This window comes from Tursiops truncatus, chromosome 10 (genome assembly GCF_011762595.2).
Source record: "Tursiops truncatus isolate mTurTru1 chromosome 10, mTurTru1.mat.Y, whole genome shotgun sequence".
NCBI classification, from domain to species: domain Eukaryota; kingdom Metazoa; phylum Chordata; class Mammalia; order Artiodactyla; family Delphinidae; genus Tursiops; species Tursiops truncatus.
Genome location: NC_047043.1, coordinates 99,538,288 through 99,610,043, shown reverse-complemented (window position 1 = coordinate 99,610,043; position 71,756 = coordinate 99,538,288). Strand labels below are relative to the sequence as shown.

At 48.6% G+C, this 71,756-nt stretch overlaps 1 long non-coding RNA gene across 1 annotated transcript; it reads left to right on the top strand.

The window, feature by feature from the left end:
* The first annotated feature begins 28,142 nt into the window (after positions 1–28,142).
* On the top strand, positions 28,143–58,963 carry LOC141275707 (uncharacterized). Its single transcript, XR_012323933.1, has 4 exons — positions 28,143–28,512; positions 28,600–28,677; positions 57,772–57,851; positions 58,708–58,963. It is a non-coding gene; the product is annotated as an uncharacterized lncRNA (long non-coding RNA).
* Positions 58,964–71,756: the final 12,793 nt, after the last annotated feature.

Sequence of the window (71,756 nt, the reverse complement as noted above, 5' to 3'; positions counted from 1 at the left end):
TTCCTAGGCTCTCTATTCTGTTCTGTTGATCTGTGTGTCTGTTTTTATGCCAATATCATACTGTTTTCACTTCTGTAGCTTTGTAATATACTTTGAAATCAGGAGGTGTGATGTAGATTTTCTCTTTTTAATATCATTGTTGTGTGCTACTTATTAATTTTTTCTTTCTGTTTGCTTTGGGTTTATTTTCCTAAGTTCTTGGTATGAAAGCTTAAATAATTGATATTTTTATAACTTATGCATTTAATAAACTTTAACCTTTTATAACCTATGCATTTAATGCTATAAATGTCTTTCTCAGCACTGTTAGCTGTCTCCATTAATTTTGATGTATTGTATTTTTTCATTCAGTTCAATGTGTGTTTATTTCCTTTGAGACTTCCTATTTAACCCATGGATATGGGTTATCTTCTATATCCTTGCTGGTTTTCCATTAACTTCTAGCAATTGTTGACAGAGAAGAGTTGAAGTCTCCCACTATTATTATGGATTTGTCTATCTCTCCTTTCAGTTCTGTCAGTTTTTGCTTTACATATTTTGCAGCTCTTGTTTGGTGCATACACATTTCGGATTGCTGTGTCTTCATAGTGGATTGACTCTTTTATCATACAGTGTTCCACTTTGACTCTGGTAATTTCCTTTTCTCTGGGGTCTACTTTACTGGATATTAATATAGACACTCCTGCTTTGGTTTAAGTAATGTTTGTATGATATAACTTTTTCCATTCTTTTACTTTCACCCTGTCTATATCAGTATATTTGAAGTTAGTTTCTTATAGATATCTTAGGGTTGGTTCCTGTTTTTCAAATTACTCTGCCAATCTTTGTTAATTGGTATAGTAAGGCCAATAAGTAATTTTCTGTTTATTCTGTTTTCAATTTTTTGGTTTGCTTTTTCCTGACTGCCTGTGGGTTACTTGAGCATTTTTTAGAATTCCATTTTGATTTATCAGTAGTGTTTCTGAGTGTAGCTCTTTGTATAGATTTTTTTTTTTAGTGGTTGTTCTAAGTATTAAATTGTACAAACCTAACTTATCAGTCTACTGAAGTCATCATTTTACCAGTTGAAGTACAGCAAGCTTAGCACACTTTATGACCCTTTACCCTCACCTATTTGTAATATAACTGTCTTAAATGTTTCTTCTACATACATGTAGAACCATGGCAGCCAGTGTTTTAATTTTTGCGTTAACCATCAAGCATAATGTAGGAAACTCACAAGGAGAAGGAAAGTCTTACCCATATTTTTGCTTACTTGTTCTTTGTCTTTTCCCTGACGTTCCAAAGTTTCTTCTTTTGTCATTTCCTTTTTTGTTTAGAGAACTTCCTTTAGCTATTCTTTTAGAGTAAGTATGCTAGTGACACATTCTCTTAGCTTTCCTGCACCTGAGAATGTCTTGATTTTGTTATAGGATTCTGAGTTGGCAAGTTATTTTCTTTCAGCCCTTGAAAAATACGGTGTCATTTCTGTCTGGCTTCCATGGTTTCTGTTGAGAAATCTGCTGTCATTCAAATTCCTTTTCCTCTATAGGTAAAAAGTAGTTTTTCTCTGACTACTTTCAAGATATTTTTCTTTGATTTTAGTTTTCATAATTTTTTTTTTAGTTTTCATAAATTTAATTGTGATATGTCTTATTGTGGATTCTTTGGAATTATCCTGTTTGATATTCACTAAGTTTCTTAAATCTATGGGTTTATTTCTCTTGCCAAACTTGGGAAATTTTCAGTTGTTCATTCTTTTTTCTCTTCCAGCTTTATTGAGTTATAATTGATACACAAAAAAGTTCAAAAAATTAGTGTGTATAAGTTGGTGAGTTTGGATATATGTATACAATCGTGTTACTATCAGCACAATCAAGGTAATAAACATATTTATCACTTCCAGAAGTTTCCCGTGTCCCTTTTTGTCAATTTGTTTCTTTACTTGTCTGTTTCGTGGTAGCAACTCAACATAAGATCTACCCTCTTAAATCTTTAAATGCATAATACCACATTATTTCTCCTAGTGCTTTTTCAGCCCCATCCTCTTCTCTTCTCCTCTGGGACTCTGATAACACAAACTTAGATCTTTTTTTATAGTTCCCCCGATCCCTGAGGCTCTGTTCTACCATTCCCCGCCCCCACCAGTCTATTTTCCCTCTGTTGTTCAAATTGGGTAATTTCTATTGTCCTGTTTTCCAGTTCACTCATTCTTTCCTCTGTCCTCTCCATTCTGCTGTTGCGTCCGTCTTCTCAGCATTTTTTTAGGTTATTGTTTTGAATTTATATCTTAAAGTTCTAAAATTTCCATTTGGTTCTTCTTTATATCCTCAGTTTCTTTGCTGAGGCTTTCTGTTTCATTTATTTCAAGTTTACTCATAATTGCTTTTTGAAGCATTTTTTAATAATGGCTGTCTTAAAATCTTTGTCAGCTAATTCTACCATCTCTGCCATCTTGGTGTTGGCATCTACTGGTTTTCCTTTATTCATTCAACTTGGAAACATCCTGATTCTTGATATAAAGAGTGGTTTTCTATTGAAACCTGGACATTTTTGTATTATCTAAACCTTCTGTAGATCTGTCTTTCTTTGACACCATTTCCACAGGGGAAGGTCGGGGGCAGCTCTTTATTCCTGATGGGAAGATATGGAAGTCCAGTTTTCTGCTTAGCCTTCATTGACACCCAGGTTAGGAGGGGTCCTCATTGCTAATGACTCAGTGTGAGGGCCCTGGCTCCCCATGTGGTCTCTATTGATGGAAGCAGCTTCATTACTACAGGGAAATGGTGAGAGTCCTGACTCTCCACTAGACCTTTCCTGGTACAGTTTCTCTGATGTTTAGCTGGGGTAGAACTGTTATTGTCTAAAGGTTTTCTGTCTTGCTAAGCTGCTTTTTTCCTGGTCATTTGGCTAGAGAGAGCAAGCTTTTGTTGGGGCTTTTTCGTTTGTGCCCATTAGTATTTCCAAGTCACCAGCTTCTTCTATTCCAAGTGTCTTCTCAGGACATTTTGATCCCTCCGAGCTTGGGAGGTCTGTGCCCACATTACTTGGGGGTACTGTATCAACACTGTGAGGCAGCCTGGACGAGCAGACTGCATGGGCTTCATGGGTGCTGTCTGCCTCAGGGGGTCTCCTGAACATGGAGAGAGATGACCATGGTTTGTAGAGGAATACAACATGAATGATAGAAAAAGAAAAGAGTAATTTGTACTTTCTTCAGGTATGTTTTTGATGTTTAAAGAGTGATTTTTTTCATGTGTCCAACCTTTATTATTTTTTCTTGGTATTATTATGAAGAACTCTCAGTCAATATAGGAAAAATGAGAAACTAATGTTAAGGAAAAAGAAAAAGTTAACCTAAATCCCACCACCAGAGAGGACTGTTAAATTTTTGGTGTATGTCCTTGCAGTCTTTTTTTTTTTAATATACATACACACAAGTATAAATCTATATGCATCTATTTTTAAAATGAAATAGAATCATTGTGTTGTTTTTTTAGTTTCATATTTTGAAATAATTTCAAACTAACAAAAAGTTGTAAGAATAATTCAAAGAACTTCCATACCCCCTTCACCCAGATCCACTTGTTGGTTACATGTTGACCCATTTCCTTTATCCTTTCTTCCCTCCCTCCCTCCCTCTTCCTTTCTTTCTTCCTTTCTTTCTTCTTTCTTCCTTCCTTCCTTCCTTCCTTTCTCTCTCTCTTTCTCTCTTTCTGTCTCTGTATACACATATGTATATATTATATAGCACATATTATATATTTAGTATACATTACTTACATTAGATATTATATATTGCTATATTACGAATTGCCATATACAATTTCATGTTTTCTTAACCATTTGAGAGTAAATCACAGACATGATGCCCTTTACCCCTAAATACTTCACTGTCTGTTTTCTAAGAATAAGGACATTCATTTGCATAACTACAGTACGATTAACAGTGATACAATATTATTATCTAATCTACAAACATTGTTTAAATATCACCAGTTGTCTCCATAATATTTGTTTAGCAATTTTTTTTCTGGTCCAGTATCCAATCTGGAATCATGCATTGTATTTAGTTTTCATTTCTCTTTAGTTTCCTTAAATCTGGAACAGTTCCTCAGACTGTGACTTTCTTGACTTGAGGCGTACAGGCCAGGTATTTCACAAAGTGTCCCCCAATTTCGGTTTGTCTGGTGTTTCCTCCTGATTGACTCAGATAATGCCTTTTAGCAGAAATACCTCCGTAGTGATGTTGTGTCTTTCTCTATACATCTTATCAAGAGGCACTTGATGTTAATTTGTCCCATTATTGGTGATGTTAAGTTTTATCTCTTGGTTAAAATGGTGTCTTCCGGGTTTCTCCACTGTGAAGCTACTATTTTCCCCTTTGTAAACGGTAGATAATTTGTACAGTGACAGTACCCACTCATAATGTAAATATCCTCTACCTCATCAAATGTTCACCCACAAGTTTAGCATCCATTGATGATGCTTGTGCAAATCAGTTGTTACTGTGATGGATGCAAAAGGTTATTTTCTCATTTGATTAATCTACTCTGCATTTATTAGTTGGCATTCTGTTAAAAGGATGTGATTTCTTTTTATGTGCTGTTTTCACTTAGAAAATTTTGATGCCTATTTCAATATCACAGTGCAGTTCTGGCACCTAGAGTTATTGCAGATTCCATAGGTTAAGGGCACAGCCGTCAACAAGGCTGCCCTCACTTCAGATGCCAGCCACGATTTGGGGGTCCCCAGGTCACTATTCTGACCAACTAGCTGCAAATTTGGGAGGTTCTTATGACTCCCTCATGTTTGATACTTTGCTAGAATGACTCCCATAACTCAGGAAAGTGCTATACTTGTGATTACAGTTGACTATAAAGGATCTAGATCAGGACCAGCCAAACGGAGAGACACGCAGAGCGAGATCTGGGAGCATTTTCTCCCTACAAGCCTTTAGGGGCGTCTGCTTGGTGCCAGGTCCTACGCTGAGTTGGGAGAGACCTGCTGCCTGGCCATGAGAGGGAGGGAAGACCACCCAGGCAGATGGAATGGCCTTGCAAAGATGCAGAGTCACAAGCAACGTGGTGATGTGCCCAGCAGGATCGGAACATTGTGTGTAAGGCTGGGGGACGGTGTTGTGTAGATCTGAGGCTGTGCTGTTGGGCTGTGCACTGAAGTTTGCACCTTGTCCTTTGGACCATGGGGGAGCAGAGCCTGTGGTAGGAAATGAGCAGAGATTTGTGCACCTGGTGGAGGGTGGATTGCAGGGAGAGGCTAGAGACTGCGGGAGGTCTTTAAAGAAAAGGTGGGAGATGATGAAGATACACGCTGAGGTGGGAGATGTGGGCATGGGGAGCAGGGGTAGATCAGTGTGAGGAGTGATGTTCCAGGAGAGGCATCAAGCACCACGATGCGAAGTCTGAGTACCCTTTCCTGGCTCCGGGTTCTGCCGGTGAGAAGCCATCTCATTGGTATCAGTCTTAGAGACCAGTGTGCCTCCTCCTCCCATCTTACCTGGTTGCCAGTTTCCCCAAACAGGATAAGCCTAAAGAAATCCATACAAAGCCACATTGTAATTAAACTTCTGAAAACAAAAAAAAACAAGCAAAATCTTGAAATTCAGTCAGATGCAATGTAGCTGATTTACAGAGTTAATAACTCCACCAGTGCACACAGAGCAGCACACCCTTCATTAATGCGCTATTTTTGCCAAGTTTTTGGTATCAAAGTTATGCTGGTTTCATAAAAGGAATTTGGAAGCTTTCCTTTTTTACACGCTGAAATGCTTTAAATAGCATTGGAGTTATCGTTTCTCTAAGGATTTGGTTGAATTCACTTATGGGCCTGGTTATTTCTTTTTTTTTTTCCTTTTTTATGACATCTTTATTAAGTTGTTCCTATGAAACTATCACCACAATCAACACAGCAGACATTCCCATAACCCCCAAAAGTTTCCTTGTGCCCCTTGCAATCCATCCCTCCTCCACCCCTGTCACCAGGCAACCCTGACCTGCTTTCCGCTCTTCTAGATTAGTTTGCACGTTCTAGAATTTATGTAAATGGAACCTTATGTACTCTTTCTTTATCTGGCTTCCTTCACTCAGCATAATTATTTTGAAATTTACCCATGTTGTGTGTATCAATAGTTCATCCATTTATATTGCTAAGCAGAACTCCATGGGATGAATACACCACTGTTTGTCTGTACATTCACCAGTTGAGAGACATTTGAGTTGTTTCCAGTTTGGAGCTATTATAAGTAAAGCTGCTGTAAACATTCGTGCCCAAGTCTTTGTGTGGACATATGGTTTTTTTCTCTTGGATAAATACCTAGGAGTGGAAAGATTGGGCCATATGGTAGGTGTATATTTAACTTCTTAAGAAACTGTCAAACTGTTTTCCGGAGTGGCCGTTCCATTTTACATTCCCACCAGCAGTGCTCGAGGCTTGCAGTTTCTGCACACCCTCGCCAGCACTAGGTGCGGCCAGTCCTCCTATGAGTTTCTGAGTTGTTGTGATTTGACAACTTCCTCAGTTTCTTCTCCCTCTCTTAGGCTGGGTTGCCTAGATGACAGAGTTGGAGGCAAAGCTTAGGTATTGCTGTTTCACTGCAGGGCGGGCTGGGGAGTACAGACAGAGGGAAACGAGCAGGGAAGCAGGAAGGAGAGAAAGCAAACACAGGTGTGCCTTGCTGAGCTGCTCACAGCTGTGCGAGAAAGAGCAGGAGGTCACTGAGCCGCGGGATGTCTCCAGAGGAGGCGTGTGGAACTGGAACACCTCGGAGGAGGAGCAGATGAGAGAGGAAGGGAGAGGAATTTATCGCTGACGCTTTTCTTCCTTTTTTTTTCTTTAATTAATTTATTTATTTATTTTGGGCTGCACTGGGTGTTGGTTGCTGCGCGCGGGCTTTCTCTAGTTGCGGCGAGCGGGGGCTACTCTTCCTTGTGGTGCGCAGGCTTCTCTTTGCAGTGGCTTCTCTAGTTGCGGATCATGGGCTCTAGGCGCACCGGCTTAGTAGTTGTATCTCGTGGGCTCTAGAGCACAGGCTCAGTAGTTGTGACGCACAGGCTTAGTTGCTCCACGGCATGTGGGATCCTCCTGGACCAGGGATGGAAACCATGTCCCCTACATTGTTGGCAGGCAAATTCTTAACCATTGCGCCACCAAGGAAGTCCCATCACTGACACTTTTCCATCTCCCATCTTTCACGGGTCCAGATTTACCCCATGGCGCCATAACTCCCATGAAAGTGTTGTGTGGCCCCTTTGGACAGCTTCTGGGGAAGCCAGATCCAACAACCCAGGGCACAGTGCTTCATCTGAGTCTGCAAACTAGAGCCTCTGCATGTCCAGTCAGGTTGGACCAGGGCGTGTGGTTCCTGCCGTGGAGGGCAAGGGAGGCCATGCCCAGGCGCAGACAGGACTGTGGGAGGCTGAGCCCCCCAGCAGTTAGGACATACGTTGGTAGCGGGACCAGGGGTCCCCTGAGCAAACAAGGAGGCTATGGTGAGGGCACAGGAGTTGAGCACAGCTGGAGAGGACTGTAAGTTAAGTTGGTGTGATCTTCTGAGAGAGTTTACATCCATTAGCTCCTCTGATCTGTGACACAGCCCAGGGGTGTAGGCAGGGGTTTATAGCCCCGTGGTTCAGATGAAGGAAGTTAGGTCTTACCTGAGTGACTTGCCCAGGATCATACAACATGTGGGTGACACACTTAGGACTTTGGTCTCTGGGCCCGGTGCTCTTTCCATGTGCTGTGTGCATGCCAGATATTCTCAGTTGTACATATTGGGGACTGTGTCTGGTTTGGGGGCACCTCCTAGAGTGGGGGTCCCCAACCCCTGGGCCACGGACCGCTATCGGTCCGTGGCCTGTTAGGATCCAGGCCACACAGCAGGAGGTGAGCGGCGGGCGAGCAAGCAAAGCTTCATCTGTATTTACAGCTGCTCTGCATCGCTCGCATTACCACCTGAGCTCTGCCTCCTGTCAGATCAGCGGCGGCATTAGATTCTCATAGGAGCTCCAACACTACTGTGAACTGCGCATGTGAGGGATCTAGGTTGTGCGCTCCTTGTGAGAATCTAATACCTGATGATGTAAGGTAGAGCTGAAGCGGTGATGCTAGTGCCGGGGAGTGTCTGCAAATCCAGATTATCATTAGCAGAGAGGTTTGACTGCGCAGAGACCATAATAAATCAATTGCTTGCAGACTCATATCAAAACCTTATCAGTGAGTGGAAAGTGACAGTTAAGCTGCATCTTACAGAGTAGACTGGACATAAGCAACATACTTCGGGTGTCACTGTCTCCCATCACCCCCAGATGGGACCACCTAGTTGCAGGAAAACAGGCTCAAGGCTCCCACTGATTCTGCATTATAGTGAGTTGTATAATTATTTCATTATATATTACAATGTAATAATCATAGAGATAAAGTGCACAATAAATGTAACGAACTAGAATCATCCCAAAACCATCCCCCCTGCCCCAGTCCATGGAAAAATTGTCTACCACGAAACTGGTCCCTCGTGCCAAAAAGGTTGGGGACCTTTGTTCTAGAGGACAGAGAAGCACATCCTGAATCTAGTGTTTCTTCTTTTTTCAGCCATTTTGGGGGAGTGATGCAGCAGGAAGTCCTGATAACAGGGCTGCCATGGGAGGGACATCGGGGATCTGGAGTTCTAGTCCCACCTGTGTGGCCTTGGACTCATAATTTTTCCCCCTTGGGCCTCTTTTCACTCACTCACTCAGCAAACCTTTGGAAAGAGCGTATGTGCTGTGTGCCAGACACTGTGCTAACTGTGGGGAATTTCAAAATGAGTGCGGTGGTCCCTGCCCTCGTGGAATTTCTAATCCTGACCTGCTACGTGGCATACCCCGTAGGGCTGTTGAGAGAATTAAATGAGTGAATGCATGTAAAACACTTAGAACAGTGCCTGCACACCACAGATGTTCCATAAATATGATGATGATGACGATGACGACTATTGGCCTCATGGGACAGGTGCTTCCTAAAGTCTTTGTATGTAAGTAAGTGGGGAGTGGACAGTGCATCCTGTGGGTTAAGAACACACGTAGACTGTGGAATCATAAACCCTGGGGTTTGACTCTCAACTCTATTAATTATTAGCTTCTTGAGCAAGATACTTACTTTTGTGCCTCAGCCTCCTCATCTGTAAAATAGGACCTCAATTTGCATTTTTGAAAATAAAATGAAATGATTCCCTTGAGATGAATTGTTTGCAAAAATGGCCCCAATTTTTCACCCACCCGTATATCCACACCTCCTGTCGAGTGGTAGAGTCTCTTCCTCCTTCCTCTTGCATATGGGATGGCCTTGTAACTTGACTTGGCCAACTGAATATACCTTCAACTTTGAATGACTGTACTTTCTCACTCTGGGACCCCAACACCACCAAATGAAGAAGCTCAAGCTAACCTGAAGGATGGTGAGAGATATAGGATCAGTCATCCCCATCAACCGAGCTGACAGTCAGTCAATCCCCAGAAGCAAAGCCAGCCTACTGGCCTGCAGTCAACCACAGACACGTTAGAGAGACCACTCAGTACCAGAAGAACTGCCCAACTGAGCCCAGCCTATATTAGCAACCCACAGAATTGAAAGCTAAATAGATGGTTGTGGTTATAAGTCACTAATTTAAGGCTGTCTGGTTACACAGCAACAACTAGCCAATACAACATGTAAGATGCTTAGCACAGTAATCATGGCTTAATTAATGGAAGCCATGATGATGATGATGATGGTGGTGGTGGTGGTGGTGGCAGGGTCCAAGCTCAGGCCACTGTTGGGAATATAAGAAAAGGTGGTGGGCTTCCCTGGTGGCGCAGTGGTTGAGAATCTGCCTGCCAATGCAGGGGACACGGGTTCGAACCCTGGTCTGGGAAGATCCCACATGCCGCGGAGCAACTAGGCCCGTGAGCCACAACTACTGAGCCTGCGCATCTGAGCCTGTGCTCCACAACAAGAGAGGCCGCGATAATGAGAGACCTGCGCACTGCGATGAAGAGTGGCCCCCATTTGCCGCAACTAGAGAAAGCCCTCGCACAGAAACGAAGACCCAACACAGTCATAAATAAATAAATAAATAAGAAAAGGTAGTTTCCCTGACCTCTGCCCTAAAGGAGCTCATGGCATGACATTACTCATGGGATAAGAAAGGCAACAAACAATTACTTCCAATGAATGCTCACTCACTCATTTATTCTTCAGAGTCTTGACCAATTATGACCTCAAGCCCCTGCTAAGGAGATTTGACTTCACATCCACTGTGAAGCACCATTGACAGGTTCTAAGCTGGGAGTGGTGGGATAAGAGCTATTTTAGGAAGATCCTGCAGTGAGCAGGAAGGATCAGAGTGAGGCAGCCTGAAGGGGAGAGAGTGACAACATCAGTCCCCTCCTTACACCTCTCATAGCACCCATGTCTCTTAGAATATCTGACTCCACAGGGCCTGGTGCGACTGCCCTCCCACCCTGTTGAACCTCTCTCCCCCATTCTCACTCTACTCCACCACACTGGTTTGGTGCCTTAGATATGTCCTGATTTGTCTTCCCTCAGTGCCTTGGCACATGCTGTTCTACTGCTTCCCCTCCCTTCCTGTGTCACTTGTGCTCATCCTTCAGATCTCTGTAACTCAGATGTCACTGAACCCTTAATCTAAACTGGGTCACCCTGATAACCCACCTAAAAACCCTCTGCTTTTCTTTTGCAGCAGTTATGTGGTCTGTACTTACATAGGTAATATATGAGTGACGACTTGGGGTATCCGTCTCCTCCAGCAGACTGTGAGTTCTTTTGGGTCCACCTTGCTCACTGCTTTGCCCCAGAGCCTGGCCCAATGTCTGGTGTGTACTAGGCATGAACAGAATAGTAGTAAAATGAATGGGTGCCCTTGAGTGAAAACCCTTTGGGGCAGAATACCTATGCTCATCCAGAATCTCTCCGTCCTGATGTGACATGGGAGGAGAGAGAGGTCACAATCCTTAGAGCTCTTCCCTTGGGAGACAAATTGATCTCACCCTGGAAGTGTCACCCAGGACCCCGGCACCAGTTTTATAGCCTGAGGACACATTTAATCCAACTAATAAATAATCCATCCCACCAGCCCTGGTGGCTGAGCGGAAGGTTCTTAAGGAGAGACCAACACTGATGTGGAACATTGAGTTCCCCAACTTCAAGGACACAGAATTCTCCTGCAGGGTTTTCATCATCTATTTGAACAAGGAATGCTTTCCCCAAGCCTTGCTTCGTAAACAAGTCTGTGATCAGAGGCAAACAAACAGCCCCTGTGTGGACATCTGACATCTGGAAGACTTCATCTAGGCAGCAGCAGGGAGACTTCACAGAGAAACACACAGAGCTGAAAGCAACAAAAACCCTTGTGGCCTTATTTTATTGTCCCCAAATAGGACAGTCACTGACATCCCTCTCCTTCTTCCAGAATCCTTCTTTTCACTTGGAGCTGGCTTACATATAGCTGTTTGTGGGCTTATGTGTCCATCTTACTAGATCATAAGTTCCATGAGGGCAAGGACAGCTTGCTCACCCATTGTTTTCCCACCCATAGCTCAGTGCTTGGCACAGAATTGGCTCCATAAATGTTTGCTGATTGGATAAGCAAAGGTGAAATGTTGAGCTATAAGTGGGAATGGAGAGGGCAAAGAGTCTGCGAATGGGCTCATGTATACAGAAAGGTAAAGTTAAAAGCATAGTAGAGAAAAGGAGTAGAGGCTGGTGGGATTGGGAGCCTCTGGATCAAGCCATACCTGAAGCCTTTGGCATCACTGGAGTTTTCAGTCATTTGCATCAGGATATTCCCTTTGTTAATTAACCCATGTCCTCACAAAGAGTTTTTCATAAAAGTTCATAGCATCTTTATTCATAATAACTAAAAACTGGAAATAACCTAAGTGTCTGTCAACAGGTAAATGAATAAACCAGTGGAGATATACCCATACAACAAATTCATCTAACAGAATACTACTCAGCAACTCAGCAATAAAAGGAAACTACTGATACATACAGCAATATGGAAGAATCTCATAGACATTATGCTGGGCGTGATAAGCCAGGTTCAAAGGACTACATATCATGTGATATCATTTAAAGGAATTTCTAGGATGGCTTAACAAAACTATGACGAAAGGATTCAGATTAGTGATTGCTTTTGGGAAAGTGGGAGTTGACTGCAAAAGGACATGAAGGAACTTTCTGAGGAGCTGGAAGTGTTTTATATCTTGAGCTGGATAGTAGTTACATGCATGTACACATATGTAAAAGCCATCAAGCTGTACATTGAAACGGTATGCATTTTACTGTGTGTAAATTATACCTTAAAATTTTTTGTGATGTATTGTATTTGATTCTCTCTGAAGTCTTTCTAATTCTCTTGAGTTTAGGATTCTGAGGTAGAGTACAGCTCACTATTACTCATTTCTCTGGGATCCTTTGGAGGCAGTGCCCTCTAGCCAGAAGAGCACCAGGATGAGGGTCCAGAGATCTGGGCACTGGACAATGGCCAGGCCGAGGGGAGCAGATCCCGAGTAAAAGCAGAAGAAGTCAACTGACAAGGAGAAGCAGATGCACAATGAGAAGGAAGAGAGGGAGGAAAATAGAATGAGAGAGACAAAGGAAGACAAAGAGAAAGACTGGGAGAAGGGCAAGAAGTCAGAGAGCCAGAGAGAGACAGAGAGATACACAGAGACACAGAGAGACTGAGCAACAGAGGGAGACTGAGAGACAGAGACAGAGACCCAGAGAGAGACAGAGACCCAGAGAGAGAGATGAGGAGCGAGCGCAGGTTCCTGTGTGTTTTGCCTTCGCTGGGCTCTCAGTGCTCACGTCCACATCCCTGTAAGGGTCACTTGGATGCCACACTTGTCCTTGAACCTCCCCAACCTCCAGCTGTGCCTGCTTGCCTCATGCTGACTTCCTTGTACAGCCCTAAAAGTGTCCCCAAAGCTGTGTGGTCGTTCCTTCCTTGCGTGTAGGCCTCACCCCAAGGACTGGAAGTGTCCAGAGGCCAGGAACCTGTTATCATCAGGCTCATCCTCCAGCCTCCACACCTGTCCCCAGTGGGCCTGGGTCCATCGGGTGAGTCGATTCGTTAGAGGCATTTGGAAAATGGAGCTCACAGGACTCAGAGGGCTCAGACTGCTTAAAGCCAAGGTGTGGGAGAGACCCCCACTCCAGCAGGGGCTGGTGTGCTGAAGAGACTCGTGCGTGGGTTTGCTATGTGTCTGTTGCACAATTTCCCAGGGGTCATTGAACTTGGGCCGAGTAACCAAAACCAAGATCCTCCTGCCTCCGCCTTCCTTCCAGACATCCAGAAGCCCTGGGGTCTCAGCTGAGTGGATTAACTAGTAAATCATTACATAAGAAGTCGTATGTGAGTCTTAAGGGGTGGCAGCAAGTCTGGGTTTTGCTGGAACTTCTCTCATCCGCTGCCAAGACAGCTTCCTTTGAGGACTGCCCTAACCACATGTTGGCCGTGCCTCAGTATGGTGTCTAGGATGGTGGGGCCCAGGGTCTCTTCAGTGGACTGATGCTTGCCTGACAGCGCAGCCCTGAGCTCAGGAACTTTTCCATCTCTTTGTTCCCAGACGCCCAGTCTGAAGCCCTAGACCTTTAGGAATGTGTTTTGCCTGAGTCCCAGGGAGGGGGCGGTGGGTGAGGCTAATGAGGTCTGAGTTCTCTTCCGTTCCCTCTGGCTGGGATGTGGTTCTGAGTGTGGGCGGAGGAATTTGTGAGCGTGGGTCTCATTTGCATCTTTGGTGACCCTCAGGCAAGAAGGGAGGCCAGAACTCAGTGTCTGTTCTAACGGGAGCCGAGCTGGGGGTTCTAGTCCACAGGCAAGTGGGTCTTTGCAGAAGCGGGGAGGAAGCAGGGCTGGTTTTTACTTCTCCTCCTACCTATCTTTGTTTCACAGACCACTGCCTGAACAGCTCTCTTGGGGTTAGTTAAAATCTTATTTTTGAGCAAGTTCTGGTCCACCACTGACTGTGTGACCTGGGGCCACCCATTTGCCATCTTGGTGCCTCTTCCAGCTTGGTGACTGAGGGTCCTTTGAGCCCCAAACCTGCCAGTCCTCTGATAGGAGTCATAGTTTTCCCCACTTTCCAAGAACAAAGGACAAGAATGGATTGCTTGGTTTCTCAGGAGAGGGGGCAGGCAGGCGGGGGATTAGCATGATGACTACCCCCTCCCCGCAAGCTGTAGAGGAAGAAATCCCAAGTTTGAAAGGGATTTGCAGACTGAAATGGCAATGCAACTGTATCTGTATCTGCAGTATCTGCCCCAAACCTCTCCCAGGTTCCACGTGCTGTATCCCATCATCTGTTCGCCCCAACACTCTCTCCTCCTCAGGTATGTCCTCCCTCTGTAGGGCTGGCTGCAATGGCCAGTCCTTACATTCAGAGGGCTCTGGGTGCACCGGGACCTGTGTTAACTGGGGTGTGTGATCGCATCAAAGTTGGGGAGACTGAAGCACAGAGAGTTTAGACAATGGGGCTCGGAGGCTCTGCCCAAGGTTCTTCTTCCTCCCCAAGGCTCAGCTCTCAGCTGTGCCTCGTAGCTGGTGTGTGTGCGTGTGTGCACATGCATGTGTGTTGGTGTGTACCGTGTTGGGTTTCCTGTGTGTAGAGACGTGTGTGTGTATGTTGGAGTATGCGTTGGTGTGGTGGAGTATGTGTTTAGTGTGTGTGTGTTGGTGTGCCTATTGGTGTGTGTGTGTCAGTGTGTGTCTGTGTGAGGAGTATATGAGCTACTGCATGTAAAGCCCTGGGCCTGGAACACAGTAAGGTCTCGATAAATGTGGCTCATTATGAAGGCTTGGGCCCTCTTACGTTTTTTTACCTTATTTTCTTTATTGAGATGCAACGTTCAGTAAATGCACAGATCTTAGTTGTAGAGCTTGACCGGTTTCCGCATGTGTGTCATGCATGTAGCCACTGGCCATACCGAGGTGTGGGGCACCTCCAGCTCCCAGAACCTCCCTCCAGCACCGATTCCCCTACTCACTGACTGTCATCACAGATGGGTTGCGCCTGGATGTGGACGGCACATGAGCGGAGCTGTACACCGTACACTCCCCGTGTCTGGCTTCTTCAGTTCAACATATTGTGAGATTCATCCATGTTGTGTTTAGAACAGCTTTTTCCTGTTAAGTCGATGTGAGGTATTGCAGTGTGCGAACCTGCCACCATGTATGTATCCATTCTCTTGTGGGTGGCCTTTTGGAAGGTTGCCAGTTTGGGCTGCCAGGAATACAGTTTCTGTGAGCGAGGCTTTTGTGGACAGAGCACTGACTCCGGGAGGACGCCCACCCGGAGGAGAATTTGCCGGGCACCTTTGGCTTTAGTACACGCTACCGAACAGCGTTCTGGAGTGGTGGTAAGTTCTGACCCAGACAGCAGTTATTGAGAGTTCCAGTTGCCCCGTGTCCACATCTTCCAGAGCAGGTGCTGTGGTGGAGTTTGGGGTGCCAGGTGTCTGTTAGGGCTCAGCACCTGTGAAGAGAAAGTGGGGGAGAAGAACTGGGCAGAGGGAGAAGCTGATCTGCAACGCGGGCCAACAAAGCCCCAGTCGACCAGCAGGGAGCCCTGGGGTGAGCACTGCCCATCACAGTGACCACTGTGGTGGAACTGGCAGACCTCTCAACCCTGCCTCTCTTGGTCACTGGATGTGGACCGCCCTGCGACGGCCATGGCCTCAGAGGGGGCAGCTCTCGGTAGCTCAGGCAGATGTTGGCAGGGCTGACAGCTCCCTGCGGATGGCACTTCCCAGGGCTGTCCAGCAAGCATCCCTGGAAGGGAGATCTCTCTGAGTCCACCACACACACTAGCCAGTGAGGGGGAGGGGTGCAATGATATCCTACTGAGATTTAATCAGCGTTTCCATGATGATGCATGATGCTTTTCTGCTTATTGGTCATTTGAATGTCCTCTTCTGTGTGGTGGCTGTGCAAGTTTTTGCCCATTTTTGCAATTGGGATGTTTATCTTTTTCTTACTAATGTATAAAAGTTCTTTATATATTCTGGATATGAGTTCTTATTCATAGATGTACTGCAAACATCTTCTCTCAACCTGTTTTCTTTGAGGAATTTTTGCATACCTCAAGGTCATGAAGATATCCTATTTTTTTTTTTTTCTGGGAGAATGATCATTTTACTGTAGATCTAAGGCCCATCTAAAATTAATATTTGTGTATGGTATGAGGTAGGTTCATTTTTTTCCCCATATGGTTATCCATCTGAGCTAATATTACTCTTTAGACCCTCTTTCCCCCACTGCGTTGTAGTGCGTCTTTACTGTAAATCAGTTGATTGAATATGTCAACACATATTCAAGCTCTTTCTGAGCTCCCTATTCTGGTCCATTTGACTATTGTTATGCCGTCCCACACTGTCTTACCTACTGTGGATTTACAAAAACTCTTGACATCTGGTAGTATAAGTCCTCCAGCTTTGTGTTTTTGTTTTCTGAGGTTGGTCTTACCTATATTCTAGGGGCTTTGAATGTCCATATAAATTTTAAAAGGAGTGTGCCAGTTTTCTCAAAAATGCCTGCTGGGATACTGATTGAGTATTCAGTATACTGAATACAGATCTTCCTCACTTTACAGTGGGATTACATTCTGATAACCCACTGTTGAAAATATGGCTAAGGGGCTTCCCTGGTGGTGCAGTCATTAAGAATCCACCTGCCAATGCAGAGGACACAGGTTTGAGCCCTGGACCAGGACGATCCCACATGCCGCGGAGCAACTAAGCCCCTGTGCTACAACTACTGAGCCTGTGCTCTAGAGCCCACGAGCCACAACTACTGAGCCCATGCGCCGCATCTACTGAAGCCCGCACGGTCTAGGGCCTGTGCTCCGCAACAAGAGAAGCCACCACGATGAGAAGCCCGCACACCGCAACGAAGAGTAGCCCCCGCTCACCGCGACTAGAGAAAGCCCACGCACAGCAATGAAGACCCAACATAGCCAAAAATAATAAATAAATAAAAACAAAATAAATTTAAAAAAAGAAAATATGGTTAAGTCGAAAATACATTTAATACAGCTAACCTACTGAATATCATAGTGTAGCCTAGCCTACCATACATGTGCTCAGAACACTTACATTAGCCTACAGTTGGGCAAAATCATCTGACACAAAGCGTATTTTATAATAAAGTGTCGAATATCTCATGTAATTTATTGAATACTGTACTGAAAGCAAAAAACAGAATGGTGTCTGGGTACAGAATGGTGGTAAGTGTACCGGTTGTTCGCCCTCCTGATCGCGGAGCTGACGGGCAGCTACAGCTGCCACTGCCCAGAATCACGAGAAAGGATTGTAACCACGTAACACTAGCCTGGAAAGAGATCAAAATTCAAATTTTGAAGTACAGTTTCTACTAAATGCATATTGCTTTCACACCATTGTAAAGTCAAGAAATCCTAAGTCGGGACCATCTGTATACAAATCTATTTGGGGAGAATTGACATCTTAATAATATTAAGTTGACCAATCAATGAACATGGTATAGCCCTCAATTTATTTAGGTGTCCTTTAATTTCTCTGCAATGTTTAGTAGTTTTTAGCATAGGGGTCTTTGATTAGATTTATTCATAAGATTTGATGATTTTTGGTATTATTATAAATGACTTTTAAAGTTTCTCATTTTCTAATTGTTGCTAGTATATAGAAATTCAATTAATTTTTGTATGTTATTATATCCAGCAACCTTGCTAGATTTGCTCATTCATTCTAATATTTTGTAGATTATTTTGTATTTTTTCCATGTACAGTTTTATCATCTGTAATATCATCAATGACAATTTGTTTGTTTCCTTTCCAATTCTTATTTGTTTTATTATTTTTCGTGCCTTATTGAAATGACTGGGTCCTGCCATACAGTCTTGAATAGAAATGTTAGTGGTTGACATCCTTTTCTTGATCCTATCCTTAAGAGAAGAGCATTCAATATTTCACTATTAATGATGATGTTAGCTCTGTGTGTGCATGTGTGTGTGTGTGTGTACGTGTCTGTCTGTCTGTCGGTATGTGTCTGTGTGTTTACCAGATACCCTTTATCAGATTAAGGAAGTTCTCTTTGATACTCTTTTTTCTGAGAGTTTTTATCATGAATAGGCATCGAATTTTAACAAATATTTTTCTGTATCTGTTGATTTTAGCTCACAGCTACAGCTGCAGCTCTCAAAATCTGGGAAGTGCTTTGTGGCTGATCTCGGGCCAGAGGTTTCAGAGGGAGTGGTGCCCTCCTGGGGGCCGGATGAGACAGCTGCAGGAGGGCAGGGGAGTGCGGAACCTCTGCAGAGACAGGGCAGTGACACGTGCTCACCTACCTTAGTCCTTGTGAGCTGCTGCCCTGCTCACTCCCAGTAAGGACTTGGGCTCTTTTTTCTGAAGGGAAATTAGTCCCTTTTGTATAACCCTGTGCCAGGCACTCTGTCAAGCATTGTGGGGGACACACGACACTGGTACTTACCTTCCAGGGCCCACAGGGTCCCCATGTGTCATGCCTTCATGCAGCTCTTAGGAGGAACCCGATTTGGGCTGGAACCAGGGGCCTGTGTCTCTCTCCTCCACCCCCACAGCATCCCCCTGCCAGGGACCAAAGGCCCTCTGGAGCGGTCGGGCCATGCACAAACAGGGAGAGAGCAGTGGAAAATGCATCAAATGATCCGACCCTCACCATTTCATCTCCTGCCCAGTTGTCTTGTGGATTCTTGGCCTTCCCAATGCGGTCTGGGAAGACTTACAAAGTTTCCTTCCAAAACCACAAGAAGCCAAGAACGGGAGCTGCCCCAGGCCATTTCTGTCCCTGGGTATCCTTTCAAAGGATTTCTGGATAGATGAGAGAGATTGTGGCCTGTGGGCAGTCAGGGGAGAAGGCCTATCGTTGTTTCAGATTTCTGGCTTGGCTCATATGTTCAGACTGTCCAATTCCCACACTAGATGCCTCAATTCACTGGGAATAAAAGCCTTGCCTCCAAAAAATGGCCACCACATTTGTTGCTTCTGCTGCCTCTGCTCAGGCTCCCTCCCTGTTTTCCACAGCAAGTCTTAGTCCCAGCCAGACAAGTGTGGAAGTTAAAAATCTTTAGCTTACAAGTGCTAGAAACAAATGGCAAACTAGCCCAATCCTGAAAAGAGGGTAAATTTATTGGTTCACAGATCTAAAAATTCTAGGGGGAAATGACTTCAGGTGTGGCTGGATCCAGGTGCTCAAACATTGTCCTCAGGAATGTGACCCCCTCTGTCTTTGGCTCTGGTTTCTCCTGTATGGGCTTTATTCTCAGGCAAGCTCTTCCTTTGCAATGGCAGAGAAGATCTGGCATACATCCTCCCAGCTTGGTAGCTCCAATACAAAGACAACTCCCCTTTTCAATAGATGAGGCAAAAATCCCAGGAAAGGCTCTCATTGGCTCAGACCAATTCATACGCCCATATTGAGAATCAGCCTCACTGGAAACACATGGTCTGAGAATGTGGGAAGGGTGGATCCTGAGAGGAGAAGAGGGTTTGCAACCAGAATTAAATGTGCCAGGCAGACAAAATCCTAGGTGCCACTTCCAGCTGCCCCTGCCCACCACTATGCCTTTGTTCGCATGTTTTCCTTTCTGGAATGTTGTCCTCTTTCCCGTGCTTAATGTTTCCATTCCTCCGATCCTCACCTTCCTGGAAACCTTCCCCAGCCTTCCAGTCCACACAGACCTCCCCCTTCTTTGAACTCACCGTGTGCCAGTAGTCTGTGCATTTGAGTTCATTTTTAAATGAATATAATTTGACTTCCTTCTGATTATATCACAATAATACTTGTTCCCCAAACAAATCAGAAAGTACAAAGATGAAATCCCGTTACCCCTGTGGAGGTGACACTGTGCCCAAGCCTGAAGTTTGAGTAGAAAGTAGACAGGAGAGGAGCAGAGCCAGGAGTGTTTCAGGGTAGGGGAGCAGCACATGCAATGACTCGGGGGGGCTTGAGGAAGCAACAGCAGCTCAGCGAGCAGGAATGGAGTGAGAGAGGGTCAGGGCTATGAGAGGAGCTTGGCAGAGGCCTGAGGGCCATGGCAAGGAGGTCGGCTTGTATTCTGCATGAGATGGGAAGCTGCTGGAGGATTAATCAGGGGGCAGCGTGGTCTAGCTGGCATTTGGGCCAGCTCTCTTGGCTGTGGAGTGGAGAAGGCAGAGGTGATGCTGGTTCTGCCCGAGGTGGTGGCCATGGAGAGGGAGAGGAGCAGGGGAATTGGAGTGGGGGTAAGGGTGGGGGAGAGAGGCTGAGGCGATTGCCAAGTTTCTGGCTTGAGCAGCTGTGTGGATGGGGTACGTTTACTGCCATGGGGAAGATGTATCAGACATTCTCTCCTGGATGGACCCAAAGTGGATTGCTACTCACATTTACATAAGTTGCATAGAGTTGCTTGGATTAGTGCTCTTCTCCCCACTCAACTGAGTATCTTTCCATATCCATAACATGTCTTGATAGCATCCTTGGCAATGCTGGCATACTATTCCGTATAATGTACTACGATTTTTTTTAACCAATGATCCACGGATGGACACTTAAGTTGTTTCTGTACTGCCCATTTAGTACTTGATCAGCTGCCAGATTGCTTTATTTCTCAGTGTTTTGCCCCTTTATCTCGTCTACAATTTTCTCAAGTCCAAGAGCTGTCCCCTCTCTGCTCCTCTCCTCGGTGTCTTGCATTTTGGTCACTAGATGGTGCTGTTGCATAGCATCCCCTTGTGGTTCCAGCCCACTCCAGTCTCAGGGCTGAGAGCTCAGGAGAAGGGCACCCAACCTCCCAACTCTGACCCCCACCGAGAACGGGACTGCACAGCCTTCCTCAGAGACCCACAGGTTGGTGGACCTCACATTCTCAGTGCCCAAAGAACTGCCCTAGGGGTGGGACTTCCCTGGTGACGCAGTGGTTAAGAATCCGCCTACCAATGCAGGGGACACGTGTTCGAGCCCTGGACAGGGAAGATCCCATATGCCGCGGAGCAGCTAAGCCCATGCGCCGCAACTACTGAGCCTGCGCTCTACAGCCCAAGAGACACAACTACTGAGCCTGCGTGCCACAACTACTGAAGCCCGCGCATCTAGAGCCTGTGCTGGGCAACAAAGAGAAGCCACCACATTGAGAAGCCCACGCACCACAACCAAGGGTAGCCCTCACTCACCGCAACTAGAGAAAGCCCACGCACAGCAACGAAGACCCAACCCAGCCAAAAATAAATAAATTTATTAAAAAAAAAAAAAAAAGAACTTCCCTAGGGGTGACCTGATGCCCACTTGCAAACAGATGTTTCCATGCTTCCTTCCCTGCAGGAATGAGGGGCCGGCCCTTTGGACAGTGTCTTCTGAAATGTGGTGTCCACATTGCTGGTGGTGCCTGAGACGGTTTGAGGGGGTGCCAGGACCTACATTACCAAAGCTTCTTTAGGTTTTTTTTTTTTAAGATTTTTTTGATGTGGACCATTTTTTAAGTCTTTATTGAATTTGGCAGAATGTTATTTCTGTTTTATGTTTTGGTTTTTTGGCCCCAAGGCATGTGGGGTCTTAGCTCCCTGACTAGGGATGGAACCCGCACCTCCTGCATTGGAAGGCGAAGTCTTAACCACGGGACTACCAGGGAAGTCCCTGGTATGTTTTTAGAAGAATATCAGTTTGTATGTCAGATCCATGATTTCACAGATACTATTATTATTTAGAATAAGGTTAAATTAAAAGAAAAGTTTTTATATTTAATTTAAAATTTAAGTTTAAAGAAAAATCACAGTACAGGTAGCACACAAATAAATTACTGACTTCATTGAAATTATGGGATTCCAGCTATGGGTCTAGATGAGAAAGTATGATGGACTCATAAAATCTTACAAGGACTGAATGTAAAAGCTTAGACCCTGGAAAACATCAAATCTTAAACTCTTGGAGCCTAGAAGTAGAATCTTTGAACCACGGTATCTTTGATTGGTTTTCAAAAATACCATGGAAAGACAATGTTTAATAAAGTATTCTTAAAATTCTTGGAATCCATGAGAATCCTGGGAGATTAGACTTAGGGGATCCTGGACTCCCAGGACCTCGTGTGAAGGAGTCTGCTTGAGTTCTCTTCTTCGGCAGAGGAGGAAATAGCAGTCTAAAACGAGAGGTGGGTGACTTGCAGGGAGCCCTGCTGATTGGTGGCCCTGAAGGCTCTACTCCCACCTTCTGCCTCACCCTTCCCTGGTGACCTGGATCCCTGTGTACCCCACGATGCTCAGGGCTTCCAACAGCGGAGCCCCACCCAGGCATCCTCACACCAGCTCTTGCTTTTCTCTCATTTACTCATCCTGCCTCCTTCCCGGGAGCTCCTTCTCTATGCTAGCTAAGCTGATGGGCTAATGAATCCATACCCCGTCATAGTAACAGGCAAATGAGTGATATGTGTCAACACATGTCCTCCCTCGCAAGTAACATGTGCTTCCTACAGAATGTTGCAATCGCCAGGGTGGTGCTGACAGTGGAATCTGAGGCAGTATGGCCAGTCAGTGAGGACAGTATCTGGAGGGCCTGGCGTCTTTGGGTGTCCTTCAAGTCACTACCTACTTAGAGCTCCAACTTTTGCTCTTTGTTCCCACCTGGAAATGAGGTGACTGGATTGGGGACTGCAGAGATTGGGAACCCAGGGAAAACTCCTTGCTATTATGTCCTTCCTGATCACCATGTTCAGAGGTCCGCTGGAGGTGAAGCTCAGTAGCTTCTAGAGTCCTGAACATTTACAAATCCTTCCCATCTTTCAAGACTCAACTCAGTGTCAACTCCTCTGGGAAGCCTTTCAGGATTATCCCCCCACAGAGCTGAACATCTCCCAAGGGCTTCATATAGGTACCCCTCATTTGTCTCCCAGCTGTATACTCCTGTTCACTGACAATCCCCATGGAGTGATTATTCCCCAATCTCTTTTGCTGTCTTAGAATTAGTGACCCAGACTTTGCCAACTCAACGCCCACAGGGGCCAGTTCAAAATGTGGGGGATGGCAGAAAACCAGAGGATTTACCAGAGCGGTCATTCCTCACCCCACCTAGTGAGGCCATCTGGGAATGAGGGCCCAATGTTACCAGATCTTACTGTTTTTCTAGAAATCTGGATTTTTTTCTTTTTAACATCTTTATTGGAGTATAATTGCTTTACAATGGTGTGTTATTTTCTACTGTATAACAAAGTGAATCAGCCATGTGTTTACATATATCCCCATATCCCCTCCCTCTTGCGCCTCCCTCCCACCCTCCCTACCCCACCCCTCTAGGTGGTCACAAAGCACCGAGCTGATCTCCCTGTGCTTTGTGGCTGCTTCCCACTAGCTATCTATTTTACATTTGGTAGTGTATATATGTCCATGCCACTCTCTCACTTCGTCCCAGCTGTAGAAATCTGGATTTTTAAACTAAAACCTACTGATCAAAATATGTTGATAATTTTTTTTACATGAAAATCTTTCTTTTCAGGCTAAATAAAGCACATTAACAGATTTAGCCCCTGAACAAATACTTTGGGGCCTCTGCCTCAGGCCCTTGTTGATTTGGGTTGGTGTCATCATAGATGACAAGGTAGTTTTTAGCAATCACAATGGCTGCCTTGGCCACTTATTTATCCGCTGCCTGTTACAGCATCTGGAACCCCACATTGTTGAAGACTTGTTGCAGAGGTTAAGTTTGTCAGTCCTAAGACATGACTCCCAAATTCTTTGACACCCCTTTCTTCAAGACACATAGTGTAACGTAGACCCTCCTCCCCCTTGAATTTGGGCTTTATTGCTTGACCAATGGAATGTGGCAGAAGTGACACTGTGCCAGTTTCTGGGACACTGGCTCTCGGAACGCAGCCACTCTTCCCTAAGGAAGCCCAAAGCAGCCTGTGAAGAGGCACTGAGGAGAACAACCAAGATCCCACCCGCATCCCTCGCTGAGCTCTCCCAACAGCTGTAGGCACTTCATCTTGAAAATGGATCTTCCAGGCCCCCAGTTAAGTGGACCCAGCTGACACCAAAGGGAGCGGAGACCAGCTTTCCCCACAAAAGACCTCTGACAGATGAGGAACCTGAAGGTCAGAGAGGCCCTGTAGCTTGCCGCAGGAAATGTAGTGGAGACATAGTGGAGCTGGGGCTTTGGGGAGTGGGGAGAAGAGGGCTGCCTTTGCATTGGCCTCTGCCCACCCAGCCATCCAGTCTCCCCTGACCACAATTCCTCCGACTCAGCCCCCAGGCTGTGGCTCCCCACTGATGCCTGAGTCCTTCTGCAGGCAGGTTTGGCTGGGCAGGGCTCAGGCCAGATGGACTTGGGCTGGCTGGGAGGCCTGGGAGCCAGGCCTGGGGAAGCTGGGGACAGCCAGTGGAAGCCCTGAGGTCCTACGTGCGCCAGACCCCTTGGCACCAGGACTGCTTGCAGTCCCCGAGATAGGGGCAGTGGGTGAAAGAGCTTGCACGCTGGGTCAGGATGCTGCAAACACCTGCGCATCAGCTCTGACCAGGGCCGTGAGCCTCACACAAATCACCTCACCAGCTTCCCTCCCTGAAACATAACAACAGTAACAGCACACATCTGCTGGGTACTTACCAGGGGCCAGCACTCCTATGAGAATCTTATGCATATTAATTAATGCATCCTCAACAATCCTACCAGGTCTGTCCTGGAGTTACCCCCATTTTTCAGATAAGTAGACTGAGGCACAGGGAGGTTAGGTAACTTCCCCAGGCCACACAGCCAGGGAACTGCAGAGCCAGAATTTAATCCCAGGAATTCTGGCCTGGAGTCCACACCCTAAAGCACATGACACAGCCCTGTCCTCACAGCTGCGTGGCCCCCGAGGCTGGGCTCTGATCACCCGCATTATGTAGATGAAGAGGCCGAGGCTGGACAGTTTCTGCTGGAGACTCAAGGCTCACAGGCGTGTCTGGACCTCAATCCAGCTGCTAAGAGGGGGCGGGGAGGGGGCGGAGGAGCTAGAGGGCAGGGAGACTAGAATAGAAGGAGGGGTCCAGCCCACCATCCTATGGCCATCCCCACCCGCTCAGCACAGCGTTGAGGGAGCCTGCAGGGGACGGTACACCTGCGACGAGAAATCTGCTTTGTGATGCCCCTGCTCCCAGCAGGGCCCTGCTTCCACCTCCCAGCTCTTGCCTTATGTCAGAAGGGTCCAGAATAGAAAGAATGCAGATCCTCCTGCCAGGGGCTGTGCCTGAGAAATCTGTGGCCCCTCACTAAGTCACACGCCGATGAGCTGGCCTGTGTGCTCTGTGACCCTCGCCACCCCCCAGACACGGCCGCTGCCTACATGCCCTTGCCAGGTGAGGAGACCCAGGCTCGGCAGGGTCGAGTCTCAGGTCCAGTTAGAGGCCAGTCCGCATTCCTTTTGTTTGCTTGTTTGTTTGTTTTTAACTGTGGGAAAATACATATAACATAAAATTTACCATTTTAACCATTTCTGAGTGTGCAGTTTAGTGGCATTAAGAACATTCACACTGTTGTGCAACCATCACCACTATCCATCTTCAGAACCTTTCATCTTCCCAAACCAAAACTCTGTCCCCGTTAACCACTAACTCCCCATTCCCCTCCCGCAGCCCCCTGGGAACCACCATCTACTCGCTGTCTCTGTGGATGTGACTGTTCTATGGGCTTCATGTAAGCGGGATCATGCAATATTTATCCTTTTGTGACTGGCTTATTTCACTGCGCACCATGTCCTTGGGGTTCATTCATGTTGTAAGCATGTGTCAGAATTCCTCCCCTTTGAAGGCTGAATAATATTCCATTGTACGGATAGACCACATTTTGTGTATCCATTCATCTGTCAACGGACCCTTGGGTTGCTTCCGCTTTTTGGCTATGAGTAATGTTGCTAAGAACAGGGGTGTACAAATATCTCCTCAAGACTCTGCTTTCAGTTCTTTTGGATGTATATCCAGAAGTAGAATTGCTGGATCATATGATAATTCTATTTTTAGTTTTTTAAGGAACTGCCATCCTGTTTTCCACGGCAGCTACACCATTATCTGTTCCTACCAGCACTGCACAAATGTTCCAATTGCTCCACATCCTTCCAGCAATGGTTTCTTTCTGGTTTTTTGTTCTTCGGTTGTTCTGTTTTTCTAGTAGCCATACTAATGGGTATGACGTGGTGTGCCATTGTAGGTTGATTTGCATTTCCCTAATGAATAGTAATGTTGAGCATCTTTTCAAATAGTTTTTGGCCATTTGAATATCTTCTCTGGAGAGTTGTCTATTCAACTCCTTTGACCATTTTTAAAATCTGGTTGTTTGTTGTTGTTGAGTTGTAGGAGTTCTTTATATATACTGGATATTAACCCCTTATCATATAGATGATTTGCAAATACTTTCTCCCATTATCTAGGTTGCCTTCCTTTAGTTTTTAAAGTAAACCTCTTTTTTTATAACCTTTGGTGTAACATACACACAGAAACATGCATGGAACGCAAAAGCATGAATCATCACAAAACGAGCACACGTGTGTGACAGAAATTCTCTCCCCTTCACCCCTGCCCCCCAGTCCCTTCCTCTCCCCTCTTTCCCAGAGGTCACGACGGTCCTGACTTCTAACCACATAGATTAGTTTTGCCACCTTTTAGACCCTGTGCGTGGAATGGTGCAGCGTGTGTTCTTTTCTTTTCCCGGCTTCCTTTGCTCTTCAGTCTTCGAGAGTCATCACCGCGCGTAACTGCAGCTTGGTCTCCTTCGCGGCTGTGCGGTGTTCCGTGGATGGCCTGCCACACGTTCCCCTTCACCTGGTGATGGACATTTGGACCCTCCCAGGTTTTGACACGGACGACTTCCTGGAGCTGCGTCAGCCAGGCGTCTGCTGCCTGTGCCTGTGGTGGCTGAAGTGGCCTGGGAGGGGGACGAGGTCACGCTCCTCTTGTGAGAGGAGGTGGGGGAGGATGTGAGGAGGCACTAGAGCCCCCTGCTGCGGCCAGAGCTGGGGTTCCACCCGGGACCACCTGGCCTGCCGGCTCAGCCAGGCCTGCTCATAGACTCTTTCACGATCCCCTTCACATGGCATGCTGTTTGTCCTCTGCCTGCCCTTCCCCAGCAGGCTCAAGAATAAGTGCAGAGCCAGGACGTTGCCTGGCCGACTCCACCGCACCTCTGTCTCCTCTCCACCAGCCCAGGAGGCCTCCAAGCTGAAACCTCCCCCTCCTGGCCCCAGGGCCCAGCACAGGGTCTGGCCCAGCATCTGCCCTGTGGATTCTGGTCAGGAGAACCAAGTGGAAATCAGTCTGGTTTGGGCAGGGAGGTCCTGGGTGCTACAGAGCTGCAAACTCCATGGGGGACCCTGAACAGAAACTCCCCCCCTGGGCCTCTGCGTCCCCCCCGACCCCACCATGCGATGATGTTGCTGCGAGGGGACGGGAGTTTGTCCCTGAGAAGTGCTCCTCTGAGGGCTGGGTGAGCGTCCACTGTCACGGTGGCTGTGTTTGGTACCTCCATTCGTGGTTGTCATGGACACGAAGGCGGCATCACCTCCCAGCTCTGCCAACTGGAGCTGGGTGCCCTCCCTGCCCCGTCAATTATTCTTTTGTGTTTCTAGCCTCCCTTGAGCTTAGTAAAATACTACCTTCCTGATAAAGTCTTGGTCTGCAGGACACTGCCCCCTCCCTTCTGGACTGTCCTTTGAGGCTCTCAGAGGCAAACAGATCGCTCCTGTCCCACTCTGAGGTTTCAAAAATTTAAGTAAAAAAGTTTTAAAAGATGATAGACACCTACAGTACAAAATTTGAGCATTTCAAGGGGAAAATTGAAAAATCAGGTCTCTCTCTCGTATACCTGTGCCCCTGCCGTCTGGTCCCCTCCCATGTGGCTCCTGTATTCCCAATCCCTTGTACCTGTTTCCAGAAATACAGTATTCTGTCACCAACAGGAACCCTGCATTTACATCACACAGATAGGACTCTCTCCACACACATTCTTTACCTTGTTATTATTTTTCTATAGCAAAAAAAAATCAAATTGAGCGAAGTAGCCCCCAATCAACACTACTTTAAAATTTTTTTTATTTTGAAATACTTTAAGACTCACGAGAAGTTGCAAAAATAGTCCAGAGAGTTCCCGTGTACCTTTCCCCCACTTCCCCCAGCTCCTCCCACTGATAACATCTTACATAATCATAGCGCATTGTCAAAACCAGGAAATTGACATTGGTGCAGTATTGTTAACTCAAAATCAGACCTTATTTGGATTTCACCAGTTTTTACATGCAGTAATTATTTTGTTTTCTGGTACATAGTTCTGTAAAATTTTATCACATGGATAAATGTTATAACCATGAGGATCTAGAACTGTTCCAATCACCACAAAGAAATTCCCTCATGTTAATGCTCTATAATCACACCCTTTACCAACCCTATTCCCTAGCAACTGCCGATCTGTTATCACTATATTTATGTCACTTTGACAGTGTTATAAAAATGGAATCATACAGTGTGTAACCTTCTGAGGTTGGCATTTTTTGCTCAGCATAATGCCTTTGAGATCAGTTTAATTTGTTGTTTATCACTAATTCTTTCCTTTTTATTGCTTTGTAGTATTCCATTTAATGGATGCCCCACAGTTTGTTTATTCATTCACCTGTTGAAGGACATTTGGGTTGCTTCCAGTTTCTGGTGAGTACAAATCAAGCGGATCCGAATGTTCATATACTGGTTTTTGCATGAGCCCAAGCCTTCGTTTTTCTAGGAGAAATACCCAGAAGTGCAATTGCTGAGTTGTATGGTAAGTGTACGCTTAACTGGCTAAGAAACTGCCAGTGTACTTTGCAGGTTGCTGTACCTTCTTACATTCCCACCAGCATGTTTGAGAGTTCTAGTTGCTCTGCGTCCTTGTCAGCCCTCGATACTGTTAGTATTTTTTCATTTTAGCCATTTCAGTAGGTTTGTAGTGCTATCTCATCAGAGCCCTATTTTGCATTTCCCCAGTGGATAGTGATGTGGAACATCTTTTCTTGTGCTTGTTTGCTGTCCATCTATCATCTTTGGTGAACTCTGTTCAAAATTTTTGCCTATTTTCCAGTTGAGTTGTTTGGTTTCTTACTCCTGGGTTTAGAATGTTCTCTGTCTACTCCAGATACGAGTTCTTCTTGGGATACGGGCTTTGAAAGCACTTTATCCTGGTTTGAGGCTTGTCTTTCCATCCTCTTAACGAAGTCTCTTGCAGAGCACACATCTTTCATTTTGCTGAGGTCCAGTTTATCCCTTTTATCTTTTTATGGACAGTGCCTTTGCTGTCATGTCTAGACACCTTGCCTTTACCTTACTGTGTCCGTATCAACATGTAAAGAGCTTCCTCAGTATGTCTCTGTGGCTGCAAGTATGCCAATGTACAAATCAAGCATAATTCATTTAACCATTCTCTGTGGGGACCTAGCCATCCAAACTTGTACTATGCATCAGCGCCGCGGTAAATAATTGTGAGCAGACATAATTCTTACGCTGTGGCTTCACATGCCTGCGGGATAAATTTCCGGAAGTGGGGTTGCTAGTCAAAGGGTTCGAGCATTTGTAATATCCTGGTATCTTTCCCCGGCCATCCCACTACGATGCCTGCCTGATTACTATTCCCCCCACCTCTTACCAATGCAGGATTTTATCAGATTGTTTGGTCCTCACCAGTTTGAGGAGTGAAGAGTGGTTCTCCGTGTGGTTTTAGTTTAGCTGTCTCTTTAAGAGCTTCCTGTGTTTTCTTTCCTGTGACTGTTTGGTTCCTCTCCTGTGGGCACTTTCCTCCCAGGCTCCCGGACTGATTGATGAGAGGAGTCCACCCTTCACTTTCTGAATGGGGTGGGCAGTGGGACATAGGGACTCCCTCCCAGCCCAGCCCTCACTCACGCCTTGCTCCTGACCTGCTGCCCTGCGTCTCCCACTCTGTGTGGGCTCAGTGTACCCCTCTGTGAAGTGGGGATAAGCACAGCACCTCCTCAGAGGACTGTGGAGGGGATTTCTTCTATGCATGAAGGCACTGAGAACAGTGCCAGGCTCGGTGAGTGCTATGGAAGTGTTAGCTCTGTACTTAACTATAGTTAATAATACTGTGTTGTACATTTGAAAGATGCTAGGAGAGTAGACCTTAAACACTTTCATCACAAGAAAAAAAATTGTAACTATATGTGGTGATGGAGGTTGACTTATTGTAGCGATCATTTCCCAATATACACACATCTCGAATCATTAGGTTGTACACCTGAAACTAATACATTGTGCGTGTCAATTATCTCTCAATGTTTTTAAAAAAGAAGTGGTAGCTCTTTTATTATCATCTGTAAGGACCATGACTTCAAACAGGTGTCTTCCTCCCCTCGAAATGGTCATCCAGCCCCTGCTGGACTCTCCCAGTAGGTTGTCTACAGACAACCACCAGACGGTTCCATGTTGTCATGGGAACCTCTGTGAAGGCTGCATCCTGCTGCTGGCTGTAAACCATGGCCTTCCAATTGCTCCATTCCAAGGGAGATCCCTCTGGCCATCTCCCTCCTGCGTGCCCAGTTCTGTGCCAGGGACAAGCCTGTCTGAAGCTTGACCAAGGACAGGGTGGGGACAGGGAACTGTATAGTCAAAACCAGGGAGAGAAGCTGCTTGGATGTGGCAGCTCGGGGCTCTGGAAAGTGCCTGGGTGTGAGGGTGTTGGCCTGGGTGGCATCTTAGCACGAGGTTTGTAGTCTTCCTGCTGCCCCTGGTCTTTTTCTCCGTGACCTTCTGGACCCCTCACCCTCCCAGAGACGAGGGAAGGGAGGCCCAGAGAGGACCAGTTGGAGAAGCAAGCCAGTGTCCCCACCAAGAATATCTTGATTTGAATCTTGGCTCCTGGCTGTGTGACCTTGAGAGAGTCACTAAACCTATCTGAGCCCCAGTTTCTCCATTTGTAAATAGGACTGACAATAGCATTTGCTTCCTAGAGCAGATGTGAAAACTAAGTGAGATGGTGCCTGTGAAATACTTAGCCTGGCTGGGAGAGTGCCCACTTAGCAGTGGTGGTGGTGGCGATGGTGGCAGCGGTTGCTGTGGTTATCGAGGAGGGGTCTCTTTGTACCTACTGTGCCCTCTACCTGGAGCACTTTTCTGCTCCCTCCACCTGTCCAATCCCTCCCACAGTCAGCATCCAGACCACAGAGGGCACACAGCCCCTTCCTTGTATGATGCTGTTGGGCCAGGAAATTCCCAAACTGCCTTCACGAGAGCCTGGAAATAGAACGGCTCTTTCTGGCATCTCTTCTCTGCTCTGTTCTCCCAGGGGTGTCAGCGAGAACACCCAGGCCTCATTAACTCACGGGGCATCTACATCATTTCACTTGCCGGAAGTTCCTCACCGCCTCTTCACCAAGTGGTTGATTTCATGGGAAGCTATTACAGTGGCCACATCTTTATCAAGGTGAGCCTTCATTCCCAAGAGTTGCGGGAAGGACTCAAGCATCTGAGAAGCATCTTGGGGCCCTTCTACCAGGCAGTGAAAGAGTTGGGTTTATGGTCCAGCTTCTCTATTGCATGAGTTGAGTCTCTTGCAGTTTGTTGCTTGCGACAGAAGACCTGGCCAAAGGGTAGAGGGACTTATTAATTCCTATAACTGGCAAGCCCTGGGGTTTCAGGTATGGCTGGAACCAGGTGCTCAAACGATGTCCCCTACTGACAGATGAAGAAATTGAGGCGTATAATTCACCTGGGTGCACAGCAGGACTGTCCCTTTGGTTCACTCTGGTTTCCTCTGCGATGCTTCATTCTCAGGAAGCCTTACCTTGGTTGATGGGAAGGTAGCCGCCAGCAGCTCCAGGCTGCACTTTACGAGCAGAGAGAGAATGCATATTTCCCCAAGCGTTTCAGCAGAAGTGTCACCAAGAGTTGTCACTGACCATGCTTGGGACACGTGGCCATCCCTGCACAGTGAATGGGCCAGGGGATCTGGGCTGTGACTGGTCACACCTGGGGCATCCACTCACCTCTGATGTAAAGGTTGAGTGAGGGCTGCCCTGCTTGAGTCGCCCAGAGAGCTACATTAGGGGTCAGCTTCAGAGGTCATAGTGGGAGGCGTCCCTGGGAGTTGGAATCCTTGGGCTGGTTGTGCTGGACAGCAGAGGCCCAGGGGTGGAGCAGGGAGGAAGGGGACTCTGCTGACCCCACGGCTGGCTTGGGTAGGGGCAGGTGGGAGGAGGTGGCTGTCCCCACCAGCCCCGCACCACCCTCTCACACAAGCTCACCAACCAGGGTGCAGCCCTGGCCCAGAGCTGGCATTTTCAGCCACCATTTATTAGACACCTACCACGCATCAGGGACCTTGGCCTTGTTTGGAATCCTCGCAACAGCTCTGAGAGGGAGCAGGTATATGGCCATTTGGCAGATGGAGAAGTTCAAGTTCGTAGAGCTGGTTTGCCCAAGGTGGTGAGGGGGTAGAGCCAGACCCAGACACGCTGTGATTCAGTGTGGGCCGGGAACAGAACTGGAGTAGTTAAGCGTAGGGCGGGTTTGCAGAGGAGGGCACAGCTGGTCAAGCTGGGGCTGGGCTGTATGGGACGGGGTGAAGGGGGTCATGCAAAGTATTCAAGAAGGACAGGATGCTTCAGCACAGTCTGGAAGGATTTCCACTAGAAAAATGGCAGTGAGGAGGGTGAAGGATGTGCTAAGCAAGGGCCCAGGGTGGACACAGGCCCAGAGATGTGAGACTGCACATGCACATGCACATGCACCTGCACTGTGTGGGGAGCTAGGAGCTGCTGGGTATTTCTGGGGTAGAATGCAGAGTGGAGGGAGAAGCTGAGGCTGGGCCCGGGGAGGGACTGAGTCAGAGTCCTTGGCCCTTAGATCCCCACGGGGGTGGCCTGTAGTGACAGAAGCTGCTGGCCAGGGAGGCTACTAGCTGGAGCAGGGGATTCTCAGCTCATTGCTAGGACGGGAAGGTCAAGGGACAGAGACCCAAACCCAAGAGCTCACCTGTGTGGCATTTCCAGATCACCCTCCAGTGTGGGTGGGATTGGGAGGGTCCCGTCTTCCCCAGCAAGAACCTTGGAGAATGCCCCAGTCACCAGTGAGCGTCCACTCTACGTGCTCACTCACAGGTGCCCTCACTCCCCTGGCCCTCTGAATACGCAGTAGAGACCCATAAGGGGGAGGGTAATTATCCGAATTCTTTAGAGGGGAAGCTGAGCATCAGAGAGGGAAAGCAACTTGCCCCAGGGCACACAGCCGGGAAATGGTGGAGTGGGATTCAGGCCAAGGACTCCCTGACTCTTTCTCCTCCCGACCACCCAACACCCCTGAGCGAGCTTTAAGCCAAACTGGCCCATTGCCACTGGGCCTCTGGAGATATCTTGAGAGACTTTCATTGAAAATGTTCGCCCTATTATTTGTTTGTTTTTTAAAAAATTATAGACCCGGGCTTCCCTGGTGGCGCAGTGGTTGAGAGTCCGCCTGCCGATGCAGGGGACACGGGTTCGTGCCCCGGTCCGGGAAGATCCCACATGCCGCGGAGCGGCTGGGCCCGTGAGCCATGGCCGCTGAGCCTGCGCGTCCGGAGCCTGTGCTCCGCAACAGGAGAGGCCACAACAGTGAGAGGCCCGCGTACCGGAAAAAAAAATATATATATATATATATATAGACCCAATAAATACTCATGGTAAAATACTAAAACAGTACAGAAGGATCTAAAGTGGAAAATAAAAGTTTCCTACCTCCCTGGCCCCCATAGTAGACACCGAGGTGCCCAACCCAGATGTCCCCTGGGGGAGGGTCCTATAGAAGTGATTTTGGAGAGGTCTGAGTTTGCTCAGTCTGCCAAGCATCACCTGGGGCACAGGTTTACGTGCAGATTCCTGCCTGGGTCCTGACCCAGAGGTGCTGGCTCGTGGAGGGTGTGGGAGCATGGAGAGGGGGCTGAGAACCTGCATTGTAACCAGTGCCTCAGGGAATTCCCATGGGAACCACTGGCCTGGGAGCATCTGGGAGTTCTTCCCAACTCTGAGGTTCTGGGAAACAATCTGTGCCCGGAGGCTAGGATCAGCCACGATTACCCAAGAGCTGCTTGGTCCTCCCCTTAAGGCAGTTCTGGGGGTGGGGTGGGGATTGTAGTGTGGGCTGAGGGGTCTGAGCCTGGGGAGGACGTGAGGGGCAAGGGGAGGGGCCAGGTGAGTGGGTGGAGTGAGGGTGGGTTCCTTTAATTCCGTGTTAGTGACTGCGGAGGGATGGGGGCTGCTGGTGTGCTCCCTGCAGAGATCATCAGACTAGTCCTGCCTTCTGGGGACTGGAAGTAAAGGAAACCCACGTTCTGGGTTTGAAACCTGAGTGATGCAAAGGGAGCTACAGGCTCGGGGAGGGAGGGCAGTCTCGAAAGTGAATCCATTCGCAGAGGGAAACTGGCCCGGCCAGCACCCCGTGGGTGAAGGCCTGGAGGGGTGCCCTTCATGTGGGGCAGTGGTGGGCTGGCACTAGGGGTGTGTGTGGAAAGAGGCATGAAGCGTGTGGGGTGGTGGCTGACAGGACGGATGTGGGTGTGGATGTGGAAGGCACGAGGAGCAGAGCCAGGGGCTGCCTGTGGGGGAAGGTGAAGGGCGTTGGGAGGTAAAAGTGTGAGCACTTTCCGTGTTGGTTACAGCTCGGCTGGACGGAGGCCTGAGACTCTTGTCTTTTGAGCCCAGTCCTTCGTATTAACAGAGAATATCTGCTGAGTACTTGCTGTGTTAGGATCGCTGATGCCTTTACCCAGTGTGGCTAATGGTGGACTTTCTGGCAGCCTGACAAGCCATTGCAGGATATGTTTTGGTCCAGGAGGCTGATCCCTGCCATCTGACCACACCTGGACCCCGGGGACCTGGGGCCAGGAGACTGCCCAAGGTCACACAGTAGCAGTTGGCAAACTCTGAATTGGAAGCAGGGCCTCTCAACTCTGAACCAGCCACTTGGCAATGGGTAGCAGATGCATAGCACGGAGCACGGCTTTCTAATCAATCCTGCTGCCTTGGACTTGGCCTTGGATCCTTTATAACAGGGGTCCCCAACCCCCAGGCTGTAGCGGTCCGCGGCCTGTTAGGAACTGGACTGCACAGCAGGAGGTGAGCGGCTGGCAAGCAAGTGAAGCTTCGTGTGCTGCTCCCCACCGCTCTCCGTCGCTCGCATTACCGCCTGAACCACCCCACCCCAGGCCCCCCACCACCCGTCCATGGAAAAATTGTCTTCCACGAAACCGGTGCCTGGTGCCAAAAAGGTTGGGGACCGATGCTTTATAACATGTGCACGGGCAGCCTCCACCAGGCACTGAACGCTGGCTCTGGAAGCCAGATCACAGGCTGAATTTTTAGTGACAGGTGCCAAGATGCAGGGGCAATGGAGCAATCCCTCACACAGGTAGTGGTGGCTGAGATGGTCCAGCTGTGGCACAGGTCCAGTTGTCGCCCCTTCCACTTTCTCTGCCCGGGCTTTTTCCTGTTTCTAAGCCTTTTCCTCCAGTCTTCCTAAAGATTCCATGAGTGCCTGACATCCTTCCCATAAATTCCTTTTCATCCTACAATGGCCAGTCTTGGCCTCATTGCCTGCACCCGTGAGCCCTGCTGGTGCACATGGGAAGTGGGTTACTTAACCTCTCTGTGGCTGGGTTTCCTCATGTGAGATACAGGAACAATCATAATAGTACCTCTTCCACAGTGCTGAGCCGAAACAGTCCATGCAGAGAGCTCAGCACAGCGCCCACACAGCGAGTGCTCAATACACATTAGCTGTCAGCATCACATGCACTCCAGCTTCCAGAGAGCTCCAGGGAACGACAAAACTAAGGTTCTTAAAGCCAGGTGTGCCTCTGTGCCCTTTAAAGTTACCCCAGGGAATTCCCTGCTGGTCCAGTGGTTAGGACTCGGTGCTTTCACTGCCAAGGGCCCAGGTTCAATCCCTGGTCAGGGAACTGAGATCCTGCAAGCCATGTGGTGTGGCCAAAAATAATAATAATGATAATAATAATAATAGTTACCCCATAACCCCAAAGGGCTACACCCACCTGTCAAGGGATGCTGGAAGTGGTAGCAAAGACGATGCTGATGGTGATAAAGATGATGATGACAACAGCTAACACTTCGTGGTATGTTTTTACTGCCAGGCCCTGTTCTAAGTGCTTTACAAAAGTATCTCATTTAACCCTCATAGTCACACCAGGAGAAAGGAACTATTATTTCCTCATTTTACAGATAGAACATCAAGTAAGGTGCAGAGAGCTGAAGTGACTTGCCTGAGGTCATGTGAACTGTCAGCACCGTGGTGGGGTTTGACCCCAGCAATCCAGATCCAGAGTCTATGGCAGGAGGATGAAGCTGTGGAGACCACAGCAGATGCTCCATAGTGGTTGCTTGTGTGCAAGGCAGCCCAGATAGAGGGGAAAGTCCCTGCCTCCATGCCCACGGGAAGCAGCAGGCCTGGCAGCCCTGGCTGAGTCGCCAGCTTTAGATACTGGGGATTCGGGCCCATGGTCAGAGCCATCCTTGGTGGGAAAATGTGGTTCCGGGGGGACTGCTTCTGCCCCCCGTGGCTGCTGCCCTGTGAGGGCCCAGCAGTCCCGCTCCAGGCAGGAACACAGCCTCCCAGAGAAGGCGCCCACCTGCCCCAAGCCCCTGGGCCTGGCATGCTGCCGTCTGCCCTGCAGACACTGGTTTGTGCCCAGGAAGCAGCAGGTAGCCGGATGTGACCGCTGTGGCTCAGAGGGCTGAGGTCACTTGCCTGGGGCCGCACAGCGACTTGGTGGTGGAGCCAGGACTTGAACGCACGCCTGCCAGCTCCAGGGCCCCTGGCTGTAACCGAAAGGAGCATGTGGCATCTGTTAGGCTCACATCTGGCTGACAGTGGCTTGTCTCTGTGTCCTCTTACAACAAACAGTAAAAAAGCCCATCACTGACATTTATGGGCTGTTAGTTACTGCGAGCAGGCCCCGCACGGTGACATCATTTAACTCCCCCAACCACCCTCAAAGGGCCGGAACATTTTTACGCCTGTTTGCAGAGGAGAAGACTGAGGCACGCGACAGCATGGTAGCAGAGCGGATGCGTGCTTTCCTTGCCTGCCTAGCATTCTTTACCCCTTTTTCTGGGAGGGGCACCCCAGTTTCCATAGCCTCAGCGTTGGCTGTCTGGTCAAGACTGTCAGTCAGGTGCCCTGTTCTCCTCTAGGACCTGGGCACGTGACCCAGGCTTGGCGGGTCGGACTCTCTCTCGGGGGATTCTGACTCTTGAGTCCTGTGACACGTCTTCTCCTTGAAGACTCTGTCTGCAGGTCCTTGCCCCTAGGCCCCCTCACCTGAGCCCCGCTGATTTTGAGACTTTGATTCCAAGAGTGACCTCCTATCCTTCCAAGAAGGCCCCGTATCTTTGGCTGGAATCAGCTGAGCCTCTTCTGTTGCTTGCAGGCCAGAGTCCTAGCTAATACGAGGGCACGCCCGAAGGTCATGTGGGCAGCGCAGGACTCATACCAGATGGCCTGACACAGAGTCCAGTCTTGGCCGCTACTGGGCTGGGGCCTCTCAGGTACCTGGGTCCCAGGGACATCACCCACAGTGTCTGTGACATTTGCATTCCCTACCACAATAAAGCCACACTGCCTTTGTAATGGGAAATGTCTTAAACTACACAGAAGCGGATTTTCATCGTCCTCAGTTTTCAGGTCTTCACAAACTGCACAGACCAGATCCTGGTACCCAAGGCAGGTATGTGCCCCAGTTTCAGATACTCACCTGAAGGCCATTTGTCTCCTTGTCACCACCCAGACCTTTGCTCAGAGCCCCCCACTGCTCCGGAGTCGTTGGCAGAACCGGGGCCAGCAGGACCCTCTCCAGGGGTCGGGGTGGATGGGGTCCAGCGTGACAGAGCTTCTGAGAACCCAGGAGATCTGCTTGCTCTGTCTCCATAGCTTTGGCCATTCTCATCCCAACTCCACATTTTTGTCATACCCCCGTCGCTCCTGTACAATCATTTTCTTAATATTTTGTGTTCAGTTGTCATTTATTCATTCTTTACTTAAGGTCATTAAAAAATTTAGAAGACTTCATTCATATCTCTGCTGGAAAGGGCACTGGTACACTGTGCACAAGTAGAACGCGGCAGTGCCCAGAAAACCACGTGCATCACAATCCAACCCGACACTGAGGCTGCCCAGGGCGCCAGGCCAGCCAAGTCATTGCCAGGGAGGTCTGCAGGGTTTAGCGAAGTGTGCCAGATGCCCAGCACCGCACCAAGCCTTCCTCCCTGCATGTAATCAGAAAGGAGGGTTCAACGGGAGTCAGAAAAGAATCACTCTCTGCGTGTGCACTGATGTCATCTAAGGCCATGTTGTGTGCTTCACATTTCGGGACACATGGTCCTCATGCCTGGTGAAAACAGAGAGGGAAAGCATCTTATCCAAGTCTACACAGCACATCAGAGAACAAGAAGCTGGAGTGGGGCCATCCTATTTACATTCTGGCTCTTTCTGTGGCACCTCGGTTTCTCCCTTTAAAGCATTTCAGATGCTCCCTGCAGCTCCTGATGGTCTGGGACCACATTTTAATCTCCAGCATCCACTCCCCTTCCATCTGTTGGGTTTAGGCCCTCCCCTGCGTCCCCCACACCCACAGCACGCACAGCACCAGTTGGTGTGGGCTCTGCAAATGCAAACTCATTTAAATGTCAGCTGGAGCAACACGAAGCTAGCAAGGCAAACAGGTGACAAAAATAGATGTGACAATCACAGTATCCTAGACTGTCAGCGGGTGCTTCCAGGCCTTCTTAACCCTTCCTGGGGCAAGTAGCCCTTGAAGAATCACGATAACTCGGGCCTCCCACCTAGAGAGCACTCGCAAACACACTCTCACACACACACAATGTTGCCAGTGACTTTGGAGGGGTCGCGGGCCCATCCCACCTCGATACCTGACGTTTCTTATTTGTCTCATGGCCTGGGGTTCCAAGAAAGAATTTGTTTGCAAAAAGCGACCTGATGCCAAGTATTTGGAAATGACCAGTCTCGGTGACTTTTCAGGCAGCTCCCCGTTGATGAGCCATGCAGAAGGGCTCAAGTCCTTGAACCAGAGCAGCCGTTCAGGGTCCACCCTTTGTAACCAGAAACTTCGCCCCCTGACTTATCTCCCGTGGATGAAGAGCCTTGGGGGTTTATCTTAAAGGCGGGGGCACTTCTGTAGAGTCTGTAAAACTCTGACCACTTTGAAGAGGATCCAAGGTGAGATGTCAGCAAGGGAGGGGACACCGGTCTCCATTCCCGGCCTCCGGGGCCATGACCCCTCTCCTGCCTGCACAGTCCCAGGACACCATCTGCACAGAACACAAAAGCAGCCACGCCCTTGGGCTTATGCAACTTCAAGGTCCTGGCCAAGGTCCTGAGTGGCCTTCATGTGTGTGCCTGGCCTTTGTTCTCTCAGTCCCACATCTGCACACAAGGAGAGCGCCAGCAGTTGGGACTGCAACCAGCCCCACACCACGCTCTCCTCCTTGTTCTAGGACTTCCCATGCATCAGGTCTTGGCATGGCCCCATTTGAAACCTTCTCTGTTGTCACGTGGCTTTGTTTCTTAGCAAGGATTTGGGTAAAAAGTTGTCCCCCTCCCCCCGACAGGAAGTGGTAGGGACAGAAGCTGAAAAATAGGGCTGGAGAGAGACGCCCCTGGGACAGGAAGGATGGAGGAGTGATGAGAGGGGAGTGAGGGATTGTTGAAAGTGGCCTGCAGGGAGAGGAGAAGTACCCACGATGGCAGCTGGCCAGGTAGCCACAGTCTGAGGACTGAAGGAGTGGGGGACAGGTATGGGGGGCCTCGTGGCTGGGAAGGGGCAATTTCAACTTGAGACTGGGGGCCGCCATGAAACCCAATCCAGAGGCTCATGGCACGGTGCTAATGTCCTCGGGGAGCTGGCATGGTGCAGGCTGGGCTGAGAAGCCAGCTCCCGTGGCAAGCTGGGCCAAGAGGCACATCCTGCCTGCTGGGTCCCTGCCATGGCCCCTTTATCCCCTTGGGTTTCCTGCACTGTGTTTGCTGTAGAACGTGTTCCCTGGCCAGGACCATTGGGTTCTGATGTACCACCAGGCTCAGGGTCTGAGGAGGACAGATGCCCACCCTTGGGGGCCTCAGTTTCCTCATCATCTCCAGTAATGCTGGGGGTCAGAGATGGGTGCTGGGTGTGGAGGGTCCATCCAGGGTCAGGGAGTAGCCCACGTGCCGCCTCCTCGCAGCCTGCCGACCCAGAAGATGCCCTCCTTGAGCCCACAACTTAGAGGCTGCAAACTCAAATGCCTGTGTCCTTTGGGAACAAGGGTACATTGCTGGCTGGTGGTGCATGTTCAGCCCCGGGCCCATTCCTCCCATTGCTGAGAGGCAGGCAAGCATAGACTCTGGAGCGTCTGGGTCCAAATCTTGATTCTGCCACTTACCAGCCGTGAACCTCTGCATCTCAGTTTCCTTATCTGTAAAGGGATGGATAAAGCACAAGATACATCATTGGCAAATAGCACCTTCTGTTCTCTTCCTTTGCACCCATGGCAGACATGGCTAATTGATTAAAACATCAGTTTTCTCCTTTCCACCGAGGAAAACGTTGCAAAATGATCAAGAAAATTCTTTCTCACTGAGCCTCAGAATCTTGCTCTGTGTCCAGAGCTCCAGGTAGCTACTCCCAATAGAGAAGATTTGGCATTTGAGATGAAACCATTTGCCATCCCTCTTATAATGCCTACAGAGCACAATTCCTGGCACATAACTTGTTTAAATGTTCTGTATACGTGTCAGTTACCGTTCAGAATCTACTCATTGCAGAAATCCTTGTCCAATATCCCTAACTTCTGCTTACTCCCTTCCAGTGACAGGGAGCTCACTACTTACCTGGGCTTGCCATTCTATTGCTGGACAGTTTGGATGATTAGGAAGTTCTCAGATCTCCCTCCTTACACCTCCCTTTTCCCTTAAATAGTCTATAATTTTATGGCTAAGTGCTTCCTCCTTTCCTGGATTAGCTGTCATTACGGATTGAGGTGATTTATTTTTAGGTGATATATTTGAACCACCTGATGAGTAGAACCTCTCAGCTTGCATGCATTTGATCCCAGACTAGCTAAGCAGCTTCAGTATTTGATGGACATGTTTGGGGGAGTGTGTGTGTGTGTGTTAGAATGTGTGGGTGACGGGGAGAGATTGAGAGAGGAAAGACAGAGTGAGAGAGAGAATGTACTTTAAAGCCTCATGATACACCAGGCCAATGTCACTTCTTATATAAGCCTAATAACTTCTCCGAGGATTGGGGCTGCATTCAGGGCCCCATCATTAGCCGATTAAGCCTGATTATTCCAAGGGGAGGGACAGCAGAGAGGGATGTGAAGTTACATAACTCTCCATTTATTTGGATTTAATCCACGCTTCTAAATTTAGGAGCTGAAAGGCTTCAAAGATGAGCCATGTCGTTTGGAGGTGGTGCTAGCTACAAGGGGGCCCAGTGAGTGTTGGAGCCCCAGGGTGCCCACAGGCGAGCTGGGGCTTCTTTGCAGGGGGCAGCTCAGGGGCCTCATCTCCTGGTGCCGGGAGAATGTGTGGGAAGCCAGGGCTGCCGGGACATTTCACACCCGCAGCAGGTACAGAGGCAGTGGCCAGGGTGGGGGAAGTGTGACACTCGGGGTGGACAGAGTGGTGATGACAGGTGAACCAGAACCCAATGTCCTGATGGGCGGGGCAGTTCGAGAAAAACCTGGACAGTCGTGGTCACCCCTGGGTTACAGCCATGTTCATATGTGTAGTTAAGTGTGGCCACTTGCAAACGGATCTCCTTTCTCTGGGGCTCAGAGCTTTCTGCAGGGGCCTGGAGAACTGCCGCCCCCCCTCCCCCGTCACTCAGGTTGTGCATTGCACAAGGGCACCGCCGCTAAGTGCGCACCTCTCACATCAAAGAGAGCACAGAGTCACATGTGTATGAGGACAGTTTTTAACAGGTGGCCTCAAAGGATGCTCTAACGGAATTGTTATTACAACGCTTTTCTGGAAGCTGGAAGTCAAGTGTCTTGAGCAAAGGGAGCCTTTTTCTGATTTGCACAAAGGCAGTGGATGGGCACGCGGCCTCTACTTTCCACTGGTGCTGGCTGGATCTAAACTCGGAGTTCAGGTCACAGCGATCCTGCTCAGAGGGAAGACGCTGGAAACCAAGGATAAAAGGCAGCTACAGAGCTGTGACTAGTCATTCAAGGTCTCAGAAATATTTCCCAGGCCATTGAAAAGAGGTGATAACATTCATGTAGCACAGGAGATAATAAAGTGCAGACAGATCACTTTATTAACGTTAAAGAATTCACACCCATTTTAGGAAGGGCTGTGAAACTGTGTTCTAGTAAAACATGGGCCAGACTAGGGGTCAGCCACCCTCCAGCTCTCCCACACAGGATGAATCATGTCACCTCTCTGGGCTGCGGTTGGATCAGCTGAAAAATGGAAATCAGGTGGCTCCATCGCCATTTAAGAGGCAAATGGAAAAAATGGCCATGAAGGACCCTGTGCCAGAGTCTGGATCACAGTGGGTGCTCTATAAATGCTTGATTTCTCTCCCAGCACCACTTTAAGTACCAGGCCATCTGAACAGTAGAATGCGGTATTTTCTTTGAAATCCTATATATTTAAAACAAAAATCAGTCAATATCCTGGCTAAAAAAATCCCGCATACCTGACTCCCTGCCCTCCAGGCTAAGCTTGCGCCCATGCCCGCCCCCACCCCCGCCAGTCTCCCCCAGCTGCCTCCACTCCACGTCTTCCCTCAACATGCCAGGCCACGGCCACCTCAGGGCCTCCGCACTCGCTGTTCCTCTGCCCGGCGTGCTCTTCCTTCATCTTCCCAGGATCGGCTCCTTCTCACTGGTCAGGTCTCAGCACACATTTTGCCCCTCAGTGTAAAGTAGCCCCTGGCGCCTCCTACAACCTCACTCTGTCTTCATTTTCTGCATGTCTTTATTGCTTTATTTCTTTATTTCTTTGCTCACTTGTTTATTTTCTGTCTCCATCACCAAAATCTAAGCTGCTTGAGAGCAGAGGGTTTTGTCTGCCTTGCTCACTGCTGTATCCCAAAGCACAGGTGTCTAGTGAATAGCTGTTGGCGCAGGAACAATGTCTGGGGGGAGAGTGAAGAGAGCTGCTCCTCCAGCCCGCACACTTCCCTCTCTCCCCCAGGGACTGATGCTTTTTTTGTCCGTTTCTCTCCTCTTCCACTAGATGACCTCCTATGTTCTTTCTTGATTCCCTTGCTTGTCCTACAGAGAACTTTAAACTTCTCATTCTTTCTGTTCTCAAGGTTAGTGTGACTTGAGCCTCCATCTTTCTCATCTTTCGGAACCTCTGCCTGTTGGGCTGGGCCCTCTTCTCTTTGACGGCAGAGGGGGCCACAGGGAGCAGATGTGGGAGTCACGTGTGGGAGGAGCCCCCAGATGCAGTGGGATCCTCATCCCTGAGGCTGTGAATGGAGGCTAAATAACCACATCCTTGGGATGCTCCCAGCCCCACCCCCTGGGAGAGCCCCAGCCCTAGCTGCTGCTGTACATAAAGTTACTTCTCTTCTTAAAACCAGGTTTTGACAAATCTGCTATGCAAGGGCTTCAGTGAATTGGTCTGGCTTATGCCAACTGTTAACTGGACTAAAGAACTTGAATGGCATTTACTTTACAGTTTACAGGTCTCTTTCATCAGTCGTTCATCCAGCGAATGTTTAATAAGCACCTACTATATACCAGAAATGGATCTAAGTGCTTTGCATATAATAATTTGTTCATAACACAGGTACTTTTGTTATCATAATCCCCACTTTACCAATGAGGATCCTGTGTTCCGGAGCTGGGTTTACTATAAAGCCCAGTGTCTTAATCTGTTCTGGCTGCTATAACAAAATACCATAGTCCAAGTGGCTTGTAAGCAGCAGAAATGTATTGCTCACAGTTCTGGAGGCTGAAAGTCCAAGATCAAGGTGCCAGCACGGTCGAGTGAGGGCCCTCTTCCAGGTCTCAGACCTCTCGTTGTGTCCTCACATGGTGGAAGGGGCTAGGAAGCTCTGTGGGATCTGCTTTATAAAAGCACTAATCCCATTCATGAGGGCTCCACCCACATGATGTAATTACCTCCCAAAGGCCCCACCTCCTCGTACTATCAGGTTTAGGGGTTAGGATTCAACATATGGCTTTGGGCATGGGGGACACATTCAGACCATAGCACTCAGAAAATGTTTTCAGGGTTTCTCCTGTACACGGGCTCCTTGCTTGTTCCCAGGTGGGGCCCCAACGCTATGTTCACCGGTCATGTGTGCAAAATTTGCAAAAGTAATATATTTCACCTGCAAGCAGCCAAGCCCTCTCTTTCTACAATGAATCTCATCCATCCCTCTTTCTCTCATGTTTAGTGGTATTGGAGAGGCTGTGGGTATTTGGGGGATCCAGCTTAGGGGAAGTTAAGTTGGAGATACATTTAATTTGAGTTTACTGAGATAAACGTATGTGGTTAAAAGTATGGTTAAGTTATTGCCAGCCATCCTGGTGTAGAAGACAGCTTTCAGGAACACCCTACAGCTGCCCATGCCCACTGGCCTGGATTGTAACTCAGAGATACTGGTCCAGAGTTCGTATCACCATATGAAGATGCTCTGTGTCACCCAGCACAGAAAGCATGCAGAAGGTGAAGGAAAACCAGGTCTGAAATTCAAGGAGCCAGAAACCATTCTGTAGAAAATTCTTCCTATCATCAGGCATGTGAAATTGTAAATGGAGGATTTGCTTCTCGGTGCTGTTGTGGACGCCTGGTCCAAACCAAAGTTCTCTCCTGCAAGAATAGACTGGATAAAGCAGCATATACAATTAAAACACAGTACATTTTTTCCCCTCTTTTGGGATGACCACACGAAATGCAATTTATCAGAATTTCTGTGTTTTTAGGGCACAAACTTATAGCTGTGCTACGACCAAGCGGTCTGTAACAGGTCATATATGAACCTGATGGGCATTTTTCTAAATCTGACATTGGTGCTGAAATCTATGTGTTTATATAAAACACTTACAAGTACACATTGTGAAACTAAAAGAAATGTTCCTGAACAGTCTGTAGTAATAAAAACAACTCAATAGGGCTCATCATTAGAGAAAAGGCTGGGTTATCTTTTAATTCCTTATAGATAATATGACGAAAGTGTCATCATATAAAGGTGATCAATGAAATGCTGGGGGGAAAGGATTATAAAGGCATCTCAGGTAGTTAATTAATACAAATATTGTGTTATTTTTCTGGGTTTTGTGATGTTTGTGGCGTTTGCCAGCTTTCCAAAATTTCCAGTTTTCTATGATTACTTTTCTCATTCTAAATCTCACCTATTGTACCTAATTTTCTATTCTTTTTCTTAAAGGGGCCCCCAAACGCTATAGGCTTTGGGTTCCACCTCTAAACTGTCTCCATCATGTCGCTACCAGGACAGGGTGGCTTCCTTACGCAAATACAAGCTCAAACAATCCGCACTCTTTTTCTGCCCTTTTAACACAAAAGGTAGCTTACAACAAATACACCGGCAGCTGTGGCAGTGCCAGCCGCGTAGCAGGACACGCGTGAGAGCGGGGACAATACTGCAATAGTCCGGGGGAGAGAGGATGGTGCCTGGACACGCAGAGTCCACGGGGGTGTGGAGGAGCGGCTGGATTTGGACTCGGTTCTGAAGAGAGTCAACGGGAGTAACTGACGATGTTGGGGATGACAGAAAAAAGAGAAGACATCGAGGACGATTTCGCGTTTCCCCGGGACGCTATGACCTGGGGAGTCGGGGTTCTGGGAAGGTGGCTGTAGGTGGAAGGAGAACCGCCGCTCTGGCGAGCGGGGGGGGGGGGCGGGGATTCGCTGCCGCGCGCTGCTGTCCCCTAGCGCCCACCGGGCCGACGCTAGCGCGGGGCCGGCCTAGACCGCCCAGAGGCGTACCAGGCCGGGCTCCAGCGGCGGCCGCGGCCGGCCAAACCCTCCCCGCGCAGACGGCCGGGCGCGGGCGGCCACGTGCGGCCCCGCGTGCTCCCAGCCCCTGCCTCCCCGCTCCCGGCCGCTGCCAGCTCCTGGGCAGGAGCAGATGCTTGCAGATGCGCCCCGGGGGAGAGCCGCAACTGGGCTGGAGGAGGGGAAGCTTGACCTGGTCAAGGGACCTCTCTTCCCTGAACCTCCCTTTCCTAGTGTAGGCGCGTGAGTGCGTCCTTCCTGGAGGAGACTGTGGTGGCTTATTGAGCTTTTCCGGGGCTAAGAAGATGACAACAACAACAGCGATGGTGAAACAGTAATAGTAAAAATGCCAGACATTTACTGAGTGCTCACTCTGTGCCAGGCACCCTTTCAAACACTCTACTTATAGAATCCCCCCAGCAACCCTGTGATGTCAGCCCTTTTACTGTCCCCATTTTACAGATGAGGGAATGAAGGCAGAGCAAGGGGCTCATGTGATGATTACTATTACTGCTCATAATCATGAAGCAATGGCTAGCAGTGATCCTGATGGGGCTATGGCTTACTGAGGGCTTGCTCTGCATAAGCAGTCCACATGCAGGATCATGCTAAAGCCCTGCATCCCTTCTGTGGAGGGTATTTATATCATCCCCATTTCACAGATGAAGACTGAGCCTCAGTGGTGTGAAGTCACTTGCCCGTGAAGACACAAGCTGGTCAAGTGGCAGAGACGGGACGCGAACCCATGACTGTCTGAACGAACTCCCAGACATGATTGCTACTGGCCATTCCTGAAGGGGTCTCTCACCTGTGATGAGGCATCTCCTCACCCATCCCTGTCCCTAAATATGGTAGGACAGTTATGGTCTGTGACCACAGGGTGATCATTCTGGCTCCAAGGCTACGCCAAGGAAGTGGCTGCTTTGCCCAAGGGCTCACAGCTGGCAGCGGACAAGAGGACTGTAAGTGGGGCTCAGGACCAGCCCCCCACCACTTGCATGGTCTCCTGAACCTGCTTCCTGCCTCTGGGCTCAGATGAAGGAGCCCAAAAAAGCCACTTCTTGTAAATGTCCTTCTCTTGTAGATTCAGGCTGGTCAGCCTGCTGAAGACACCTGTCTTCCTTCCCTACCAGGTGCCTGGCAGTCTTGCCGTGTCCCCTGGATCTGCTGGCCCGACCCTTCATGAACTGTGGAGGCCTGACTAGGAGGCTCCCAGGGAGGCCTGCTACACTTCTGAGGGTTTGGCACCTTGCCCATTCGTCCGGAAGTCTCCCAGTCCCGGCCCCAGCCCACCTGAAAACCCCCGCTTCACTCCCGTGCCACACAGACCCTCAGCCCCAGTCCTAGCCTAGAGAGCCCCCAGGGCTTGTCAGAAAACTGGATCATCAGGATCTGTTGGGACAGATGGGGGTGTCACGCAAAGTCACACAGCAACTGAGAGGCTGAGGCCGCTGTCTGCCACCTGGAAGGGGGTGGATGGGAGGCTCCTGCCTCCCCACGCTGAAGCTGGCTGTGAGGCCCTGCAATGCTGTGCAGCCTCCGTGTGCCTGATATCAGCTGTGTGGCTCTCTTTGACCCACAGTGCTGGGCTGCTGGGACACGAGTTGAGGATCAGCCTGGGGGTCAGCTGGGGCCCTTAGGCACTGGCCCGGGACTGGCTGGCTGGGGTCCTCTGCACTCAGATCTCTTCCCCCACCCACTACTGTGGCCTTTACCTGAGACTCAGAGGTTCCAAGGATAGTGTTGGAGTTGGGATTCAAGCCCAGTGCTCTCTGACTGGGCTACCATCTCTGCTACCACTTTTCTCAGTTTGAAAAGTGGGAGGCATCTTGGTGTGTGAGAAATTCCTCTCTCATCCCGACCCTGGGGATAGAGGCTCCGAGCCAGCATGGGAAGGGCCTGAGGAGACAGCTCGCCTGGGCCCCCAGAGGTGGAGTGTGAGGCCTCAGCAGCCTGCAGTGTGGCCCCTGCTTGTCTCAGGCATGGTTCCTAGAAGACCCAGGAGCCTGAGCCTGGGAGGGGACAGAGTGATCGTCCCATCTATTTAGCCAGTGTCCACAGGACATATGTCAGCAGAAAGTCCACGCTCTCTTAGAGGAATGCACTGTCACATTCTGTACGCTCAAGCATGCATACCCTTCTCACCCTAGAGAGAGCTAGATCTCTCTCCCCACCCTTAGCCCATTTCAGCCTCACATCAAGGCTGCCTCCTCCAGTTGCCTATACTGTGCACTGCACAACTCCAAGGGGCCCCAGTCACATGGACAGTGCTGTGAACGGCACCCACGGAGTTGGCTAACACAATGGCCCTGCTCACAGTGACCTGGGAGTGAGCCAGGGAGATTTGTCCCATTCTGTTGCTGGTGGAAACTGATGCTCAGAGATAGCCAATGACCTACCCTTGGGTCAAAGAGTGAGTCAATGGTTGGAACAAAATCTATGTCATCCTTTGTCTCCCTTCCCCCAGGCATTTTAAATAGAATTATTTCTTTCTAAAACTTAAATTTACTTTTTTGTTGTTTTTTTGGAGTCCTCTTTTTTTTATACATATATATGTATATATATATATATTTTTTTTTAGTAGACATATAGTTGACTTACAATGCTGTGCCAATCTCTGCTGTACAGCAAAGTGACTCAGTTTTACCCGTATATACATTCTTTTTACAATATTCTTTTCCATTATGGTTTATCCCAAGAGATTGGATATAGTTCCCTATGCTATACAGTAGGACCTTGCTGTTTATCCATTATAAATGTAATAGTTCACTAGATTTGCTTTAAAAACAAATCATTTTAAAACTTCTGTCTATTTTGGAAGAGGAGCCATATTCATGTGACAAGAATCATAAGGGTTTGAAAGGATGTGAAGAGCAAGCGGCTCCCTGCATCCCTGGCCCGTGGGCAGCCACTGCTGCTGCCTTGTGTACCTTCCAGAGAGAGTTTACACACCCTTCACACGAATGGGCACACACTCACTGTTTTCACTGCATACGTCCTGCAGTTTAGCAGAACATTTCAGGCCGTCTGATTCTTTGTTTTACGGTAAACAGAATTCCATTATGTGGAGCCTGGATGGCTATTTAAGCAGGACCCACTGGTGTTCACTTAGGGGGCTTTGGACCTCTCAGTACAGCAAACAGTGTTAGATGACACCCCCAGCACCCTCTTCTCTGCACATGTATCATTTCATGAGTCTGAAAAAACACCTGAAGGATAAATTCTTTATTTCTTTTAGGTCAAAATGTTTCATTTTTGAAACAAAAATAAAACATCATGAAAGGACACATGCTAAATACAAGAGAAGATCCGAATCGCCCATCCCTATCGATTCTACTCCCTGAAGGTGACCAATGTTTCACATGATTTCACAGCTTGCTTATGTGGCTTAATAGATGTGGTTGGTTGCAGAAATGGCCACAATCCTTCACACAACCCTGTCTCCGTGCACTCTCTCGTGCCTTTGCAGCTCCTCCCATCAAGAGGCAGAGTCTAGTTCTCCCTGCCTTGAACCTGGGCCTGCCCAGATGCCTTGTATTGGCCAGAAGAATGTAGTGGAAGAGATGGTGTGCCAGTTCCGAGCTAGGCCTCAAGAAGCTTTGCATGCTTCTGCTAACTCTTCTGGAGCCTTGCTGACGGTGGGAATAAGCCTGGGCTAACCTGCCGGAGGATGAGAGACATGTGAGCAGGGGTGTCAGCTCAGTCGCCCCCGTCAAGGCCCCAGAGAGTGGAGAGCCCAGCCATGACCAGCAAAGCCGCCTACCCAACCCACACCTGGCCTCAGGTGTGTGTAGGAGCCCAGAGAACTGCCCAGAGCAGCCCAACCTGATTGCTGACCCTCAGGTTCTCAGAACCATTAGCTAAATTTGTAGTGGTTTTTAGCCACAGAGTTTTGGAGGATCTGTTTTGCAGCTTGGTTGCTGTAATAGGTCACCGATACAATGTATCTTGGAGATACTTCCCCTACAGGTATCTGAATCAACCTCATCTTTCTCATAGCTACAGAGTATTCCATTTTTGTGGAGGTGCCATGGTTTATTTTTCCAGTGTGTTCTTGGTGGACCTTTGGGTTGTTTCTTTGCTCCTGTGCTTCTGTCTCTTCATCTGTAAAATGAGACTGATGACCTTGCCTTAAAATTAATTTTTGAAAGTTGGCATTATTTGGTGTAGAATGGCTGACGCTTAGAAAGTGCCCAGCACGTGTTTTCTTTTCCTCCTTCCTGTGGGACAACTTCCACTCAGACGGGAATAGCAAACAGGTTGGTCTCAATGCCCGTTGTCTGGTGGGTGCTCCCAAGAGCTTGTTCTGAGCAGGACTGTGAGCCTGTGTCTGAGTCAGGGGCAAACACTGCCATGATGGATTACTGATGCCTGCCGTGTGCACCAGGGAGGATTGGTGAGAGGGACGTGTGCTCTTCTTCATACGTGTCTCCATCTGAGCCTAAGAGACCCTCACTCCCATTCACTCAGAGACTCTGAGAATCCATATGACCTTCAGGACCTAAGAGGAGGGCACTGGGAGGATTTGGACCCAACTCGCTGTGTGACCCAGGACAATAGGCCCTTTCCTCCTGTACTTCAGTCTCCCTATTTGTCAAGAAGCAAGTTGATGGCAAAGCTGGGACTCAACCACAGGTCACCTGACTCCCACCCTGTCCTCAGTTACTGGAGCCTGGACCCTCACATGGTGGTCTGGCCTGGGGTGGTTACAGCTGGGAGTGTGCCCCGCCCATGCTATGTGTCCCCAGAACCTCCTGAATATCCAATAGGTTTTGGCTGTGGTCTCCACAGGACACGTTAACCTGGGAGGCCATCTGCTGGGGATGGCAGCCAGGTTGCAGACTCTCAGGAGGACTGGTCCCCTTCCCATTATACTCACCCTGATGTATAGCCCTTTGTGGGCAGGGGAGGTGCCAGCTTTTTGTGGTGAGGGTCTCCTATTAGACTGTCCACCTTGAGCAGTCCTGAGCTTATTTATATTTATGTATTACTTTTTCCAAAAGTACCTACAAGTAAAATTTATTTTAAATTCCCCAAGAAGGTTAAAAAAAGAAAGAATAGTATAGGATAGCAGGATAAAATAATTTATATATCATGAGAGAAGGTTGAGAAAAAGACATCCCTTCTCCACTTTCTCACTTACTTCCCTGCCCCCATCTCCTGACTCAGAGCTGGGGAGGGCAGATGAGTGGCGTTCGTGCCTCTGCTTCTCCTTCCCTTGCCCTCAGCAGACATTGCTAATCAATTAGAGGATTTTTCCTCATTGAGTCTAAACACAACCTCAGGATCCTTTTCAACACAGTTGTCCAGATAGCCATCCTCCACACAGCAAAGTTAAAAACTATTTCATCTGTGGTTTAGAGTTGTACCCTTCCTAAGGATGAAAGTATCTGTGGGAGAAAAAAAATGAGTGCTCTGCCCCTCAGAAAAAGTATATGAGGGAGAGGGCTGCGGCTTTAGTGGTAGAATTTCTAGCATTAGCCTACGGTTGGGCTAGAATGTAGGATTAGGAGAGAGATGCATTATTTAACTGTGGAATGTCCGTGCTTCTAGAGATATGATATTTCTCTCTCATCTTTTTTTTTCTTTGCATACATGTTCTTCTGCCTCAGTCTTTCTAACAGCTTCCTTGTCCTCATTTAGAACTGGAAGTGTCCTTAGAAATCAACTTGACCAACCCTATCCTACAGCCCTAGTGATAGATGGAGATTCTGAAGGAAAGAGACTTCACTACACACATTTTACCACACTGGTTTAGTGCTGTCTAGAAATAATTCCTCCTCCTCCTTCATCATCATCATCATCATGACTTCCCCACAGGCTCTGCCTGCCTTTCCCGGGGTCACCTCACTGGAGAAAAAAATTCCTGGGAGTTGGCCATGTAGGGAATGGTGGTGGGAACCAAGCAGACAAGAGCTCCTTGAAATCTGACTCAGACCTCTCAACTCCAACCCCTCCCCGCCTCTCATGGCAGCATCCTTAGCAAAGTCACAGTGCCTCCATCTCCCCAGGCCCGACCACTTCTGCCCACGGCAGGGCCAAATGCAGGGACCTCAGGGCTCTGCAGAGGTGAGGTGGGGAAGGTAGGGCTCAAGGCTTAGAGGAAGCCATATGCCTGCTCAATTTGTGTGCCGGAGAGGAGAGGTCTTTCCAAGTATGTCTTTGGGAGAAGAGTTATAAGATGGTCAGTGGACACTGCCCCTCATCACTTCCTACCTGCTCTGCTTGGTCTTTTGTTCAGTTGGCACCCTTTTATCGAGCACATACTACAAGCAGGCACTACTCTAGGGACCAGGGTTACAGCCATGAGCAAAACTAACACGTTCTCTGCAAGTTACATGCTGAATGGATGAGACAGAAAACAAGCATATGAACCCATGAGTATGTAATATGTCAGGAAGTGACAAGTGTTCAGAAAAAAAATTGAGCAAAATAAAGAGACGAGGTGATGGAGAGCGTGGGATGGCCGAGGACGGCCCATTGGAGCGGGACGCTTGAGCAGACACTGGAGCAGTAACAAGGAGCAGAGATCAGGGGAAGAGGAGGAAAGGGTGGTCCAGGCGGAGGCACAGCAGGGACAGAGGGAGAGAGGCAGGACGCAGCCTGGTCTATGCAGAGGACCACAAACGCTGGTCTCACCGAGAGTCCCCATGACTTCATCCACACGCCACCTGGACTGTTTTGACCTCATGATTTTCTCCCAAGAACTCACTTATGTTTTTAAACGAATAAATTTATTTCAAAAGGAAACTTCGTGGTGTTATGTCAACTAGAAAGTGAGCATCACTTTGCTGGAAAAAGAGAGGTGACTGGAAGTCAAGATGCTGAGACAAAGGGAAGCTACTACCTTCCAGCTGGAGGCTGCTGCCTGCTGGGGCTCAAGCCAGACCTGACCTCTCCTACACTGAAATAGTTCCACGATTGTCCGAGGGGTTAGAGACACAGCAGACCAAATAGAGACTTAGCCTTGCTGAGGTCTGGCATTCTGGGGGAGTCGGGCTGTGGGATCCAGTGTCTCCATGGGAGCCAGCATCATTTTATACACCCCAAACTCTGTGGGACACTGAGTCTGGCCGGGTCAGGCTCAGGGGGTTCTGGGGAGGCCGGCTGAGGAGCCTGGGCTTTCCCACAGGGCAGAGTTGCAAGCAGGGGTGTGACGTGGTGCATCGTTGTTCAGGTTTTGGTCGGACGGTGCCTAAGGGTCACCTTCTCACGTAGGGGTACCTAGGACTGTCTTTCTTCCCTGGAGTCCACGTAGATGAATTGATCCCTCACCTTCCCAGAGAGTGTGGTCTGTGTCCACAGGGAGAAGGCATTCTCTAAACCTGGAAAACTGCCTACGGTGGGAGTGGCAGAGCTGGGGGCAAGAGGTGGGGTTCTTCAGACAGCTCTCAGAGTTAGGGCACCACACGGCTCTCAAAGTCCCCGGGCACGTGTGCAAATTGAAGGATCTCTGAGTTGTCCAAACGCTAGAGATGGTGAAAGAAATACAATGGATTTGGGAAACCAGAGTTCCAACAAGTGGCTTTGTTCTAGTTTCCCCTGCCTCCCCTCCTTCCTCCCTTCCTTCCTTCCTCCCTTCCTTCCTCCCTGTCTCCTTCCCTTTCTCCCTCTTCAATCTCTTTCTCTCTCTCTCTTTCCCTCTCCCCCTTTCTTTTATTTTTTTTAAAGTATTTATTTATTTATTTATTTTGGCTGCACCGGGTCTTATTTGCAGCATGCAGGATCTTTAGTTGCAGCATGCGGACTTCTTAGTTGCGGCATGCAGCCTTCTTAGTTGCGGCATGCAAACTCTTAGTTGTGGCACACATGCAGGATCTAGTTCCCCAACCAGGGATGCAACCCATGGCCCCTGCATTGGGAACACGGAGTCTTATCCATTGGACCACCAGAGAAGTCCCTCCTTTTCTTTTATTTGAATACAAGCCATATTTAACAATGTTTCATGACCTAAAACCTTTCTTTGGGTAGAGGTTGTCTGGAGTACGTGTCTTTCCCATTTTCTGGATAGGTCAGTAGAGGCATAGTGAGGGTGACGTAACTCCATGGATACTCAGGGGAGAACTGGATCTCACATATTTGGAATCTCTGTCTCATACCAGTTAAGAGACTGTTGGAATAATTCAGGAGAGATGGTGGTAGCTTGGACATGGTGGTCACTGGGGAAGAGGAGAGAAGTGGTCAGATACTGGATACGATCTGGCTGTGGTACAGGAGGGAACTAGAGGTGTCAAAGGTGACTCCAAGATTTTGACCTAAATGAAGGAAGAGTAGATTTGGGGTCGGGTTACTGAGGACAAGTAAGGTTTGGGATGCCCACTAGATAAGGCAGGGAGATGCCCTGGAGGCAGCTGGACACACAGGTCTGGAGCGGGGGTGGGGGGTGGTAGGAGATGCACACTTGGGGTGATCACCATGTAGACTCAGGAGGCCACTGAGAGGTGCACATGGGCAGAGAACAGCAAAGGACCATGGACTGAGCCCCAGGGCTCCTGACAAGTGGGGGAGCAGAGAGGAAACCAACAAAGAGGGGGAGAGGAGCGATCCTGGAGCTGAAGGGAAGAGCTGGGAGAGCTGCTGGGGTGGAGCTGCTCTGAGAGACAGGGAGCAGGGAGAGGGGGCTGCAAAGGAGGGGGGTCCCATCCCAGGGAGCCTGGAGCACCTGGAGGAGAGCATGCAGCCCCCAGCGGCTTGTAAAGGCTTAAACATCGGATTCCTCTGGTACTCAGACCTCAGCATTTTGCTGTAAATGCTTCTCCTACTCCCTCCCCCACAAATGTACACCTTTCTTTTTAAATAAATTTATTTGTCTACTTATTATTTATTTTTGGCTGTGTTGGGTCTTTGTTGCTGCGTGAGGCTTTCTCTAGTTGTGGTGAGTGGTGGCTACTCTTCGTTGTGGTGCGCAGGCTTCTCATTGCGGTGGCTTCTCTTGTTGCAGAGCACAGGCTCTAGGCATGTGGCCTTCAGTAGTTGTGGCACAGGGGCTCAGTAGTTGTGGCACACGGGCTTAGTTGCTCCGCGGCATGTGGGATCTTCGCGGACCCGGGCTCGAACCCGCGTCCCCCTCAGTGGTTAAGCAGATTCTTAACCACTGAGCCACCAGGGAAACCCTGTACACTTTTCTTTAAAATATTTTTTAACAAGCAAAACAAATGATGATCAATATCTTTCCAAGGGATTAAGTAACTAAAAACCCGCTTTTACTTGATTCAGAAGTTGATATCTTCAACACATCTTTCCAAAAATAAAGATAAGCAAAAAAAAAAAAGTGCCTGAGGTTTCAGCAACCAAACTGACACCCGCATTGGCTTCCAGATTCTAATCAGAGCTGAGCAATGGAGTGAAGAAAGGCCTGCTTTCCCAGGGGTGCAGGCGCACCTCAGCAGATGAATTGGTGGGGTGTCTGGCCTCCTAAGCTGAGCTGGCTTCATGCTCCAGGCTGATGGGCAAAGCGACTGTCTGTAGTTGTTTTCGTGGTTTGGGTTTGCATGGTCTGTGCTTCCCTGCACAGTGGGCAGCCCCCTCCTCCAGAAGACCCCTGATTTGACCACAGGGGTCCAGTCTCACTGGACTTTGGCTGAGGACTCCTAACAACTCGGACTGTCATTTGAGGCTCTTCCCAGCCTCCCAAGACTCCGTGTCTTCAGACTCAGCCCTTCCCTGCATTATCTGGTGGTTTCCCACCTCTGAGCCTCCGCAGCTGCTCTTCCCTCCATCTGATATACTCTTACCGCCACTCCTCCCATCCTTGCATATTCAAATTCTCACCATCTCTTAAGACCAAGGTGACCACGGAATCTGACTGACCTACCACAGTCCTGGTTTACACCTGTTGTCCTAATGTGATTATTAATAACATCCCCTATAGACTCAAAAATATCCAGCTTTATTTATTTTATTTATTTATTTATTTATTGTTTCTGGCTGCGTTGGGTCTTTGCTGCTGTACGCAGGCTTTTCTCTGCTTGCGGCGAGTGGGGGCTACTCTTCACTGTGGTGCACGGGCTTCTCATTGCGGTGGCTTCTCTTGCTGCGGAGCATGGGCTGTAGGTGCGCGGGCTTCAGTAGTTGTGGCTCACGGGTTCTAGAGCGCAGGCTCCCTAGTTGTGGCACACGGGCTCAGTAGTTGTGGCTTGCGGGTTGTAGACCGCAGGCTCAGTAGTTGTGGCGCACGGGCATAGTTGCTCCGCAGCATGTGGGATCTTCCCGGACCAGGGCTTGATCCGGTGTCCCCTGCATTGGCAGGTGGATTCTTAACCACTGCGCCACCAGGGAAGCCCCAAAATATCCTGATTCAGACAACAGATTCTATAGTCACCTGACAAGAGGCCCAACTCTAATGCCTCCTGCAGGAAGTCATCCCTGCTTCCCCCAGCAAAGGTCTCCTTTATCCTGAACTTGCACAGCCCGAAGTCCCTCTCCTGAACGTATCACACTCTCGCGGGCACCTTCCTTGGCATGTGGCCTCTCTCCTGTGCTGGGCAGATACAGTCTCCTTATCAAAAGCATTTACAGACTTAGTGTTATGGGTTAGATTGTATCCACCACAAAAATGCATTGAGGTCTTAACCTCAAGTACCTGTGAATGTGACCTTGTTTGGAAATAGAGTCTTTGAAGATTTAACTAGGTTAAGATGAGTTAATGCAGCTGGCCCCTGATCCAATATGACTGTGTCCTTATAAAAAGGGGAAATTTGGACACAGACACCTACAAAGGGAAGGTGATATTAAGCCACACAGGGGAAGAGGGCCATGTGATTGGAGTGATGCCTCTATAAGCCAAGAGACAGCAAGGTTTGCTGACAAACACCAGAAGCTGGGAAGAGGCAGGAAGTTCTCCCCTAGGGCCCTGCTGACACCCTGATCTGGGAGTTCTAGCCTCCAGAACTATGAGATGATACCTTTCTGTTGTTTTAACCCACCCAGTTTTTAGTACTTTGTTACGGCAGGCTTAGGAAACTATTAGGTATAGTAACTACTCTTTTAAACAACTGTTATATTGAGATGCAATTCATATATTATAAAACTTGCCCTTTTAAAGTATACACTTCAGGAATTCCCTGGGGGTTCAGTGGTTAGGACTCCGTGCTTCCACTGCAGGGGCCCTGGTTCGATGCCTGGTCGGGGGACTAAGATCCTGCAAGACACACATTGTGGCCCCCAAAATAAATAAATAAAAATAAATAAATAAAAATAAAAAATTTTAAAGATATACAGTCCAATGGTTTTCAGCATATTCACAGAGTTATGCAACAATTACCACTATATAACTTTAGAACATTTCGTCACCCCCAAAAGAAACCCAATATCTATTAGCAGTCGCTCCCCATTTCCCTTTCCCCCGGCAACCACTAATCTGCTTTCTCTATCTATGGATTTGTCTATTCTGGTTATTTCATACAATATATGGCATTTAATGTCTGACTTCTTTCACTTAGCATAATGTTTCCAAGGTTCACCCCTGTTGAGCCTATATCAGTGCTTCATTCCTTTTTATGGCTGAAAAATATTCCATTGCAGGGATAGACCACATTTTCTTTATCCATTCTTTATGCATTCATGTTGATGGGCATTTGGGATGTTTCCACATTTTGTCTAATGCTAGACAAAATAATGACTAATGCTGCTGTGAACATTTGTGCACAAGTTTTTGCACTGACATATATTATCGATTCTCTTGGATAAGTAACTTTTTTAGTTAAAAGACAAGGCCTGCACATGGTGAACAAAACGGCCAGCAGCAAAAAAAATGTTTACAACTAAAAGCCAGACTCTTTCTCTCCCTAGGTGGACTCTCCCTCCCCGGAGACCACCCGTTTGTTTCGTTCCTGTCCTCCCAGAGATATTTTCTGCACATACACACTCAGGTAAGTGAACGCTTATTTTCTCCGGCATGAATGCCCCCAATGGTTCTATCTCTTGTTCTTCTCGCCTGCCAATACCTCTGGATCCTTCTGCATTGGGGTGCAGGACTGCACTCCATTCTTTTTGTTTATTTATTTATTTCATTTATTTATTTTTGGCTTCATTGGGTCTTCATTGCTGCGTGCGAGCTTTCTCTAGTTGCGGCGAGCGGGGGCTACTCTTTGTTGCGGTGCATGGGCTTCTCATTGTGGTGGCTTCTCTTGTTGCAGAGCACGGGCTCTAGGCGCGCGGGCTTCAGTAGTTGTGGCATGCAGGCTCAGTAGTTGTGGCTTGCAGGCTGTAGAGCGCAGGCTCAGTAGTTGTGGCGCATGGGCTTAGTTGCTCCGCAGCATGTGGGATCTTCCTGGACCGGGGCTCGAACTTGTGTCCCCTGCATTGGCAGGCGGATTCTTAATCGCTGCGTCACCAGGGAAGTCCTGCACGCCATTCTTTTAGCGCCTGCCTCGCTGAATTGTTTGGACATACCCTTTGTTATTAAGCCATTTGAAGGTCATTTAGGCTGCTCTTGATCTTTGTCACTGCAAGTATGCCACCCTGAACTTGCTTGTGCACCCATGCAAAATTTTCTGGGGGGTAGACCAGAAGGCCCAGAGGTAGACTTGCTGGGACCTAGAATGTGAGCTTTGTTTGGTTTGAATGAGATGGTCCTGAGTTTCTTGATATTGGGGCTGAGTCTTATTCACTCTTCTGCCCCACAAAGACTCATGAAAAGCACAGACATGTGCCCAGTGGGGAGATGGGCAGAGCTTGCCCTGGACCCGTTTCTTCCCTTGAACTTGTGTGTTTTGAGCCCCGCAGGGTCGGCGGGAAGACATGCTGGATGGTAACTGCTAAGTCATCAGCCAGTTGGTGACCTCGAGTAGCTGTTTCAGCCCACCTACAGAAACTGTAGATCCTTTGCCAAACCGTTGCCATAAATGTTAAGAACCAAGCTCAATTATTCTCTTAAAAATAGTAACTTTAAAGAAGATGGAAGTCTTCAACTTTAAAACCAGCCAGATTAATAAAAATAATCTTTCTGAATTATGAACTTGGTATCATGGTATAAAGAGCCTTTTTTTTTTAATCTTGCTGACTCAAAGATAGGCTTTGAAAACAAGCCTCGTTGACTTTGCGCCCCTTTGTTTGCCAGTTCTACAAAGGTTTTATTGCAAATCAATTTTATTGTACAGTGTACCTTAAAAGTTGACAATCGAGTAAGTCAGCTGTATCCCAGCCCTGACCCTAAATTAGCCAGGTGACCTTGAAAGTGTTCCTTATCTTCGCTAGGTGGCAGTTTGCTAACAACAAAGGGAGGGGCTCGATAAGACTGAGACTTTGGATTTTACACTTGGAGATCCAGCTAATTTCTGTCCTTTGGTAGCTGTCAGGTGCCCACAGGTGGTTGTGAAACCTTACCCGAAGATGAAGGGTTAATGTCAGATTGACTATCTAAAGCTTGTTGGAACTTGAAGTGCAAACAAAGGGTTAATGGCACATTTAACCATCAAAATGGGCCCTTTCGGGCCTTGTTTGCCTAGCTAAACTCAGAACCAATCCTATTAGCCTGTGCAGGGACCTTTGGCAGAGGTTTGTGGGTGGACATGGGGCTAGGGAGTGGCCCAGGGAGTGCAGATGAATTAGCATCTCTTCCCTGGCTCATTACCGGAGGATAAAGGCGCCTCCCGCAGCTCCCAGCAGGTTGGGAGCAGGAAGTTGGGTGGTTTGGACAGCAGGAATCTGGCTCCACAAAGGCTGCTGAAAAGCCTTTGTTCCAGGGCTTAACAGGGCCCCTTTCGTGGGCAGCTCACATCTCCACTGGAGCCAAGGTCCTCACCCAAACACTGATAAACAGCACAGTTGTGCCAGAATAAGCTTCATGACACTCCCCTGCCAGCCAGTCACTCCCCTGCTCAAGAACTGTCAATGACTCCCCATTGCCCACCCACTCTCTGCTGGGCGCTCCAAGTTGACTACAGTCCAGCCTAATTACCTGGCTGACCTTAATGCCCACCACTTCTCAGAGTTTCATTTTAACCAACGTGTGTCCAGCATCCAGTCTGGGCCAGGCACTGTGGAAGTGCTGTGCAAGCATCTCGTTTCATCTTGATGAGTGTTCTTAAAGAAGGTCTTAGTGGGAATTCCCTGGCGGTCCAGTGGTTAGGACTCTGCACTTCCACTCCTGGGGGCACAGGTTCGATCCCTGGTCGGGGAACTAAGATCCCACAAGCCACGTGGCCAAAAAAAGGAATGTCTTAAACTCAAGGTGCAGAAGTGGAAACAAGGTCCAGAGCAGCTAGAGCAGCCTGTCTAATGCCACACAGCCAGGAAGCAAAGAGCCAATGCAATCTCCAGTCCTGACTCTCCCTCGCTGCCCGAGGTACTGAGCACCGTGTGGGCAGGGCAGTCATGGAGGGGGTGATGCCAAGTGGTGAGAGGGAGCAAGCTAGGCAATGAGGCTGGAAGAACATTCCAGACAGGGGGAACAGCAAAGACAAAGGCGTTTCTCTCTCTGGGCCTCAGTTTTCTCATAGGTCAAGAAATGTGTTTGTGTGTGTTGCAGGAAAGGGGGCCCTTTCCAGGGCCCTAGAGTGGGGTCTTTTTTTTTTTTTTTTTGCGGTACGCGGGCCTCTCACTGCTGTGGCCTCTCCCGTTGCGGAGCACAGGCTCCGGGCGCGCAGGCTCAGCGGCCATGGCTCACAGGCGCAGCCGCTCCGCGGCATGTGGGATCTTCCCGGACTGGGGCACAAGCCCGTGTCCCCTGCATCGGCAGGCGGACTCTCAACCACTGCGCCAGCAGGGAAGCCCTTTTTTTTTTTTTTAGAGTGGGGTCTTGTCTATCACTCGGAAATGAATTGTCCCAGGAGACACACGTGCTGACAAAGCAAGAGACTTTATGGGGAAGGGGCACCCGGATGGAGAGCAGCAGGGTGAGGGAACCCCGGAGGACTGCCCCGCCACGTGGCTCACAGTCTCAGGCTCATGGTGATGGGCTTAGCTTCCGGCTTGTCTCCAGCCAATCATTCCGACTCAGGGTCCTTGCTGGTGGCACACGCGTCACTCAGCCAAGGTGGATTCCAGCGCGAAGGACTCTGGGAGGTTGGTTGGTAGGACATATGGACTTACGTCTCCTCTCTTCTTTTGACCTTTCCCAAATTCTTCTGGTTGGTGGTAGCTTGTTAGTTCTGCATTCCTTACCAGGACTTCCAGTTGTAAGATAACTCATGCAAGTGGTTACTATCGTGCCTGGTCAGAGTGGGTGGTTTTGGTCAGTGGTTCCCCTAACGTGTGTGTGTGTGTGTGTGTGTGTGGTGTGTATAGATGGAAGGTGTTGCCTTCTGGTTCTCTGATTGAACTTGCACAGAAAAGCACCCTGGATTTCTCTGAATTTCCCCACAGAATCAGAGAGGGAGTGGTGGGTGCCTCTTTAAATTTCTGCCCTGGATCCCTCGCTTGTCTCACCTCCAGCCCCATCAGACTGCTGGCTGCACTCCCCATGCAACCTGATTCAGGAAATCAACAAACAGACTGGCTGAGACGGCTGAGCTTGGGGTGGGGGGTGGTGGGGAAGGGGTGGAAATGGGCTTTTCTAGCCACAGGCAGCTGGACCTGAGCAACGGCTGCCCCCTTTGGACAGCGCACCGTCTCCACTACTCCTTATGCCTTGTAAATCTGGTCGGTCTTACTTGTTCTTGTCCTCTGCAAGGCCCCTGTAGCAACTTGAGTCTGCGACTCCCGGGCAGCATGTTTCACAAGGCTGATGAAGACCCATGACTCAATTTCTGGTGTACTTAGCATCTTCGGCAGCCATGTGACATCTCATTTGCTGCTTTTTTTTCTTGCTTGCTCCTTGCTTTCTCCCTCCATCATCTCCTGGTCTTTCCCTCTACGTCCTCTCTCCTCAGTCCCTAGCAAATCTCCCTTCCATCCCCACTTATTTCTCTATCACATCATGTCTAAATCTGCTTTGACATAAGAAGTCCATCAGGGGCTAGGGAGGGCTTCAGAAAGGTGGTAACACTTGTGCAGGGCTTTGAGGGGTGAACAGGAGTTTGTTAGGCAGAGAAAGAGCAGACTAGCATGCTTAAGCACTGGGCTGGATTCTCACTGGCAAAGTTTGAATCCTTGCTTCTCCACTCTGCAACTCAGTGATCCAGATTGATACATCATGTCATCCAGCCTCAGTTACCTCATCAGCACAATAGAATTTCTCTAGCACCTGCTAAAGTCCTGAGCTCAGCCTTTAGTGAGAAGATTCCTTGGTGCAGGCCTGGTGCCTGATTTACAGAAAGCACTCAGTAGATATCTGTTGAATAAATGAATGAATGGATATGCCAGGCAGAGGGGATGGCATCAGGAAAGGTCTGGATGTGAGACCACGCACAGCATGTTTGGGGAATTGTCTCTGGGTCGGAACCCGTGGCAGAGCCTGATCTTACTAGCTCATGAGAGTCCATGTGCATGTCTCTTTCCAACTCTGCATTCAGTGATGTCACCCAGTAGCTTGGAATCCACCAGTGGACGTCTTTGCACCACGGAAATTGGCAAACACTGCAGGTCAGAGCTTTCTTCCTTCCAGGGAGCCAGTTTACCAGCCCACCAGCCCCTGCAGCTGCGAAGATGGTTACAGTTAGATTCCAAGGGACCTTGGGCAGCAGGGCCTGGTGATAGTCTGTTCTCTCTGTTCGCTGAAGGATTCAGAAAGACAGTTAGTTCAACACTACCTGACCTGAGAAAGATGAAACAAGCCCAGAATTTGAGTTCCTAAAAAATCCCAAACATATTCTATTCTTTCGCATAACTCTAAAATTAAAAAAAAAAAAGATCCTCAGCTTAATTAGAAAAAATAAAGACCATTTATTTCTACTGAATTAGAAAACTTGAATTAGAAAAGCACTTAATTTCCCAAGTTGAAAAATCAGAGATTTTTATTTATGAGAAACGGAGTGTGGGGAGCCCCACGTGAGAAGACAGCAAGAGCCAGTCCAGTCTGTACATGATTTTGCAGGAAAGGGTGTTGGCCTTTATCCTGATAGTAATGGGAAATCACTGGAGGGTTTGAAGCCAACAAATGATATGATCAGATCTGGCCTTGGAAAAGATCCTTCCCGCCGCTCTGTGAAGAGCCTGGAGGGGGCCAACATGGATGCAGGGAGCCCAGGCAAGAGATGAGAGGGTGTGGATAAGCATGTTTCTGGAGAGTCAAGGTTATGTGTTCACCTTACTTCCTGTTCCTCCTGGGCACTCAGCTGGACTACACTTCCCAGCATCCTCTGCAGTCCAGAGGGACCATGTGATTTACTTGTAGTCAGTAGAATGTGGTAGGAAGAGATGTAGGCCACTTCCTACCTGGTCATAAAACCCTCCCATACAATCCTTCAGATTGTTTCTCTTCGCCTCACACCTCGTGCCAAGGATCTGGGAAGGACTCCAAGGTCCAGGGGATGACAGAACCACGAGCTGGAAGGAGCCTGGGCTGCTGAATGGCTGTGTGGAGCAGAGCCCCCATCATCGAACCACACTAAGCCATGAAATCTGGGCTGTTTGTTACAGCAACTGACCTGACCAATGTAGGGGGATGGAAGCAGAAACAGGTGTGCAGAGCTGAGAGCTTTTCAGGGGTAAAATCATGGGACCTGTGATAGATAATGAGTGAGGGAAGAAGAGGCTCTGCCGAACATGCCCAACCTTTGTACTGAATGGAGGTGCCTTTTACTGAGAACACTGTGGGGAGACCATCTCTCTGAGTGATGGTCACTCACTGAGTGGAGATGTCGAGGGGTGCTTCTCTTGGGCTGTACAACCCAAGACAGTCCAACAGCTCCTCTGGGAGCACATCATGGTGGTGAAGGTCACCTGCTGTTCACAGGGAGAGAGTACAAGGAGTCATCGTGCTGCCCTTGACCAGAGCCTGCCCATGACGGTTGGGGGTTACTGACTGCTTCCCTCCCAGGCCAGCACACAGCACTCCATGTCTTTGGACTCCAAGCTATAGCAAGGCTAATGTTAGGGCATCATTTTTTTTTTCTCTTTCAACAATATTTCCTGAGTATCTACTATAATAGTAATGTTAAAACTACTACTTATTGGGCTTCCCTGGTGGCGCAGTGATTGGGAATCCGCCTGCCGATGCAGGGGACACGGGTTCGTGCCCCGGTCCGGGAAGATCCCACATGCCGCGGAATGGCTGGGCCTGTGAGCCATGGCCGCTGAGCCTGCGCGTCCGGAGCCTGTGCTCCGCGGCGGAAGGGGCCACAGCAGTGACAGGCCTGCGTACCGCAAAAACAAAAAAAAAACCTACTACTTATTGAGCACTTACCATGTTCCAGATCCTATGCCAAGCACTTTATTACATGACTTCATTTAATCTTCAGTCAACAGAGATGAGAACTGTTAGTGGTCCCATTTGACAGGTGAGGAAACTGAGGCTCCCAGAGCTGAGCCTGGCCCCCTCCTGGGTTCTCCTAGTGATGCCCCTCCAGTCCCTCACAGTTCTTGCTCCTCTCAGTTGGGAAGTGGCTGCTTTCTGCCACCCGACACACTGGCACATCCCGGAGCCCCCTTCCTTTGTCTTCAGGAAGCCAGGGGCCAAGACACCATATTTCATTTCCCTCCCCCAGAGGGACTGTTGCTATGCCAGGTCCCAGGGCCCAGATTAGTAGCCCAACCATTGTTGGCATGGTAATGTGGTCACATGACCCAAATCGTGGCCCCTGATGGGCACAGGCTCCCAGGCAGATGCTGCCTTTAGAAGGGGGCCATGGACCTGGCTTCTAGAGTAGCTCCTGGGCTAATTTGAAAACCCACTGAAACCAGCTTAGTCCAAAAAGTAGCGTTTAAGGCAATCACAGAATCCACGGGGTTGGGGGGAGGTTGAACCAAAACCTAGAATCAGGCACCCGGTTGCCACTCTAACTCTCTGTGCATCGCTCATCTCTGCTTGAGGACTGTCACAGGGCAGAGGTGGGCAGTTGTCCACCCAGCATCCCTTCTTATTTAAAAGAGCCCTGATTTGGTTCAGCAATATGCTCAGCTAAATGTTCTTTCCCAGCTTCCTTTGCTGCAGCCATGAGACAAAGTTTTGGTCAGTGAGACATAAGCAGACATCTGCTGTGGCTTCTGGAAAAGTTTCTGGGTTCTTTGATCAAAGGCATAAAATACAGCTGGCCTAGCCTTCCTCCCCTTCATTCTTCCTTGAGTGCAGATAGGATGCCTGGAGCTGTAGCAACCATCTTACAGCCAGGAGGGAAAGGCAAGAAAATCACACAATTCCAGCTCTAATCCCACTGAGTGACTGAAGCAATGCCTGTGGTCACCTCCCTCTAGATTTCTTATCACATGAGAAAAATATAACTTTATTTATCAAGCCGGATTTGTTTGGACTCTGCAAGTGAAAGCTGTCCTGATGGAGACAATTGTCACTTTCACTACGGCTGCATAGGTGGAAACATGATTGCCCCAGCCCCTGAGTTTCACATTTCAGAGCATCTGAACTCAACTTTCTGGGTCCCAAATTCAAAAAAACATTCCTGAGTTGGGACTCATTGGCCCCATTTTGATTGCTTATGCCTGGGCCAATCATTGGTGACCAGGGAGGGCAGGCTCTGATTGGTCCAGTTAGTGCCAACCCCTAGACCAATACACCCCTGCCAGCACAGCAGTGGGAGGGGTGCCATTTGACATGACAGTAAGAAAGCGTCTGGGGCAGATTGACCTATCAGTATCTGTTCCAGTCACTCAGCCAAGGGCACTGACAGGGGATCTCCGCTCACCCCCTCTGGCTTCCATGCATTCCACCCTGTTTATAAGGCATTCACTGTGTGTGCTGCCGGTGCAGGCCGCAGGGCAGGATGGGAACCGGGTCCACAGTGTGGCCCATTTCCACTGCTAGACCCCAAGGGCAGCCTGGCTCTGTAAAGCCCTTGGACTCAGTTGACATGCTTGGGTTCAAACCTGGTCTCTGCCTCTTACTGGCTGGTGATGACCATTTCCCACCTGGACAGCCTGCTGAGCTGACTCCCCTTCCTGGCTGTGTGACCTCGGGGCAGCTGCCTCACTTCTCTGTGTGTGATCCCCCATCTGTAAACTGAGGGGATAATCCTGACCTCTCAGTTTGTTGGAGTAAGATTTATGAGATAACTCTGGGTCATACAGGAGGTGCTCAGTCAATCCCAAAAATAAAATTTAACAGCCCCGAGGGAAGGTATGACAAGTCAGAGTTCCCTGAGGCCAGCCGCCCAGGAGGAGGTTGGGCACTGGGTGGGGTCCAGCCTCCTACCTCCCACCCAGAGATTTTGCTGGAGCAGGCAGACAGCAAAAGCAAAGGGGCTCCAGACACCTGCCTCGGGCCTGTGTAATAAGCCCATGGGATGGGTTGGCGGATGTGGGTCAATGGTGCATGCCAGTCCCCAGAGTGAGGGTGGCAGAAGGCTGTCCCTGTCCATCGGAGGGCTGGCAGCCACCAGGGCCACATCCATGTCTAAGAGAGGCCAAAGGCAGCTCTTGGGTCCTGTCAATGACAGCTGCTGGCCACAGAAGAGAGGCTGCCCTTTTTGTCCTCCGGGGTGCTGAGCAGGCTGGGTAGGTGGACAGTGGCTCCAATCCAGGCATTTGGACAACCTTCCCCTGCACTCCGGGCACCTCCTCAGCAACTTGCCAGGCACTGTGTGGGAAACAAAGCTTCCTGCCCGGCAGGCATCTACCCCCACGTCCCTAGACCAGGACATCTGCTCTGCCCCCCAGGAGGCTCACTGGCTGATGTGGGTAGAGACCACAGGCCAGATGGAGACAGCTGCTGTTATCAAGGATCTGCTAAGCGCCAGGCCCTGTGACCTGCACAGTCATGTTCACGTCAGTATTGCTCACCACGACCCTAGGAAAGAAGACCTGCTTTTATCCCCATTTTACAGAAAAGGTAACTGAGGCTCAGAGAGATGAGCTGGCTTGCCCAGGGTCGCACAGTCAGGAAGTGGGAGCTGGGATTCCAGACCAAGCCTGTCCAACCCCAAAGAATGGTCTCTTTCTCCTGCGTGGCAGGCCAGGGAGCAGGCAAAAAGTCAAAGTGGCATCAAGGTGTCATGGGAAGCAACTGGGCTGGCCATCAGAGGACAGCCCCACGTCCCACTTGTCGCCACAGCCTGGCCTGGCTGTCTCCTTGAGCAGCCTGTGCTCCCTTTCCCCAGCCGAGCTCCCCCTCCCCATCCAGGTCTCCATTTCGATGCCACCCTCTCCGGGAAACCACCCTGGATTTCCCAGGTTGGGACTCCTCCTCTCAGCTCCCACAGCCCCCTTTGGCTGAACCTGTCTGCCTGCCTCAGGAGAATCTAAACTCCAGAGGGCCAGACAATTTCTGTCAAATCCCCACAGTATCTTCAGGATGTAGCAAGGTGCCTGGCACATGGTGGGCCCTCAATAAATGTACATGGACTCTGTGGAGTAAAGGACTCTGATCAGACCCTCTCCCCAGAGAGTATGGACTCTTTTCTGGGGGATAAGGACTGAATCTCTGGACCAAAGGCAACAGGACAGGACAGACCCCAAGTGTCCCAGGGGTCTAAGGACTGCCTGTCAGGACCCTCTCCTCCCCCGAGACTGAGATGTGTCCCCAGAGCCTGGCCCATTGAATATTTTCCTGCCAGCTCACTGTGATTCATTCTCAGCCTCTGGCACGCCTGGGCCTACCCAGAGGCCACAGGCCCCCAGTGCTAAGTTTAGTGACTGCAAAATGTCCCCATGAAATTCCAGGCAGAGCCAGGGGGCTGGTGGCACATTCCACAGAGCTTCCTTGGGCGTCCCGCTTAGCGCCCCAGGACCTGAAGGGAAACCAAGTGTCCTTCCAGTAAATAGCCTGGAAGGGCTGTGTCCCCATCTCAGGCCTTGACCCGTGGCCACAGAGCTCAAGGACAAAGGTGTCCTTTCATGTCAGCAGAGCTTGGCGTGGAGGAATGGAAGCCTGGGAGCCTTTGAATGATGTACCACAGGGAGAGGGGCCCTGTCGAGGTTCAGGGCCAACCCCTCCCCTTGGGAATCCTATCGACAGGTTGGACAATCCCCACCTAGGATAAAACTTACTGTACTAGGACTGGGGTCCTTCTCCCGTGCCTACCTGGGAGACAGAAGTGTCCCGGCTCTACCCTTTGGGCCTCAGACCCACCTTTCTCCTGCCCTTCATAGGACAGGACCCCCAGCCCTCTCCCTTCTCTGTAGCCCCCTCCTGATGTTTCCTGTCTGCTCTGTCCCTCTCCCAGAGATGAGCCAAAGACCCCCAAACAAGATTGAACAGGGGAGAAGTTATGAGATGTACAGGGGAAGGACCCCTTCCTCTCTTCTGAACACAGTAAAAACTGTGTATATACCATGGAGGCAGTGAATGAGATCTTAAGTTGCCTTAAATTCTTGACGTGGGTTGAGCTCGTGGCCCATTAAGATCTTCAGATCTCATTCATGTGAACATGATCCCCGGAAAGGCCTCCCCAGCCTGTGTTTAGGCAGCTGGTTTCAATCAATCCTCCTCCACCTTGTATCTTTCTGAATATGAGAAACCACAACCCCCTCGTCACAAGTCAGAAACCTCGGTCTCATTGCTGGACTGTCAGCTCATCAAGGGTGGGGAAGGGCTATCAGGTCACTACATTCTCCACGGCACTGAGCACAATGCCTCCGCAGAGGAGGCACTGAGTTGGAGGTTATTTTTGTAATGTAAGTATGCACATACAGAAGAGGATTACAACAGTTGAAAAAATGATAATTTTTAAATAATAAAGCAAGTTATTAAGTCAAATCAATGGGGAAAGGAAAGCACTTTTAACAAATGTGGAAATGGAATATCAGAGTGGAAAAAGAGGAATCTCAACTGCTACCTCACTTCATAGACAAAAGTCAATTTGGAAATAATAATAATAATAGAGGCAGGAGAAAACTTTGGGAGATGATGGATATGTACATGGCCTTGATGGTGGTGATGGTTTCATGGGTGTATACTTATCCTCAAACTCATTGAGTTGTATACATTAAAATACGTAGCTTTTTACATGTTAAAAAGCAGTTTGAAATGGATCATAGACCTAAATGTAAAAAGTAGAACCAAGATTCCAGAGGACACAGAGCCGAATATCTTTGCTACATTAGGAAGGCAAAGGTTTCTTGTTCAGGACACAAACAGCACTGACCTTAAAAGAAAAAACTGAAAAATTGGACTTCATCCAAATTTTCTGCTCATTAAAAGACACCATTGACAAAAAAAAGACACCACGGACAAACCTAATAGGGCAAGACAAATACTGGAAAAAAATATTCACTCTGTGTGTGTGTGTCTGACAAAGGACTTATTCCGAGAACATATAAATAACTACAAATCAACAGTAACAAGATGAACAATCCAAACAAAAAATGGGAGAAGACCTGAACAGATACTACAAAAGAAGACGTATTAATGGCCAATAAGCACATAAAGTGGTGGTCAACACCAAGGAAATACAAAATAATAGAATTAAAATTATTACCAGATTCCGTGATATACCCACCAGAATGACTAAAAAAAAAATTTTTTTTTTTTGAAACTGACAACACCAAGTGTTGTGAGAGTATGGAGCAACTGGAACTGTCATCCTCTGATGGAGGAAATAGAAAATGTACAGATAATTTGGAGAACAGTCAGGAACTTCCTTATAAAGCAAGGCAACTAAGGAGACTTTTATGTTACTTTAAACTAAGCAGACATCCAGGGAATGACTGAATCATTCTTCTCCTAGCTATTTACCCAAGAGAAATGAAAACATATGGGTATACGAAGACTTGTACAAGAATGTCTGCAGTGGCTTTCTTCATGTTAGACAAACCTGGGCACGACCCACGTGTCTATCCCCGGGCAAGCGGATGGGTCGGCTGTGCAACATCCATGCAATGGACAGGGCTCAGCAATTAAAGGCATCAACTGTCGATGACCACGTGGGTGACTCTCCAAAGAAGCACACTGAGAGGGAGAAGCCAGACCCAGACGATGCACGTGCTGGGCAAATCTATTTCTGCGAAACTCTAGGACACGCAGAGCAAACCTGTGTGGAAAGAAAGCAGAGCACCAGCTGCCTCTGAGGAATCAGGAGGAACTGCAAAGGGCACATGGCAAGTTTGTGGGGGGCTGAAAACGTTCCATGTCTTGCTCAAGGGATAATTACAAAGGCAAACACAAATATAAAAATGCGTTGAAGTGAGCACCTCAGTTGCACACAGTTCATTCTCCCCTAATTATATTTGTCTTCAACAAAATATATCTTAAAAAATTTAAAAAATCAGAAATAATTTGTATTGTTAACAAGAATTTAAACTAATGATAGTAGAGCAGGCTGTGCATGTCTGCCGCCCAGCTTAAGAAATCCAGCGTTATCACTGTCTTAGAACATGCACATTTTCCTCCCTCCCTCAGAAAAAGCAGGAGCTGAAATTTTGTGTTCATTATTCCTTTTTTTTCCTCTTAATCATACCACCGCTGCCCAATTCTGTTACTGAACACAAGTTCGTGTGCCTGATGTACAGTGAGGCCAAACAAACCAAAACGTCGGAGTTTAGAGCAAAGAAAGGTTTATTGCAGGGCCATGCAACGAGAAGAGATGGCTCGCGCTCAAAAACCCCGAACTCCCTGATGATTTTCAGGGCAAAGTTTTTAATAGGCAAACTTTGGGGTGAGGGCTGCAGGGTGTGTGACTTTCTTCTGATTGGTCGTTGATGAAGTAGCAGGGCGGTATTCCAGGGATCTTGGGCTCAGCCTGAAGTTACCATCCTCCACCTGGGTGGGGCCTTAGTTCCTGCAGAAGAATTCAAAGATATTGTTAAGTATATCCCTTGAGGAGGAACCAGGATCGTGCTTTAATAGCTACACTATTGTTTCTTGACTGCTTCTCCCTTGTTTCTGCATTCCCTTACTTCCCTGATTGGTAACTGTTTGAATCTGCCCACTGGTACTCTGGAAGGTCTAGGAGGCGAAGCCTTTATCGTGCAAATAAGAAATGGGGGACCCGGAAAGGCTTTTGTGTTCTGGAGGGCCCCATAGGATCCTGCCTGGTTTCAACTGCTTAAATTTTTCTCGTTCTGTTTGGGCGCGGTATATGAATGGAATGGAATTGTTCTGTCTGTATTCTACTGAAACTTGCTGTTTCCGCTCACATTGTGTCTTTGACATTCACTCAGGTTGTACGTAGCTGTACCCCGTTCACTGTCATGACTGTATGGTGTCTGGTGTGGAGCTGTAGCACAGTTTGTTTGTCTCCTGGGTTATTTCCAGGTGAGGGCACCTAGCGCTTGGGTGTCCTCTCGTGAGCATGGGTACAAACTCCTCTAGGGTGTAAACCCAGGATAGGAATTGCTGGATTATGCTAAATGCATGTCTTCAATTTACAAAACAATTCCAGCTTCGCTAGAAATGACCAAGTAGTTTCCAAAGTGACAACTCTTTGCAATTTACACGGCCACAGCTGAGGACGAAAATTCCAGTTACTACACATCCTCACCAAGCCTTGGAATTATTAGACCTTTAAATGTTTGAGAACAAAGACAGGAATCACAAACTCAGATGCCTTGTGGACCATAAAAGTAACCAGCACTTGGGCTGGGGAGCAGTAAGGAAAGGTGGGGACTGCAGCAAACTGAGTCACATGCGCCGGCTGAAAGAAGTGGCCTCGACGCTGCACCCTGACCAAGTGCAGACCCGCAGCTGTCAGAGTTCTGAAATGTTCCAAAGAAGCCAGAAACCCAGATTTTTACATGGAATCTGATTTTGAAATGTGAACTACTATTTCAGTTGAATTTATAGCTATTAGAACTTTTTGGAACTTTGGCCAGTGACCGCAGCTTTGCGTGGCTTGTGCGCTTATGTG